This window comes from Salvelinus sp. IW2-2015, linkage group LG18, assembly GCF_002910315.2.
Source record: "Salvelinus sp. IW2-2015 linkage group LG18, ASM291031v2, whole genome shotgun sequence".
Lineage (NCBI taxonomy): Eukaryota > Metazoa > Chordata > Actinopteri > Salmoniformes > Salmonidae > Salvelinus > Salvelinus sp. IW2-2015.
This window is the reverse complement of record NC_036858.1, coordinates 68,723,514-68,793,642: the sequence shown is the minus strand read 5'-3', so window position 1 is coordinate 68,793,642 and position 70,129 is coordinate 68,723,514. Positions and strand designations below refer to the sequence as shown.

The following is a 70,129-nucleotide window of genomic DNA, read 5'->3' as shown; positions in this document are numbered from 1 at the left end:
AACCCCCGGTTCTCAGTGTCCACCTTCCGTTTTGCCATTTTTGATGGGTATCTGAAAGTTAATTTTACTGTGATGCTGACGACTGCTGTGCCAATAAATATTGAAATGAAGCAGCCTACTGCTCGGTGCGTCACCGTTGCATTGTGGGAAATGTAGTATTGGTGCGTGTAAAAGATCTGCGGGCTGCCGGCTTGCTGCGGTCTGCGGGCCGGTTCTAATAATAAATCAAGATCATCCCAGGGGCCGTAAAAAACCTTCTCGCGGGCCGGATGTGGCCCGCGGGCCTTGACTCTGACATATGTGCCCTACAGGGATGTTGTGTTGTGTTATATATGGGGTTTTAATACCCCCCAGGGATGTTGTGTTATGTATGGGCTTTTATTACCCTCCAGGGATGTTGTGTTGTATATGGGGTTTTATTACCCTCCAGACATGTTGTGTTGTATATGGGGTTTTATTACCCTCCAGACATGTTGTATTATGTATGGGGTTTTAATACCCTCCAGGGATGTTGTGTTATATATGGGTTTTTATTACCCTCCATGGATGGTGTCTTGTGTTATATATGGGGTTTTATTACCCTCCAGGGATGTTGTGTTGTGTTATATATGTGGTTTTATTGCCCTCCAGACATATTGTGTTATATATGGGGTTTTATTAGCCTCCGTGGATGTTGTGTTGTGTTAAATATGGGGTTTTATTACCCTCCAGACATGGTGTGTTGTATATGTGGTTTTATTACCCTCCAGACATGTTGTGTTGTATATGGGGTTTTATTACCCTCCAGACATGTTGTGTTATATATGGAGTTTTATTACCGTACAGGGATGTTGTGTTATATATGGGGTTTTATTACCCTACAGGGATATTGTGTTGTGTTATATATGGGGTTTTATTACCCTACAGGGATGTTGTGTTGTGTTATATATGGGCTTTTATTACCCTCCAGGCATGTTGTGTTATATATGGGGTTTTATTACCCTCCAGGGATGTTGTGTTGTGTTATATATGGGTTTTTAATACCCCCCCCCCCAGGATGTTTCTGTTGTGTTATATATGGTTTTATTCCCCCCAGGGATGCTGTGTTATATATGGGTTTTATTACCCTCCAGGATGTTGTGTTATATATGGGGTTTTATACCCCCCAGGGATGTTCTGTTGTGTTATATATGGGTTTTATTTCCCCCCAGGGATGCTGTGTTATATATGGGGTTTTATTACCCTCCAGACATGTTGTGTTATATTTGGGCTTTTATTACCCTCCAGGGATGTTGTGTTATGTATGGGGTTTTTACCCTCCAGACATGTTGTGTTATGTATGGGGTTTTAATACCCTCCAGGGATGTTGTGTTATATATGGGTTTKTATTACCCTCCAGGGATGTTGTGTTATATATGGGGTTTTATTACCCTCCATGGATGTTGTGTTATATATGTTTTTTTTACCCTCCAGGGATGTTGTGTTATATATGGGGTTTTATTACCCTCCAGGAACGAAATAACACATCAATCCACAATGAGCTGTAGTTTCATTGATATTCCATAAGGGGGCAGCTATGGCTCTCTGTTGTATCACAGTGATACGTGATGTGAGTCTCCAAATTCTATCCCTCTGTTGCTGTAATGTGATAAAAACCTTCACAATGCTCCCTTTCTCTGTGTCTCTAATTCAGTTTGGAGTCGTTCTTGTGTGGGTTCAACACTCTGTTCAAAGGAGACTTCCGTATCGCTACTAAAGATGAGTGGGTGTTCACAGACATGGATCTGCTGCAGAAAGTGGTGGTCCCAGGCGTGAGGATGAGTCTCAAGCTCCATCAGGTATTCACAATATTCTACCTTGAAGACAATAGCATTTGCTCACTTTCTCCCTTATTGAAGTAGAATATGTAGGTAACTGTACATTTAACCTTGAGCTTTTCCTGTGCTTTCTCAGTGGACTGCACGTGTACCTTGATGTACATTGGTGTTGCAAATATAAGCCAGGTGGCACACTGTCGATAAGTGCACTGCACTTGACTTTTAAAGGTAATTTACCCTTGAGCTGCTTTTATTATGAATACGATTCCCGCAAATATCTGGGAAAATTGCCTTTAAAAGGTGCAATTCACTGTAAACCACAGGAGGCTGGTGAGGGGAGGACTGGTTATATTTATGGCTGTAATGGAATGAATGGAATAGTATCAAGCACATTGAAACTGTGTTTGATACTGTTCCATTTATGCCATTCCAGCCATTATTCTATTCACTCTCATTATTAAGGCGCCACCTGTGCTGTAAACGCTGCGGATATAAGCTCAAGCGTAAATTACATTTTAAAGGTCAATAAATTGTAGACAATGCTCCGTTAATTGAATCCCATCCTTAAAGTGGTTCAGTTAATCCCTGTAATAAAGCTTTTCCTCACGGTGATATATTTACTGCTCTTGTTCCTTGGTTGCTCTCAGGACCACTTTACATGTCTGGAGGAGACAGAGGAGCCAGCCATCTTGTACGAGGCCATTAGTAACTACAAGACCAGTCTRGTGATCTGCCATGAGAGCGACCCAGCCTGGAGGAAGGCGGTTCTGTCCAGCCGGGACACTCTGCTCACACTGAGACACATGGCACGGCACGGACGAGTACAAGATCATCATGCTCTACAAACGCCACCTCAGCTTCAAGGTTATCAAGGTGCGTGTGAGATGACTGGTGTAGGGTGGTATTGCCCCTAGACACTGATCTTGGGTCAGTTTTGCATTTCACCCACCAATGTTTAAGGTTAGGATTGGGGAAGGGGAACCTGATCCTTGACCTGTACAGTTGTGCTGAACACATGCTGAATTCCAAGCCCCTACTCCGTAGCCACCTCTGTAGATCTTAGAGGATTGGATAAATATGGCGTTATTACATCTATCCAGAAGTTATTACCATATTTCTTGCACCTATCCAGTCATCTCAGATCTACTGAAGGGGCTATGTTACTATAGGTCAAACTGGAATTATTCAGCATTGTTGTCTGTTCAAGCTGTCTGGAACATGAGATGAAGTTACTCTGATCAACTCTACATATTGATCGAGTTTAGCGTGAGAAGTGTGGGGTGGATGAGTTGTTGGTTTGATTAATACATAAAGAAACTTGATCCAAATGGTTCTGCCATATCCAGTTGATTAAAATGGTGATTTAATCAGAGTAAAGAAATGTGGAGTTGGACGGTGTGTAATGTGTATTCAGATGTCAGTAATACTACCCTCTTCATCCTCTCCTCCTCTAGATCAATAAGGAGTGTGTTAGGGGCCTGTGGGCCGGCCAGCAGCAGGAGCTGGTGTTCTTACGCAACCGCAACCCAGAGCGCGGCAGCATCCAGAACTCCAAGCAGGCCCTCCGAAACATGATCAACTCGTCGTGCGACCAGCCGCTGGGCTACCCCATGTACGTGTCCCCCCTCACCACCTCCTACATGGGCACCCACAAGCAGCTGAGGAGCATCTGGGGCGGCCCTCTCAGCCTGGACGGCATCAAGACCTGGCTCTTGTCCAAGTGGCTGCGGTGAGTTCTGGCTGCTGGAGGCAGGCCAAGGGGGAACAGAGGGTCATCTTCATCAGTCAGTCTGCCTGTGTTCTGCTCCCCTATGGATGGAATCCAATCAGGGCCTTTCCTGCTGTGACAGCACCACTCTTCCCAAACCATATAGGGCTAAAGTGCTGCGACATGTTCAGCTGTATCCAGCGCATTTGAATAACTGCCATCTACTGTTAGGCTTATGGGCCTTTTTATGTTTAGTGTGAGGCGTGGCCTGCACTGCACTGTAAACCACTTATAGGGACATGTTTTCATTTGACGTCAGATTTAGATTTTTTTATCCMGATTCATTGCCCTTCAGTGATAGTTAAATGTTTTAACTCCATTTTAATAAAGCTGTCAAGGTGTTTAGAAAGGTAACATAGGCCTACTGGGTGTTTGTGTTGTAGGGTGCGGAAGGATAACCTGACCAGCTGTAACAGTGGTGTGAACATGGAGGATGTGGACTGTGCAGGGGGCTCCTCTTCTCTGAGCCACAACCCAAACTCCATCACCTCCCAGAGCCTGAGTCTGTACCAGGCCAGGCCCAACAGTACCTCTCAGAGCCTGAGTCTGTACCAGGCCAGGCCCAACAGTACCTCTCAGGCTAATAGGCAGCACACTGCAGGTTTGGTCCTCTACAGGAGAGGCACACACATTTAAAGGGATAGTTCACCCAAGTTACAACATTAAATTGGTTTCCTTACCAGGAAAGCATTACACGTCTAAGTAGAGCCTTGCGCAGCTATGTTCATGGTTCTGCCATGTTAGGTTCTGACAGCTATGTTCACGGTTCTGTCATGTTAGGTTCTGACACAGACTGGGTCGTTTTATCTGTATGTGCATCCATCCAGGGAGGAGAGAGTACCGGAGCCGCTCAGTGCAGCCCCAGAGCCAGCGGCCTCCAGTCACCAGCCAGTCAGGGCCCATCCTGGACAGTCAGCAGGTGTCAGCTTCGGCCAATGGCCTGGTGCAGCGCCTCTCCAACAGCCAGCTGTCCTTCAACACCTCCATCGCCTCTGTCTTCTCCCAGGTCCCACGACTCTCCACGGCCGGGGGCCAGCTGAGYTCCCAGCTCCAGGCTGCAGCCCACCACCGCTCAAGCCAGGTGTCCTCCTCCAGCTCCACCCTCAGTCTGCTGTTCGGCAAGAGGAGCTTCTCCAGCGGCCTTGTCATCTCTGGCCTGTCGGCAGCCGAGGGTGGTAACACCACGGACACGCAGTCGTCCAGCAGCGTCAACATCGCCATGGGTGGACCCTCCTGCCGGTCCACCAGCAGAGCCACACAGGTAGAAGCCAGAGCTCCCGCCCCAGAATATATTTAGTTGCATTTATTAAGCTTAATTCTTGAAATTATATCACCATTTAACAATGTTGTGGTTATCTATGTAGGCGTTTAATGTCAACAGTTGTAGAGGACACTTATCAGACATGGGTCAGAACCTCTACAAAAATTAGCTTTTTAGCTGGTATAATGTATCAGATTTCAGATTGTATTAATACATTATTTACATTGTTTTTCCAGTGGACATCAGAGCCCTACGAGAGTGTAGATGCAACCTACTCCAACACTCCCAATGGCGTGAAAGACAACACACCGTCAAATGATAAAGACTGCACACAGGGCGCGGATAAGAGCCAGGAGAAGACAACAGCCTCTGCAACCCATAAACTTCCAGAGCAAATTACTATCTGAGAGCACCAACACATGCCTCACTCCGCAGCATGTTCAGACCCAGTGTTCTGAATGTAAGCAACAATGTCCTTTGCTCCAGTGACAAAATAAAGAATTTTTATGAAAAACACATGGTTCATTATCCTACGCCGGGGAGGGTTGTCCAAATGGTTATGAATTATGTGGTGTTAATAGTGTTCTAAAATCTCAAACACTTAACAAATTAAACACCAGTGGTGGAAAAAGTACCCAACTGCCATACTTGAGTAAAAGTAAAGATACCTTAATAGAAAATGACTCAAGTCATTGTGAAGGTCACCCAGTAAAATACTACTTGATTAAAAGTCTAAAAGTATTTGATTTTAAATATACTTAAGTATCAAAAGTAAATGTAATTTCAAATTCCTTATATTAGGCAAAGCACGATTTTTCTTTAATTTTACAGATAGTCGGGCACACTCCAACACTTGACATAATTTACAAATGAAGCATTTGGGTTTAGTGAATCCGCCAGATCAGAGGCAATACGGATGACCAGGGATGTTCTCTTGACAAGTGTGTGAATTGTACCATTTTCCTGCCCTGTTAAGCATTTAATATGTAACGAGTACTTTTGGGTGTCAGGGAAAATGTATGGAGTAAAAAGTACATTATTTTATTTAGGAATGTAGTGAAGTAAAAGTTGTCAAAAATATAAATAGTAAAGTACAGATACCCCAAAAACTACTTAAGAATATATATTCTAAATATTTTTACTTTAGTACCTTACACCACTGTTAAACACATTAAAATATTCAGTCATGTTCACGGTGTCGTTGGATCACTGGATTCATTCAACACTGTGGAGTGTGGACAATAATCACTTATGCTATTTGCACCACAAACAGATCACTTCAAGGATATCTGGTGCATGAGATATGGACACCTTTTATGGACTGATGTTCATTTTTCACAACACACCCAGCATACCAATAAAAAAAATCTAACAAATAGGTGCTTGAAACAATGTTTGTAGGGTTAATAAATTGGAGAATGTTTGATAATTTTCTAAAGGTTGCATCTCTGGAGTAGAGACGGAAGAATGCACTTTGGGAAAGTAAAACACTTAGGCCTTTTCTCAATTGGCAAAAGTACCTCTCCTCGATTCCTCTGTCCTCTACTCCATGACACGGAAACAAATATTTGGTCACCATATGTAGGAGTGTCAATTTCGGTAATAGGTGAAAAGGAGTTTGCTCCTCTCCTCGATAGCCTACTCCAGCAGAGGACACACAGGTGTATCCTATCATAGGAACGTTTTGAAATCAGCCACACACCCTTAGAAACAGCTGTTGTTTTCTCAAAGGAGAAAAGCATGAACTCATTTTAAAATCTGGTGGGAGGAGCTATAGAAGGACGGGCTCATTGTAATGGCTGGAATAGAATTCATGGAACGGAGTCAAACGTGGTGTTTGACATYGTTCAATTTATTCCATTCCAGCCGTTACAATGAGCCYGTCCTCCTACCGCTCCTCCCACCAGCCTTCTCTGTTATATATAGAATGTCTAGCACAACTAGCTTCATTTCTTTTTGCCACATTATTGAACTGGATGGCCRTCTGCGCTCTTTAAAGGCCCTTTATATCAAATAGTGTCTGTTATAGGTGTGTAGGTTACAAAATAAGAATACTAATAAGAATCTAAACTGAAGCTTAAATTTAAAAAAATAGAGCTGATTTATTGGGACATCATAATGAAAGAACAAAACACAAACCTTTTCGGCATCAAGCCATTGGCTTAGATTCAATCAGGACCGCAGAAGATTTGTGTTATAGCGCAATTGACATTTAAAGGTAATTTCCAATTGAGTTGACATTTCCAATTGAGTTGACGAGCGAGCAGTGTGTCAAGAAGCAATGCGTCTTGGCAGGGTCATGTTTTGGAAGACACATGACTCTCGACCTTCACCTCTCCTGAGTCCGTACGGTAGTTGCAGCGATGGGACAAGACTGTAACTACCAATTTGAGGAAAAGGGGTAAAAAAATACCAACTTTTTTTTGTATCTAGCACATCAGTGTAAATGGTAGACACCAGCATCTAGTTCAGGTTATCTGTATATGTCACGAGATCTAGTTAGAATATACAGATAATCTATTAATTTAGATTATCTTTATTTACTCAAGTTCTGGCAGTGTTGATGCTTTCGGAGTTGAGGACAGGGAGGCATAAGCCTAAAAAACCCATCCCTCATTCTTCCCAAATTGCCCACAGTCTGTCGATGGCGTAGTTGGTTTTCTGGTGTTGTGTCTTCACGGCTAGCACTGTGAGCGGCCTTTGTTGGGTTCAGCTGTCAGTCTCACGACGCCTTACTCGAGAGTGTATGTGTGTGTGGGCACAGTCAGGTACCCCCCCGGAACCCCTGGGCAGTCATTAGCAGGCCTGCCCTCACCAAACTTACAAGTCTGGGAGCATTGCATTAAAACAACACCTGCTTTGTACAGGGGACAGAAAAGACAAGCTGTGTGTATTAACACTCAACACAGTCAGACCCAGGGTCATGCAATATACTGTAGGACAATGTTCAGTAGAAGAAGTGACAGAGAAGATATTGACTTCAATATTACTGAGTCCAGTTATTTCAAATAATAGAATTGACACCCCCTCCATAGTGCAGTAAGTAGAACTCTGAATCAGATTTTTTCATTAGAATAAAATWATTCTTAGGTGGCCTCACTCTCTTTACCTTCTTCCTCACGTGTCCTGAGGTGAATTCTTCATACGGTGAAAGAACACAGAGACCCACCGTCCTTCCTGTCTGCCTCTGCAGAGTTATCAGTTGCAGCAGTGTAACATACAGGCTCCATCTGTCACATTTTTTTTAACCTATATTTAACTAGGCAAGTCAGTTAAGCCTAGGAACAGTGGGTTAACTGCCTTGTTCAATGGCAGAATTACATATTTTTACCTTGTCAGCTCRGGGATTCAATATTTTGGTTACTAGTCCAATGCTCTAACCACTAGGCTACCTGCCACCCCTTAAATTGCCCCAGGAGAAGTCCCAGCTTTCCCTACTCTTTCTGCCCTCTCAGGACCACAGGAGAAGTCCCAGCTTTCTCTACTCTTCTTTCTGCCCTCTCAGGACCACAGGAGAAGTCCCAGCTTTCYCTACTCTTCTTTCTGCCCTCTCAGGACCACAGGAGAAGTCCMAGCTTTCCCTACTCTTCTTTCTGCCCTCTCAGGACCAGTGGAAAGAGCATGCTCCCTGGCCATCTAGAACACTTGTTAGTGCAGACACAGAGGGGGCGATTTGCTACCATGTTGTCAGTTTACAAGGGGCTGTTTGTTCAGCTAGCGATCGAGTTACTGGGCAAACGGGCCAGACAGTAAGCATTTTCAGGGGGAAATGGTAATCGCAGGGGGTGTTGTTTTCGTGGTAATAGGTGAGCAGATGGCCAAGAGTAACAACAACAAGTCTCTTGATGATGTTTCCTAGTAATACTATACCTCCCTTCCTCCTTATCCAACCTGACCTCAGGGCAATTTGTATAATTTGGGATGTTTCTTTGTATCCCTCCATTTAGTATATGTTACCAATGGAATAGCAGTCTTACAATATCATACAAATTTGAGGACGTTTAGTAACGTACGTCTTGTGATGTACAGTATTATACATCTTGCTCTGATGCCTCTAGGAGCATTCACATGCCCCATAGAGGTATCCAAAGGATCCCACCCTGGTCACCAATGTAGTGGAATGCAATCTTACGATCCTGCGGTCCAGAGATGAGAACTCCACCATCTACCGCAAAAGCCCAGGCTCCTGACAGGGAATAGAATTCCCATCACTGTATGTTACAATGGTAAAGTCATAATCATTTTGTCAACTTAGTAAACTGATTGTATATTGAAATAAGTATTTAAAGATACTCAGATGGTCAGTTTAAGTTAACCGTTTTGTTTTCCCCGAGTTAAAACAGCGCAATAGGGAACAAGAAAACAACAAAAAATATATCATTTTGGGATAGAAATAGAAAAATACTTTTCTAGTTTTTTAAAACCAAAAAAACAACTTGATATATCGATTTTCAGGTGTGTGTGGGGTTAAATGTGGAATTACTGTCATTGGCCAAATGCAAAGCTAACACTTCCTGTCCCTTCAAAATAGCTGTTCACCCTTCTAACGCCGTTCTATTAATTACTGTGTCCCAGTGCCAAGATAAGGTGGGCTTTCTACATTTCTGCTTTAGATTTAAGCTGAACCTTTTTAAGCTAGCCACAACAATGATAGTGTGTATTGACTTATTAATGAACTGCTGTTACTGTAAATGGCTAGCTAAATTATATCCTAGCTACCTAGCTAACCATTGGTAATCTTATTCAATGATGCCATACAGCCAACACATGCCCCTAGCTATAGTTAGTCAGTGGTTGCACATCTAACTAGCTGGAATGAGGGAAGTGTGTGAATACTAGACATGTAAATATCCTTTCACTGTTAATAAGTCTCAAGCTTTTCACAACCATACTCTGAGGCGGAACCAGAAGTCCTCCGCTGCACTATCAGCCTGACAGGGTGCCGTGGGTGTGTATAGCTTACATCTGTCTAATCCGTGTGTGTCCAGCAATGGAATGAAACATCAAAAAAAGAGAGGCAAGGGAAAAAAAGAGAGGCAAGATTGTAAAAGAGAGGCAAGGAATGGAAGAAACAAGGACGGAGGAGGCAAGGATTTGACATCTAGTTTTCAGACACTCACAAGATACCAACAGGGCTCAAATATACTCCAGGGTTAATTCCTGCTCATTGGTGCCATCTAGTAGAATGTATCAGGCTACAACACAGGGAAACCCAGATGGGTCACATAGGGTGAAAACCAGAAGCATCCGGTTGGTACTTCCACTCACCACCAAATATGGTGATGAGAGGATGTCTAGTTGTAGGCATCAATGGAGCAGATAAAATAGACGTTCTGCTAGTTCTCATATACCAAACATCCAATCTCAATACAGCTTTCTGTTCCCTACACTAACATCTGTTACTTCTACAAAGTTTTGTCTACCTGACCCTTTTCCAAATGTTCTAAACATTGTGTTGTTAGGCCAGGGGTTTGCAAATGTTTTTGACCCGTGACCATATTTWGAAAAAAATTATTGATGTAATCAACAGCCAATGTTGGGCTATGACAGTCTATTACAAATCAGTCTGACAGTACTTTTGACAGTTTGTCAATCTGAAGACAGTATGGTTTGAAGTGACTGAAATGCATCAGAAAGGTATTGGGAATTTCAGAAGATTAGCATCCAATAACCGTGCATTATCTTCTGTGTAGGAAAGAACACCATTATTGCTTTCAATGATGATATTAATTTCCCCCCAGTTTGATTTGATGCCTAGTCCTGTACACTCTGTTCTAACGAGTCCTGAGAGTCTTGACTTTCAGGAACAGGGTCATAATAGCTTATAACTCCAACCGTTCAAAAGTTAGACACATTTGTTGGAAGAAAACAGCTGTTTGTCACAACYGCATTTAGTGGATATCGGAGGTTACTTACATAACCCCGGTTCTATGAACCATTTAGTTGATATCGGAGGTTACTTACATAACCACGGTTCTATGAACCATTTAGTGGATATCGGAGGTTACTTACATAACACGTTCTATTGAACCCATTTAGTTGATATGGAGGTTACTTACATAACCACGGTTCTATGAACCATTTAGTGGAATATCGGAGGTTACTTACATAACCACGGTTCTATGAACCATTTAGTGGATATCGAGGTTACTTTACATAACCACGGTTCTATGACCATTTAGTGGATATCGGAGGTTACTTACATAACCACGGTTCTATGAACCATTTACATTTTTTCCAGAGTTTCTCTCGCGACCCCATTTTTGGGAAACGCTGCAGTTGTGGTTCCCTAACAGAAATATGCAAAAACCTGTGAATAGGAACTCGCTAGCTTGTGCTTGGCTCTGCCCACCTCCTTGTTTGTTCTGCACACCACAGGAGGTTGGTGACATCTTAATTTGGGAGGACGGGATCTTGGTAATGGCTGGAGCTGAATAGGTGGAATGGTATCAAACACATGGTTTCTATGTGTTTGATGCCATTCCATTTGCTGCGTTCCAGCCATTATTATGAGCCGTCCTCCCCTCAGCAGCCTCCACTGCTGCACACTGTGCATCTTTGGCTCCCATCATAAACGACGCCRATGTGCTCATCCTCTTTCGACACAGGCGCATGCTCTTTAGACAACAGTTCGCTGATAAAGTGGAGAGGGTAGGTTACATAATGAGAAAAACTGCTGATGCACGACCAAATTTCTCAATTTCACCTTGTGTGTTCTACTATTTCTAACTATCAACAGTAAGTTGAGACAATGACGGAGCTCCTAAACAAATATATATATAAAAATTGGTCAGGGGCTCCCTAGCAGGCCTGGGGCCCTAAGTGGTCGCTTAGTGGCCGACTCCTTTCACAGTGTTTATGTTTATTGGATTGAGGAGAGATAGTGCTAGAGCAGTGGGTCAGATTACACAGCACATGTCACGCCGCAGCATACACAGCACATGTCACGCCCCGAATGATCACAGCACATGTCACGCCCCGAATGATCACAGCACGTCACGGCCCGAATGATCACAGCACATGTCACGGCCCGAATGATCACAGCTCAAATCCATGAAAATAAAATAGACAAAAAAATAAACACACAAAACAGATACAGACAGTGAGACAGATTTAGTAAGTGTAGAATATGCCTACTTTACAGTACTTCTGGTACTGATTAGTCCACTAGGATGTCACACATACAGTAGGGTACTACTCAGTCCTAGTAAGTGATACAATATACAGTATATTAGTGCTAGTGTACTACTTGGTCCTACTAAGTGATACAATATACAATACATTAGTGCTAGTGTACTACTCAGTCCTAAGTGATACAATATACATTATATTAATGCTAGTGTCCTACTAAGTGACACAATATACAATACATTAGTGCTAGTGTACTACTCAGTCTACAAGTATACATACATTAAGTGCTAGTGTTACTACTTCAGGTTCCTACTAAGTGGTACAATACATTAGTGCTAGTGTAGTACTCAGTCCTACTAAGTGATACAATATGGAGGGAAAACGTAGTTCTAAATAACTCATCACGTATGGGGGAAAAGTCTAAAAGGTGTTTATTGTAAGATGTTACATTTAGAATGTCTCTCTAGCAGCACTATTTAAATAACACAGCTAGTCAAGGGCAGTTACAATAGATTGGACTTTGTTTCTTATGCAAGATGTTTTGTAAACAAAGAAAAAGACAGAACATTACATCAATATGCTTACCAGTTCCACAATTTCTAACAAAGGTATTCCATACTTAAAAAAATAAGTTAAACATTAATAAACACTGTCKTGAGTTATAAAATATAGACCAGTTAAAATAAATAAAACAGAAAATGCTAATTGAAATACACAAACTTTACAATTTCAGCATTACGTGATATACCACATACTCTTTCAAAAATCTATTTTTCAATTCTGTTTAGGTGGGAGCACAGGTTCTCTGAAATATTACAAAATGTTGACCTTGTTGACAACAATTCAAACATAGCCCCCTTATGTTCTTCTAATATGTATAACTTTAAATGTTTTATCTCAAATGACAAATGGAAATGTCAAGGTTTAGCGTGAAAATGAATTTTGAGGAGGAAAAGTGACATACATTTTCTGCATTTTTCACATGGCCCTACAACAGTGAAGTGAATAGGGAGGGTTTATAACAGGCTATTCTGTGTTTGTTAAAAACATGAGTGCAAGAAACAACACCATCCAACTCCAACAACGTTACCCTTTCCCTGCATGTCTAGAAATGGATGGCGATGGCCAGTTCAGCCTCCTGTAAATGTTGTGGCACATTCTAGCAGAGAAAGCAACWACAGGCAACAGGAAACGTTTGGCAACTTCACATGCACTCCATAGAATAARATGAGATTTTCATGACCAAATTATATCAGGTCGAAATGTTAGCCTATAACAACCACATAGAATCAAGCAGCCCAGTGTTTATTTAAACCAATAGCCTGGTGTGATTTTGTCAAATTGTCATGTTGAAAAAGGAAAATAGTGACTGACAAAATGCTTGAGGCCATTCATGGTTTCCTAAACACAACCCCTCTAATTATAGTAGGCTATGCACCTTTTGAAGAAGATATCTGTCACTGAAAGGGAGCAGCTACAATAGCACAGATCATGTCAAACTTCAGGCTCAATAAAGGGTGTACTACTTACTGGATCCAATTTGTAGTTTGAATGTTGGTCACGCTCTTTCTTGAATATACACTGCTCAAAAAAATAAAGGGAACACTTAAACAACACAATGTAACTCCAAGTCAATCACACTTCTGTGAAATCAAACTGTCCACTTAGGAAGCAACACTGATTGACAATAAATTTCACATGCTGTTGTGCAAATGGAATAGACAAAAGGTGGAAATTATAGGCAATTAGCAAGACACCCCMAATAAAGGAGTGGTTCTGCAGGTGGTGACCACAGACCACTTCTCAGTTCCTATGCTTCCTGGCTGATGTTTTGGTCACTTTTGAATGCTGGCGGTGCTTTCACTCTAGTGGTAGCATGAGACGGAGTCTACAACCCACACAAGTGGCTCAGGTAGTGCAGTTCATCCAGGATGGCACATCAATGCGAGCTGTGGCAAGAAGGTTTGCTGTGTCTGTCAGCGTAGTGTCCAGAGCATGGAGGCGCTACCAGGAGACAGGCCAGTACATCAGGAGACGTGGAGGAGGACGTAGGAGGGCAACAACCCAGCAGCAGGACCGCCACCTCCGCCTTTGTGCAAGGAGGAGCACTGCCAGAGCCCTGCAAAATGACCTCCAGCAGGCCACAAATGTGCATGTGTCAGCATATGGTCTCACAAGGGGTCTGAGGATCTCATCTCGGTACCTAATGGCAGTCAGGCTACCTCTGGCGAGCACATGGAGGGCTATGCGGCCCCCCAAAGAAATGCCACCCCACACCATGACTGACCCACCGCCAAACCGGTCATGCTGGAGGATGTTGCAGGCAGCAGAACGTTCTCCACGGCGTCTCCAGACTCTGTCACGTCTGTCACATGTGCTCAGTGTGAACCTGATTTCATCTATGAAGAGCACAGGGCGCCAGTGGCGAATTTGCCAATCTTGGTGTTCTCTGGCAAATGCCAAACGTCCTGCACGGTGTTGGGCTGTAAGCACAACCCCCACCTGTGGACGTCGGGCCCTCATACCACCCTCATGGAGTCTGTTTCTGACCGTTTGAGCAGACACATGCACATTTGTGGCCTGCTGGAGGTCATTTTGCAGGGCTCTGGCAGTGTTCCTCCTTACACAAAGGCGAAGGTAGCGGTCCTGCTGCTGGGTTGTTGCCCTCCTACGGCCTCCTCCACGTCTCCTGATGTACTGGCCTGTCTCCTGGTAGCGCCTCCATGCTCTGGACACTACGCTGACAGACACAGCAAACCTTCTTGCCACAGCTCGTGCCATCCTGGATGAGCTGCACTACCTGAGCCACTTGTGTGGGTTGTAGACTCTGTCTCATGCTACCACTAGAGTGAAAGCACCGCCAGCTCAAAAGTGACCAAAACATCAGCCAGGAAGCATAGGAACTGAGAAGTGGTCTGTGGTCACCACCTGCAGAACCACTCCTTTATTGGGGGTGTCTTGCTAATTGCCTATAATTTCCACCTGTTGTCTATTCCATTTGCACAACAGCATGTGAAATTTATTGTCAATCAGTGTTGCTTCCTAAGTGGACAGTTTGATTTCACAGAAGTGTGATTGACTTGGAGTTACATTGTGTTGTTTAAGTGTTCCCTTTATTTTTTTGAGCAGTGTATGAAGCACCTAAATATTTACATTACTAATGTCATATATTTGCTTTCATTACTAATCCATAGCGAGATCTTTCAACAGCTCAGACAAAAGAAAGTCACACAACAGCTTGATAAGTTGTTACATGGAAATATACAGCAAATGTGACTTGTAGAAATCATTATTGACTTGCCCTGKCAACACTCTAAAAAGAGATAGCTATAGCGTTCACAATCATCAACGGTATCGTACAAAAATGACTCTTGATGCACTCGAACGTTCATTTGAACATTCCCAAACACGTGGTAAATGGCCTTTAGATAAGAGTCATACAACTGAATAGTATCAAATCATCTGAAGTGACCTACTTATGATATGGGGGCTAGTTAGTGACCTACTTATGATATGGGGGCTAGTTAGTGACCTACTGTTATGATATGGGGGCTAGTTTATTGTTACAGCACACTACCACTTCCACTCCCTATCCCCAGGTGGCAGCAGCAACTGGGCCAGGTGCTGTGCCAAGCCTTGATAAGCACACATGTGCGGGCAATCAGGGATCGACAATCAGTGAGAGAGAAGTGGACAGGAGCTTCTTGGCCGGCCAGTCTTTAGTGTCCTTAGTTTTGGACAGGCCTCTTTGTAAATATTTATTTTTAGCACCATAAACTGAACAACAATCTGCCTGGGCTGAACAACCAAGAAGTCAAGATGGAGCTGGCCCTGGACCCCAGATAAGGTGATGTCATATACAACATGGTCCACATACTCTGACTAGTGTTACGAAACCAGCTAGCTAGCCTAATGATATTGCTACACTTGCTAAGTCTTAAATGAACACATTAAATCAAGTTACAGACCATATAGCTGGGCCTAGGACCCCTAGACTTAGCAAGTGTAGCAATCAGTAAGCTAGCTARCTGGCTTCGTAACACTACCATAACCTAATTTCATGAATACTGTATGGAGAGGATTTAAAGTAACTGTCCAGTGTTTCCAGATTTCTATGAAATATGACCTATAATGAACTACAATATGATTTAAATAGTTTTCCTTCCAAAAAATGGTAATTAAGTATATAAAAAAACAGCTTTTCTGTGTTAGAACGGTGTGGGCGTACCCCAACAACAGCATGGTGTGGGCATATACCAGTCAKAAAAAATATTCATACGAGTAGACCGCTGATTTACCAGCTCATCCTCTGAGGAAATAACAAGCATTTTTAAAACTGTCTGAGGTACAAGTTTGAGGTTTTTAAAAAATAAAAATGTTCCAATGTATGCTTTGGCCACAAATACGAGTCAACAACGTGGGTGGATAAGTCAACAACATTATTTGGGTATGAGTTAATTGTATATGAATTTATAAAAGTTAGATTTTCACTGGGCAGTTACTTTAAGTCAGTCATTCAGGCAATTGATGAGAATACACTAAGAGAAAAGACAGATTTAGATTGTCAATATTAGTGAAATATACTAGACGTAAAATAATTTCTCTAGCATTACTAATTGTCTGCATATTGCAATACTTTAATATATACTCATACATTATTGTTAATGGCAAATAACAATTATGCTGAATATAAAATATAACTTTTAATTCCTCGAGTGACCTTTAAAATAGGTGTTTTAACTCTAGATCATTGATGGTATCAACAAAAGCATTGTGAAAAGAAGGCTCTGGCATTCTAAATCAATAAATACGCTCTGATTGCCTCACCAGTTGTGTACATTGAAAATAAATTCTACAAATATCTGTACAAAGTCATCCCCATCACCCCAAAGCAAGACACAATTGTCATGAATGCCTCTGAGGTAAAATGTGTATGAGGGTCCTCCTTCCTACTCTTTTGCTAACTATCTGTAGTGAGAGACCGGTTTATATCTATGCCGTTCTATATCAATGACGGTTTCTCTGTCTGGTCACAGCCAGTTCCATAAAGTGAGGTAAGGGATGTATGGAAGATGTAGAAGAGCAAGGACAAAAACCTTAGAAAACATTGTGGAGAACATTAAATGATGGAGAAAACCTGCCACTTAGAGTGAACCCGAAATGCTGCCTCCAAATAGCCCATATCATGCAACTAACCTCATGATTATGGCTTGCCCTGAGTCAGAGTGCTTTTATACAACCCTTGAGAACCTGTCCAAACTATTATTTTGCTTGTGGAGAATAGGTAACCAGTCCCAACACTCTGTATAAACATACAAAAATAAGGCAAAATTACTAGGCCCATTTATAACATGGCAGTGTGGGATCCATCTTACAGCAATTGTCTGGCTTGTATATGTTTTAATTAACTATCCAGCATTGCAAACATCTGTTTATAACAGAAGGAGGAAACAAGAAAAGTTTACTGAAAAATACTGTTGGCTGCAACTGTGTTAAAATGCTGTACAGTAAGTGTAATCTTTGGTATTTGTAAAATAATTTCTCAATGATATGAAAGTAAAGTTCCAAACGTTTCCAAAACCACATCACAAGCAGGGATAATTAATGTTTAGACAGAGCGTCAGGGCTGGTTCCACATCCCCCATTTAGACAGAGCGTCAAGGACTGGTTCCACATTCCCCATTTAGAACAAGCGGCAGGACTGGTTCCACATCCCCCATTTAGACAGAGCGTCAGGACTGGTTCCACATCCCCCATTTAGACAGAGCGTCAGGACTGGTTCCACATCCCACACATTTAGACAGAGCGTCAGGACTGGTTCCCACATCCCCCATTTAGACAGAGCGTCGCAGACTGGTTCCACATCCCCCATTTAGACAGAGCGTCAGGACTGGTTCACATCCCCACATTTAGACAGAGCTCAGGACTGGTTCCACATCCCCCATTTAGCACAGAGCGCAGGACTGGTTCCACATCCCCATCCGGTCTTTATCAATGTAGTACACAGAGCGTCACTGTCACCTCGCCAGGACTGGTTCCACATCCCCATTTAGACAGAGCGTCAGGACTGGTCCAACATCCCCATTTTAGACAGAGCGTCAGGAACTGGTTCCACATCCCACTTTAGACAGAGCGTCAGGACTGTTCTTCCCACCACTTTAGACAGAGCGTCGGACTGGTTCCACATCCCCCATTTAGACAGAGCGTCAGGACTGGTTCACATCCCCCATTTAGACAGAGCGGCAGGACTGGTTCCATCCCCCATTTAGACAGAGTCAGGACTGGTCCACATCCCCCGCATGTTAGACAGAGCGTCAAGGACTGGTTCACATCCCCTTTAGACAGAGCGTCAGGACTGGTTCCACATCCCCCATTTAGACAGAGCGTCAGGCACTGGTTCACATCCCCCATTTAGACAGAGCCAGGTCAGGACTGGTTCCACATCCCCATTTAGACAGAGCGTCAGGACTGGTTCCACATCCCCATTTAGACAGAGCGTCAGGTACTGGTTCCCACATCCCCATTTGACAGAGCGCAGGGACTCGTTCCCATCCCCAGTTTAGAACAGAGCGTCAGGCTGTTCCACATCCCCATTTAGAAGAGAGTCAGGATGCGTTCCACATCCCCCATTAGTAGCAGAGCGTCAGACTGTTCCACATCCCCACATTTAACAGACGAGCTCAGGACTACGTCTAACATCCCCCATTTAGACAGAGCGTCAGGACTGGTTTCCACACTCCCTCATTAGACAGAGCGTCAGGACTGTTCCACATCCCACCTTTAGACAGAGCGTCAGGACTGGTTCCACAATCCCCCATTTAGACAGACAGCGCTCAGGACTGGTTCCACATCCCCCATTTAGACAGAGCGTCAGGACTGGTTCACATCCCCCATTTAGACAGAGCGTCAGACTGGTTCCACATCCCCCATTTACACAGAGCGTCAGCGACTGGTTCACATCCCCACACTATTTAGACAGAAGCGGCCAGGACTGGTTCCAACATCCCCCATTTAGACAGAGCGTCAGGACTGGTTCCACATCCCCATTCTAGACAGAGCGTCAGGACTGGTTCCACATCCCCCCATTAGAAGCCAGACTGCGCCAAGGAACTACTCGGTCTTCACATCCCCCATTTAGACCAGCAGCGTCAGGGACTGGTTCCACATCCCCCATTTGAGAGACAGAGCGTCAGGAATGGCTTCCACATCCCCATTTACGACAGCAGGTCAGACTGGACATGGCTCCTCCACAGACTCCCCCACCCATTTAGCATACAAGAGCGCAGGACTGGTTCCAACATCCACACCATCGCTTACGACAGACCCCGCAACGACTGGTTCCAAAATCCCCACATTAGCCAGAGCGTCAGACTGGTTCCACCATCCCCATTTAGACAGAGGCGCCAGGACTGGTATCCACCATCCCCAGGTTAACAGCAGTCGGTATTAAAGGACTGGTTCACATCACCCCTCATTTAGACAAGAGGCGTCCAGTGATGGTTCCACTCCCCATTTAGACAGATGGCGTCCAGGAATGGCTTTCCCAAGCATCCCCCATTTAGACAGAGCGTCAGGACTGGTTCCACATCCCCCATTTAGACAGAGCGTCAGGGCTGGTTCCACATCCCCTGTGGGAAAAATAATAGTTTGGATGGAAGCCAAAAAAGACTATATAATAGACCTTTATGACCGGGAACAAGATTTAGGCCTACAGGACCATGTTAAACTAATGGTGTTCAGTTAAGAAGACATTAAATCATCAAAATAGTACAATACCTGATTAACTAGTCTAGCAGTTAATGCTCTGGTGGGTAAAAAAAAGAAAGACTCAGTCGAGATCAGGGTCTGAATCACTGACGGACACCTGTGGTGGTAATATTGACCAATAATWTTTTGGGTTGAAAATAGCCTTTGTTTCTTTGGTAATTCCTGAAAAGCGTCATCAATGTACTGTATCTTTGTAGATTAATGGATATTGGAAATCAATTGAAAGATGAGATGGGAGTGAGGTATGGATGGCACAATAGAATACAACATCTGTGTGGTCAATAGACAAACAGGTGGAATCTAATGCTGTTACCACATTATTTCAATATAATTTTGTCAACATGATTACACTGTAATGTGGGGAAGTAATCAACATATGCCTTATTGTGAGTGTTGGTCGGGAGACAAGCTTACAGAACAATTCTAAATAGGTTTTTAATTGTTGTTGACAATGCATTGGAGGCAGCATTTCTGAAGACAAGGTAGATGACACTTCGCTTCATACTCTCTAAAACAGTCTCTATAAACTCAAAGGTGAAGTAAGTCAATTGTATGTAATTTGACGAAAAGACAGTATTGAGTTTGTATCTGTTTGGACAACTACACTGCCTGATTGTCAAATCTGGACGCATATAATATACCTGTGACAGAAAACTCTGTCATTGCCAATACCCCAAATCATTCTACAATTTATTTTGACAACAGAAGTAGTACTCTATACTACTGCACAAACCCAGCAAAGCATGTTCAGTTATAGGATTTATTGTTATAGAATTATTTCAATCAATGTTTGTGTGGCAGGGTGACCGTGAGTCACCACTAATGTCCGCTCGTGAACATAACAAATGGTTGATGGAGTTTGAGGAAAGAGAATTATTAAACAGTTTTAGCTCTTAGAGGGGGRAAAAATGGCGCAATGAGCAAACGAATATGACAGTGTATATAAGCATGGCCCTCTGAAAGCAAGTACCCAAGCTCTCTCAGTATCTCAATATAAAGCATACCCAGTAGACAATGGACAACCGGTTTTCTGGTTATCCCTCAGTCATGGCTCAAGTCACCATTATGCCCTGCTTGGACATAGTGATGTAGTACCACATTTAATCTTAAAAGGGAACACTGACATCACATTTCAGGTGTCTTGTTATTACTGAACATAATTATTGAGAATGTTCAGTCAGCCAGTCAGTCGTAATATCAGTTAAGCTCAAAATATCATTATTCATGTGTTATTAAGCTGTTAWTAATGTTGTGTGCAGTCACATAACGTTATATCTAATGTTTTACCACAACAACCTGGCTCTTGAACATCGGGTTCATTGGGAAAGCAACCAAGAGGTAGATGTTTCTGTTCTTGTGATTTTAACATATTTGTTAAAGTTCCGAAAATAGCCCTTCAACCTTTGTGAATGTGACTATGAAGAACCCTTGGAAACAACAGACAGAAACTGCCTCTTGATTGTAGAAACGGTTGTACTGCAAATGACAATATGGGTTACGTACAGCAATGACGACGTTGAATGGCTCCTTGGATAAAGAGATGCTCATGGGCCTGAAAGAAAACACTGAATGGATAATAAAGCCTCTATGGATGGAGTCTCTGACTAGTCTATCAGTCAACAGGTGTATCTCAGAGTGAACTGTCATCTCATAACACAGCCACAGGTCTGACAACACACATATTTATTTGTATTTATCAAGTGTTGTTTTTTTCTTCACGAAGGCATATACTATTTTCTCTGTATATTACTTGTTATATATTTATATAGAAACAAAAATAACGGTACATTTTTGCTGAATAAGATTGAAGAATACCAGCAAAGGGCAATGTAAACCATGTTCCATCAAACTTAGCTAAAAAGGTAACTTAACCTACCCTTTCCCACATTTCAACAGTAACATATTTGCATAGGCAAAATGAGATTAGCCCTTTAAACAGTGTATTTCCTGAATTCTTTATATATCTAAAAATCTTTTTCCAGTTGAACACAATTAAACAATCAAACAAACAAAAAAGTAAACTAGGCTAATCATCCTAACGCTCAATACATATTTTCTGTGCACATTTTGTTTACAGTGTTAGGCTTCAAGTAGATCTAAAAACAAAGTGTACATTGACAACTAGATGTGAAATAAAGGAACCAAAATGAGAGGTAGTGAAAACACTAATGACACTCTTAAAGGAGAAACAAAGCAAATAAAGCCAATGCTTCTCTAATCACATCAAATATGACACTTTAGATCAAATGATTTCTCTGTCAACAAACCTCTGCCACCTTTCAAAGCCATTCATTCTGAATTGAAGTCAACATTTGAACAGATATGACACTATGCCTATGATACCATCTCGTCATGAATAGTTAAATCCTTGTTGAAATGCCAGTAAAATGAACAACCATTTCCTTCCATGGAGTGAAAATAATTAGTTACTCAGAGTCAAGACAAGACAGTACACCCAGACAACACAATACTACTCTTCACCCATCGTAAAATGTTCATTTTCAAATCATTCAGAACCATTTTCCTACCCCCAAAAATCTGCTATTGGCTTCCCTTGCAGGACAATTGCTCACCGTACGAATGTAAACTTGGTTTGATTGCACCATCATTTCAGTGTCTGGTTGGTCAAACATTGTACAGCTGAAATAACATCTAAACTGAGCAAGTAATTCTTTTGTAAAATGTCAATGTGAGTTGTCATTAATAGAGCGACATAAAAAGGTATCCTCTAACCACTGTGGTGCATGCATACTGGATCACCTTTACTGTGTCATTCACTCAAAATATAACATCAATGTTCTCTGCACTGTATGCAAACACTGTTCAAATATTTCTATAAAGGTAGCTGAATGTGAACTAAATATAGGGAATGTTAGAATATAGTTGGATGTTCAAAATGGCTGATATCATTAGGCTATCCTATGTTAATTTTTATGAATACAAAATGGCTGATATCATTAGGCTATCCTATGTTCATTTTTATGACTACAAAAATGGAAAAACTCTACATCTGATCCAATTGCACTTCAATAACCTACAGTATATGGGCTTTATTAAAACTGGCCTTGGCACATGAACTTCAGGTAGTAAGACCTGATGGCAGAATGATGTTCTTACAAAACAGTGGTTTCCATGACACCTGAATATCATTACCCACCAGTGGTGATAATACACACAACTCTCACAATATACTTTACTCACTGACCTCTGCACATCAACAGGTGACAAAGGCCTACAATAATTTGTCCATGTCTTTTTTTTTTAAATGCACAAAATCTGAATTGAAAATACAGTACCAGTCAAAAGTTGACACACCTTCAAGGGTTTTTATTTAATAATAGAATAATAGTGAAAACATCAATACTATGAAATAACACATATGGAATCATGTAGGGTAAAAAAAAAAATCTAAAGTTAAACCAATGAAAATACATTTAATATGATATTCTTCAAAGTAGCCACCCTTTGCCTTGATGACAGCTTTGCACACTCTTGGCATTCTCTCAACCAGCTTCACCTGGAATGCTTTTCAACAGTCGTGAAGGAGTTCCACATATGCTGAGCACTTGTTGGCTGCTTTTCCTTCACTCTGCGGTCCAACTCATCCCAAACCATCTCAATTGGGTTGATGTTGGGTGATTGTGGAGGCCAGGTCATTGGATGCAGCACTCCATCACTTTCCTTGGTCAAATATCCTTACACAGCCTGGAGGTGTGTTGGGTCATTGTCCTGTTGAAAAACAAATGACAGTTCCACTAAGCGCAAACCAGATGGGATGGTGTATCACTGCAGAATGCTGTGGTAGCCATGCTGGTTAAGTGTGCCTTGAATTCTAAATAAATCACTGACAGTGTCACCAGCAAAGCACCCCCACACCTCCTCCTCCATGTTTCACGGTGGGAACCACACATGCGGAGATCATCCGTTCACCTATTCTGTATCTCACAAAGACACGGTAGTTGGAACCAAAAATCTCACATTTGGACTCATCAGACCAAAGGACAGATTTCCACCGGTCTAAAGTCCATTGCTTGTATCTTGGCACAAGCAAGTCTCTTCTTATTATTGGTGTCCTTTAGTAGTGGTTTCTTTGCAGCAATTCGACAATGATTCACGCAGTCTCCTCTGAACAGTTGATGTTGAGATGTGTCTGTGACTTGAACTCTKATTTGGGCTGCAATCTAAGGTGCAGTTAACTCTAATGAACTTATCCTCTGCAGCAGATGTAATGGTGGGTCTTCCTTTCCTGTGGCGGTCCTCATGAGAGCCAGTTTCATCATGACGCTTGATGGTTTTTGCACTTGAAGAAACTCAAAGTTCTTGAAATTTTCCAGATTGACTGACCTTCATGTCTTAAAGTAATGATGGACTGTCGTTTCTCTTTGCTTATTTGAGCTGTTCTTGCCATAATATGGACTTCGTCTTTTACCTAATAGGCCTATCTTCTGTATACCACCCCTACCTTGTCACAACACAACTGATTGGCTCAAACGCATTAAGGAAAGAAATTCCACAAATTAACTTAAGGCACACCTGTTAATTGAAATGCAAACCAGGTGACTACCTCTTGAAGCTGGTTGAGAGAATGCCAAGAGTGTGCAAAGCTGTCATCAAGGCAAAGGGTGGCTACTTTGAATATTCTCAAATATAAAATATATTTTGATTTCTTTACATGATTGCATGTGTTATTTCATAGTATTGATGTCTTCACTATTATTCTAAAAATAAAAACCCTTGAATGAGTAGGTGTCCAAACTTTTGACTGGTACTATATATATTTTAGACCTACAGTATATGTTCATGGGACATTAAAGGTAGACTCAGCAATATGATGTAGACACAGAAAGTAAACAGCATAGTGGGTCAATTTCCACAACAACTAAGAGCGTTGAACCGCGAGGCTAAACTTCCCCACTGTTTTGGTCCCCTGGCTACCACGCTGTAAGAGCGTGAACTGAACCCGTGCACATGCACAGATACTGTGTGTGACTGTAGGAGAACGTCTGGCATCTCGCTCATCGCAATATCTACAGTGGCAATGTCATTTCGCTGAGTCTACCTTTAACTATACCATATTTAAAATGTTTGATACGTGTGTATCTGGACGGCAGGTACACACAATAATGCATGCTGGCAATTTTAGGAAAAATAACGAATCGTCTCCAAAATCTCTATTCACCTCCCTTGGCCATCCCTGGGAAGCAGAGAGACTGTTAAAGGCATGGGGCTCAGTGATGTTCCAAGCATCTTACTGGCACCTCGCTAGCCAGGCTGAAATGGACAATCAGCAGTAGAAACAAAATAGCAGTGTTCTCCTCACCCGTTTCGTAAAAAGCTGAGGGATTGGGCTGGATAAATTTAACCACTTAAATTCATAAACAAGAGCAATAGATGCAAGGACTGACCATGCATGATACCAACATGACAGTTTGAACCATGTTTAGAGGCTATACAGTGTTTGTTTACTTTGTTTACAAACATTGGAGTAAAACAAGCTTCTATTTTGGGTATTGATGGTGTACAACAGTTGAACTAAGCTCATGAGGCATTTATAAATTATATTCTTCAAGAATCAATGATCATTAATTTATAAGTCCAAAAATGAACATAGCAATTGCTGATGGCCCCTTTAAAAGACAGACACACACACACACCTGGTGAACAGGACTGTAAACCTCCAAACCACCTCCATAGAAAACACAATTCCACCAGGCCTCTTCTGCTCTCGGCTGGGCTGTTCCTTAGCTGGCACTGACCCCCTTCAGTCTAGAACTAGCTACAGCTTTAAAACCAGAAGCCACATAGGCATACTTCATAATTCCATGTCTCTGCAATGCAGACCCCTCTTTGACCTCATGGCTATGCATCAGACATACCGCTATCTCATACTTGACCTTCCGAACCAAGGCTTGATTACTACCATTTATATTATATGCAGTAGAAAAATGAAAAAGTTAACGGTTCTCTTTCATTTGAGAGCTTGAAAGTATTCATGATTTGTCTGAAACTAATTGAATGTTTGATAAAAAAAAAAATCTCCAGCAATGATTCCAACCTCTGACATAACCTGTGCTTCTCTTAGGGTGAGATGGTGAGGGAAGGACAGGTAGAACTGTACTGTGTTTACTAAACTGTGGTTGTTACCATAACAAGCAGCGCTTGTGCCACCTTTTTCTCGTCAAGGCATTGTGATTTCCCGTGGAAAGTCATGTTCATTAGACATTTAGCTGCCCGACCACAATTCCAGGCCTCCTTCTCTTTTAGAGTTGTAAAGAAGGCAAGTGCTTGGAAATGAACACTGCTGTAAAACTTTCAACCTTCTCAAAATCAACAACTGCAAGCTAATTGGCAAATATCGATATTCCCTTCACATAACACATCAAGAGCTTGACAGGGAAATCCCTAGAACAGAAGAAAATACATCTCATATTCAAGAACCTTTGCTGTCCACTGCTAACATACCAAGCCAGTGTAGAGCAAAGTCCATTACCGTGTCACATGCAAAGTCAGTGATTTTCCTGCTCACCACGGTCAACTCTACAGCTATTTTAAAAATGGCATTGTTTTTGGACTGTAAAAAGTCTGAGGCATGGGACAGAATTTGAGAGAGAAAAATACAGACAAAGAGAGAAAGAGACCGAGCAAAAGGAGAACTCTCAAAAGTACAGTACCGGAACAATGGGTCTACCCTTTCTTTTGTTTGTCTTTGTAACAGTAGCCTGAGGAGCTCTTATCTGCAGTTAAACCAGGAACTAACCCTCAGGGCCGCCTGCGAGCAGACAATTGAAATTGCTTAAACTATTCATTATTTTCTGTTTTTCAAAAAAGGAAAATATCTAACCCAGTTCTGGCACCTGATTGTCTTTCTGTTTTGTTTGTTGGTGGGTGGGTTACTTTAGGTGTCTAGGCAGGGGCTTCTCTTGCTGTCCAGAAGGTCTCTGTAAACAGAGGAGTTGAGGAAACGGGGGTAGGAGTCTCTGTGCATCAGGGTGTAGATCTGCAGCTGGGCTTCCTCGTACATCACGTTGTTAGGCTCTGCCAGGCTCAGGTTGATGCCTTCCCTCACCCGTGAATCTAGGCTCACCTAGGGGCAGAGGGGGAGAGAACAATGACAATGCAATCACTCAAAGAGCTACACGGTCATGTTATCAATGGAGATAAGCTCACCTCCCACCTCCTCCTCACCCACTTTGAGATGGGGGTTTCAATATGTCTTGGAATCAGACCTGGGTCAAATACATGCATGTCAAATATAGTCAAAATATTTGGGTGTACTTGCTTTCATTTTCCACAACGGAATCAATGGAAGTCCCGAAAGTGCAACTCTAAAGTAACCCTAAAGCTAAATCAAGCAACAATGTGATACTGAGTAATACTAGGTACCAGTCAAACTCCTGCTTCCAACCTGATGCCTCCTACCTCTTTTGGTGATAGAATGGAGACGTAGTCCTCATAGATGATCCTGGCTTTCTCATCGATTGCTGTCGGGTCCGTCTCCTTCTTCAGCTCCTCACAGGCCAGCCAGAACAACAGGTTCTCTTCGCTGTACTCAGAGCGCAGAAATTCTCGGAAAATCTCCCTGCCTTCTGAGGAGCGCATCACCAGCTCGAAGCTACGGGCCCAGGCCACCACCTCGTCTAGAGTGGGTTGCCTAAACACACGATACCAGGAACCCAGTGTCAGCAGTCTGGACTCTCACGATACACAGCAAAACAAACAGATTAGTGTGCTTGTCAGCAACAATGTCAGAACTGTTATTCCCCATACTTCTTTTATTACCTAACTTCTTCCCAATTACAATGAATTCAACATGTCAATCTCTCCTCCACTTTGAGCCAGGAGAGATTGACATGCATGTCATTGATGTTGTCTCTCTGTGTACATTTAAGGACCAGCCGTGCTGCCCTCTTCTGGGCCAATTGTATGTCCCTCAATGGGGCACTTCATTTTACAACTGGGCAGTAGTCCATGTGTGACAGAACTTGTTTTATTGATAGCAATATCAAGAAAGCAGAGCAGCGCTTTATTATGGACAGTCCTCTCCCCAGCTTAGCTACCATTGCATCAATAAGTTGACCATGACAGTTTATACTCCAGGGTTACATATTGTACTGTAAGATGACACGTCTGCAAGTAGTCTCCACCTGAAGATTGATAGCCAGGTGGAGTGATTTGGAGAAATTCATTGTTATAGCGTGAACATTTTTAAACGGATAGCACTTGGCAAATATAGATCGGTCTAAGCAGACATGAAGAGACTGCAATACATACTTTGGTTAGCCACTGCAACCAACCAACTAACCATTCCATTTGGCTGACTTGTCCATGTACTAACAGAACACCTTAGTATGCTCCTAATTACTAGTGATGGGGTAAAACATTTATTTGATAGTTACATCTCGCAATATTATTTTTGGACGATATTTGACTCCAAGTATCCATATGTATTTTTATCCTATAGCTTGTTCTCCATCTTCATTTTAAATAGTGAGCCAACAAGTTTTCAGCACTTTTATTTCCCTGACTGGTCAAAACTCACAGTATTGAATTGCAATACATATCGTATCGGCACCTGAGTATGGTGATAATTTCATATGGTGAGATCCCTGGCAGTTCCTAGCCCTACTAATTACCAGTTTGAACGGGAGCATCTTTGTCAGGACTTGTTTGACCTGAGAGTCATGGCTACAGGGACCCATTGAAATGTTGTCATTAAAGGTTGGTACTAGCTTTAAGCACCAGCTGTCAGAGCAGCTCATAGATTACTGCACCTGTACATAGCCCATCTATAATTTAGCCCAAACAACTACCTCTTTACCTACTGTATTTATTTATTTATTTTGCTCCTTTGCACCCCATTATTTCTGTCTCTACTTTGCGCTTTCTTCCACTGCAAACCAACCATTCCAGTGTTTTTAGTTTTTATTTTACTTGCTGTGTTGTATTTACTTCGCCACCATGGCCTTTTTATATTTTTATTTATTTATACATATATTTGTTTGCCTTCACCTCCCTTATCTCACCTCACTTGCTCACATTGTATATAGACTTATTTATTTTTTTCACTGTATCTTTGACTATATGTTTGTTTTACTCCATGTGTAACTATGTGTTGTTGTATGTGTCGAACTGCTTTGCTTTATCTTGGCCAGGTCGCAATTGTAAATGAGAACGTGTTCTCAATTTGCCTACCTGGTTAAATAAAGGTTAAATTAAAAAATAAAAAAAAATAAAAAAGGTTGGTAATTATGAGTAATTATGTGCAGGTCTTTCTGTTATTTTCATGTCTTAATCAACAAAACATTATTTCTATTATTACAGTAGGACCAGGTGATCGGACCAGAAATCCATCTAGCTAGAAKAACAACATGAAGAATGAGTGTTCCAAGGTAGAGCCTAAGGTTGAATCCCGTGCCATGGCCACAGCCGTGTGAGAACAGTATTTGGCTCACAGTTGTCTGACAGGCTACATCGTGTAAATCCAGTTGAATGCTGAAATCCAACAATAATACATATCACACAAATAATAGGCACACAAAACACTGCAGAGCTGAATCCTATACTCTATATAACGGACCTGCTCCTTTGGGGTGGATGGAAATTATGCCCTCATGTGTCCTCAGTTAACAGCTGTTTCAGTCAAATAACTGAAATCGTGGGAGAGGTGAAGAGAAACTAAAACTCATGCTCTAATTGGCTAATACAGCAAACGAGTGAGCAACACACAGGAATAGATATTGACACAGCAGTAACGTAAGGAGAGAAAATTAAATGGGCCAAAGCAGTAAATTAGACAAAATAATTAGACTACAACATTACTGGCATGGATTCTGGCAAATTTTCTGGCATCCTTTCTTGAGGTAACCTGTCCTAACGTATAATTTCTATGTACAATGCCTGCAAGAACGGACGTGACCAATGGCCATTAGCTTATGTGACAACACGAAAAAACTAAAACTGTTTTCCTTCCCTGTCTGGCACTAACACTAACTTGTATTTTCCTGACTGTTTTGACTGTCGCATGGTTGTCTCACCCAGCTACCTTCAGTTGAATGACTGTAAATTGCTCTGGATAAGAGTGTCTGCTAAATGACCAAAAATGTGAAACGATATCAAAACAATTTGGTATTTTCTCAGAGACATCCTAAGGAAAAAGGCATAGCTGGCAACGTACTGCTCTTCCGTGGCTTCAATACTATCCATTTTAGTGCATGTCCGTTCGGAACCCTCCATGCGGTCCTCATTCCTGGAACAGGAGAAGCAGAAATAGATTACTATTGCTTTCAAACATTTTCCATATTCAAACATACTTATTCATATGGCAGTCTAAATGTTGTATCTTTGTTGAAACTACTGCCTGAGAACAGGTATGTAATTCTTCTAAAAACCAGTGAATTCTTGACATGAAAACAACCTGTGTGGGGAGTGAGGCTCCCTGCTATTTACAGTTCACAAAACCTTTACAAAATCCCTATACAGGAAATGTACATGTTAAACACGTGTTGGATACACAATAACAAACTATTGTAACACAAATTGAATTGCAACACATTAACAATGCAATTAACAATGCTTTCCTTTCACAAAAACCTGAAAAGCTAGTATGGAGGTGCATTGTTTTGTTCCTAAATACATTACAAATGTATTGGAAAGAGGTAATCAAGTCATTTCACATGACATGCAAACGGAATGTACGCATAGCAAATTTCAGGTAGGGATGTATTGGAGAAACAGCTTGTTTATATGCCACTGTGTAAATACGGCTATGCAGATTTGACTGACTTGAGCTTGGATGTAGCCTAGTATAGGCCTATTGCTTCAGCATGTGTCATACGATCATTACTTTAACACTAAACACGCCAAATATGTGATACACAAATAGCGAATAGACAGACATCCATTTCCCCCCAGAAAAATACCTTCAGTATCCCTGATGAAGTCAGCAAGTTAATTTAACTACAAGTATTTAACAAATTAATAACAAGTAAAGAAGTGAAACCCAAATGGGATGTGTAGCCTAAAAATCTACAAATTTCCCAGTGTTTAGCCTTATTTAGCCTTCACAGTATTGAGATCTGGGCGATAAGGCGAAAATATATCAACGTTAGGGATGTAAAAAATAAAAATAAAAAAAAATTCACTATTCGAATAGTATCATGAATTTTTGTTGGCTATGTTATATATTTTTTTACTTTAAACCTGAACACTGCTGCACGAGGGAGTCTGGCGCTCTAATGCTGCCACTGTGGAGGGGATGAGATGGGAGCAAACAGGCAGAGGGAGAGATGCCAAGGCAACTTGGCTACAGCCAAGACTAGCTAACTTGTAGCAGCTACAATGTTATTTATCATCCCAAATAACAGTGCTTGTCTTGACTGGAGAAGCTATAGCTATCTAGGCTAATTGAGGCCACATGCTGCGCTTTTCTCCCCAACCCCATTCCAAGAAAACAACTGCCTACCAGTTGGTTGCTCGTTGTAGCCTACGCTCTCATTTCGCTAACTTTTAATTCCCTAATTTCATTCCATCTTGCATTGCATTAGTGAACTCTCACTCCACTTGCTACACATAGAGCATATTTGTCGCTTTGATTGGCTAACATAAACAACAAGCTACACACGAAGGTTACCGGTCTTTTTAATGGGGCATACAGTGCACGTCATAAAAACTACATTGAAAGGTTTGTTGTTTTATTAAATTAAATAATCTAAAATGGCATGGTATATCCTTGTACAGTGCATTCAGAAAGCATTCAGACCCCTTGACTTTTACCACATTTTGTTACATTACAGCCTTATTCTAAAATGGAGTAAATCGCCCCCCCCCCTCAATCTACACACAATACCTCTTAATTAATGACAACGCAAAAACAGGTTTTTAGAAATTTGAGCAAATTTATAAAAAATATATACAAAACTCATCACATTTACATAAGTATTCAGACCCTTTACATAGTACTTTGTTGAAGCACCTTTGGCAGCAATTACAGCCTCAAGTCTTCTCGGGTATGACACTACAAGCTTGGCAAACCTGTATTTGGAGAGTTTCTCCCATTTCTTCTCTGCAGATCCTCTCAAGCCCTGTCAGGATGGATGGGGAGTGTTGCTGCACAGCTATTTTCAGGTCTCTCCAGAGATGTTCGATCGGGTTCAAGTCCGGCCTCTGGCTGGGCCACTCAAAGACTTGTCCTAAAGCCACTCCTGCGTTGTCTTGGCTGTGTGCTTAGGGTTGTTGTCCTGTTGGAAGGTGAACCTTTGCCCCAGCCTGAGGTCCTGAGCGCTCTGAAGCAGGTTTTTATCAAGGACCTCTGTACTTTGCTCGGTCTGAGAGTCTTTAAGTGCCTTTTGGCAAACTCCAAGCGGGCTGTCATGTGCCTTTTACTGAGGAGTGGCTTCCGTCAGGCCACTCTACCATAAAGGCCTGATTGGTGGAGTGCTGCAGAGATGGTTGTCCTTCTGGAAGATTCTCCCAACTCCACAGAGGAACTCCGGAACCATATCAGAGTGACCATCAGGTTCCTGGGCAAGGCCCTTCTCCCACAATTGCTCAGTTTGGCCAGGCAGCCAGCTCTAGGAAGAGTCTYGGTGGTTCCAAACTTCTTCCATTTAAGAATGATGGAGGCTACTGTATTCTTGGGGCCCTTCATTACTGCAGAAATGTTTTGGTACCCTTCCCTAGACCTGTGCCTCGACACAATCCTGTCTCTGAGCTCTACGGATAATTCCTTCGACCTCATGGCTTGGTTTTTGCTCTGACATGCACTGTTAATTGTGGGACCTTATATAGACAGGTGTGTTTACCTTTCCAAATCATGTCCAATCAATTGAATTTACCACAGGTGGACTCCACTCAAGTTGTATAAACATCTCAAGGATGATCAATGGAAACAGGATGCACCTGAGCTCTATTTTGAGTCTCATAGCAAAGCGTCTGAATACATATGTAAATATGATATTTCAGTTTTATTTTTTTTTATACATTTTCAAATGTCTAAAAACCTGTTTTCACTTCGTCATGATGGGTGTGTAGATTGGTGAGGAAAAACATTTATTTAATCAATTTTAGAACAAGGCTGTAATGTAACAAAATGTGGAAAAAGTCAAGAAGCCTGAATACTTTCCGAATGCACTGTATGTAACAATTTCACAAGGATTTTTTTTTTTTATTTAGAAAAAGCTTTTCAGTGTTAAAATAGGCCTATATTATTTGTTTTTTGCATGCAAAAATGAATACTTGTGCACATGCCTAATCAGTATTTTTTCGAGCGATTTCCAAGGGTCTCCATTTGGAAAGCTTGCTTTCCAGAAGTTATTGTCTTGTTGTGTTAAAGTTAGCTAGCAGTTCTCAGCTGTTAGGAGTTTCTTACTGGCAATAACAACGGATGACTGCCATAACTGAATTATTTAATGTAACAAATCAAACATTAAAATACCCTTAGAGAAGCTACAGTAAAAATCCACACCGGTGCGTGGATCAATACATGTTTCATACCAACTGAGCGTTCAGCTCTCATCCCCAAACAAAGCTGTACTGTATCTTTATTTCAAATGGGGGGAAATGATGTCATCAAATGGACTGACTGACTTGCTGGGGAGGCCACGGCCTAAACCAATAAAAAAATGGCTCCTCTTATTAGCCTGGCTCTTCCAATCACAGGAAGCTGGGCCTGCAGAATACAATCTTGGATCCCCATCTAATATATGGGAATTCCAACAGACACTGGCTTAAGGGAGGTGTCAAATCGCATAGCAGCAGGGAAGTACAGCGGTTGACACAGACACAGCCATAGTCAGATTGGATTGACTTCTCCATCTCTAACAGCAGATTCCTAGTGCCATGCTGCTAACTGCTCCTATAATCCTCATGTGCTTCCGCTTCAGGCATAGCCTCTTGACACAGCAGCGTCTCTCCAAGAGCTTCAGATGACGAGTTCTTCTTCTTGTGCTTCCGCCTCAGGGACAGCCTCTTGTAACAGCAGCGTTTCTCTAAAGAGATGATTAGTTCCTCTTCTTGTGCTTCCGCCTCAGGGACAGCCTCTTGTAACAGCAGCTTTCCTCTAAAGAGATGATTAGTTCCTCTTCTTTATCTCAAAATTATTATAAAATAAACAAGCCATGGTCCACTCAAACCTAATAAACCTAGACTATATAATATTTGTTTACAAACTACAGCCCGTGCACTTTGTGGACCTACACTACCGTTCAAAAGTTTGTGGTCAATTAGAAATGTCCTTGTTTTTGAAAGAAAAGCACATTTTTGGTCCATTCAAATAACATCAAATTTATCAGAAATACAGTGTAGACATGGTTAATGTTGTAAATGACTATTGTAGCTGGAAACAGCTGATTTTTAATGGAATACCTACATAGGCGTACAGAGGCCCATTATCAGCAACCATCGCTCCTTTGTTCCAATGGCACATTGTGTTAGCTAATCCAAGTTTATCATTAAAAAAGGCTAATTGATCATTAGAAAACCCTTTTGCAATTATGTTAGCACAGCTGAAAACTGTTGTCCTGTTTTATGAAGCAATAAAACTGACCTTCTTTAGACTAGTTGAGTATCTGGAGCATCAGCATTTGTGGGTTCCATTACAGGCTTAAAATGGCCAGAAACCAAGAACTTTCTTCTGAAACTCGTCAATCTATTCTTATTCTGAGAAATGAAGGCTATTCCATGCGAGACATTGCCAAGAAACTGAAGATCTCGTACAACGCTGTGCACTACTCCCTTCACAGAACAGCGCAAACTGTCTCTAACCAGAATATAATAGAGAAGTACATTAGCGTGTGTAGTTTGAGAAACAGACACCTCACAAGTCCTCAACTGGCAGCTTCATTAAATAGTACCCGCAAAACACCAGTCTCAACGTCAAAGGTGAAGAGGCGACTCCGGGATGCTGGCCTTCTAGGCAGAGTTGCAAAGAAAAAGCTATGGCTGCGGTCCAAACACTTAAAAAGACACACCCTCGTCCACTTACCCTCGCCTTATGCCCTTGGGGGAATCCCCATCGCCATCTTGGAGGGTGGTCCAAATGATTAGCCAAACAAGGGACGTTTGCAACGTAAGCCCCTCAGCACTCGTTTTTAGTCGGCTTGCGAGTGTACAATTATGTTCACGCCGGGACCTGAAACTCCCCATAATTCAATTCGCGAAGAATGTACATCCGCTAAGAAAAGTCCACGAAAACTTAAACAACATCAATGTAGAAGTCAACCTACAAGTGTAAGTAAAAACGGGGGGGGGGGGGGAATCATTCCTTCCTCCCTCGCCCCTTGCCCTGCAAGTGTATACTCCTCAGACGTCATGATACATCATCAGAAGTGTCCACTTCATTTGAGGGCTGAGGAGATAGGGTGTCTTTCAAGAGTTTGGACCAAAGCCCATATCACAGATTGCCCATATCACAGATTGCCCCCAAAAAAGAAAAGATTAAGATGGGCAAAAGAACATAGCATCCCGGAGTCGCCTCTTCACTGTTGACGTTGAGACTGGCGTTTTACGGGTAACTATTTAATGAAGCTGCCAATGACATTTCTAAGTGACCCCAAACTTTTGAACGGTAGTGTTTGTTATTCTGAAAGCATCTACCGGTGACAGGAAATTACCACAGGAACCCCCCCACCAATCAATTGAATTGAGCCCTTCGTGCAGCTAGTTTCCAGGTTGAGCACTAAGCATTCAGAAAACCCCTCCTAATCTTCATCTGTACCCATATATGGCTTGTCTCTTCCTACATTTGTTATCTCCCATTTAACTGCAAGTCGCACAGTGGTCAATATTAGCATCTTCATCAAAGTATCCTTTGTGCTGATATAATTGAGCTCACCAGCCAAAGGCTCTACACATGCTGAGCTGACTCTAAATATACATGTTCTTCCCAGCTGTTTTGCATGTGATGTGAAGATAGGAATAGGYTGGCTGTTCCTAGACTAGATGAGGCCTTCATATTATTGGGGAGATTTGTGGGGGCTGCATGTTAGAAGCAGGGCTTACAATCCTGCTTTCTTCAATGTTTTCATTATTTTAAGTCATAGTTCTGTAGACCTATATTGTGGGTTCACGGTCTAAGACTGACTTGGCTGCGGTGGAGTCCTCAAGCTTGCTTTGTTCAGCCTCCGTCTTCCGCTTACAGTAGGTTCAAAAGATTCAAACTAGTCACTACAAGTTTACTTCATAAGTTGGGCCCACTTCATATTAGGGCTGGGCGATATGGCCAAATTGGATGGCATGATGGTATTTTATGTTTTTGAATATTACAAGTTGTAAATTTGCTTTATGAGTAGTGAGTGATCCTAGAGTGGCAACACATTCTAAGTGATTTCCATGAGTCTTTCTAAATTCTGATTGTTTTATACTGTTCAATTCAACCAAAAATAATTTTCAGCATTTTCATACATTTCTTTATTTCCTGCACTAATTTCAGATAATCTTGAGGTGGCACGATATGGGCAAACAATCTAGGCCTTATTTTTAACCACTTGGGTGAACTGTTGGAATAATTCTATAGTTAGAATATAATAGTGGGCACTTTGAATAGTGTTGTTTGACATGACAACGAATGAAAATGCCAGGGAGGAGTTACTGTGACATGGTAGGAACCAAAGTGTTCATAAGTGTTTCCTTGGTGACCCTATAATCTTTGGCTAAATGTAATGTTTTCTCATGTTACTTCATGTAATTAACATATTCATGCTTTTTGTATTCCTCTTTGATTTAGAAGATACTGTTGCACAGAAATGCTGATTTAGGTCTATACCATCACTGGTATTAACATTTCTTTATTTCCTGCACTAATTTCAGATAATCTTGAGGTGGCACGATATGGGCAAACAATCTAGGCCTTATTTTTAACCACTTGTGATTTAGATCAAAATACTTGGGTGAACTGTTGGAATAATTCTATAGTTAGAATATAATAGTGGGCACTTTGAATAGTGTTGTTTGACATGACAACGAATGAAAATGCCAGGGAGGAGTTACTGTGACATGGTAGGAACCAAAGTGTTCATAAGTGTTTCCTTGGTGACCCTATAATCTTTGGCTAAATGTAATGTTTTCTCATGTTACTTCATGTAATTAACATATTCATGCTTTTTGTATTCCTCTTTGATTTAGAAGATACTGTTGCACAGAAATGCTGATTTAGGTCTACACCATCACTGGTATTATCAGGCTGTTTAGCTAATTACGTTTGCTCTGACTCAGTACATTAGCTACCATTAGTGGCTAACACAATTTAGGCCCAACTTGCTAAGAAAAGACAAACTAGCTGTTTGCAGATGTAAGAAACACAGACTAATAGTGTAATTAATTAATTAAGAAGCGAAAACAGCATCGTTGTCATCAACATTATTGCATGTGCTGCACTGACCATGCAGACTGAATGCAAGTGTCTCGAGGAACAACAAATGGACTCCTTGAGTGACAGGGGGCAGGGCTAGGTCTGTGTGTAAAGCATCATGGAGACAGAGAGAGATGACTCAAGTAGAGAACTATAAAAATGGACGTTACACACAGCGTATCACATTTAACAAACCAAACATTCAAATACCTCTGTAGAAGGTAAAGTAAAAACCCAAACTGGTCCATGCATCAATACTGGTATATCGTAAAATACGGTATACCGCCCAGCCCTACATCATATTACGTGGTGCTAAAATAATTTACTTACATCATGGTAGTTTGAGAGACAGATACCATGTAGTTATAGAATATAACATTATTACCCAATAGAAGTACTGTATTTACAGGATAACACATCCTTATAGTAGCCTATCTCCACATTGAGTTTTTATTGAGCACCGCTCCTATTGAAGCGTCTCAGAGTAGGTGTTCAAACCTAGGATCCTTTTGGATCATAATTATATGGACAGGAGGGACTTGTCCTGATGTGTAGAATGACAGTTTCAAAAAGATAGTGTTTCTCAAGTTGTTCTGCCTTTGCCTTTCTCAGGTCAGTAATGCACACTAGGGACAATGTGCAATGCAACTGACTGGCAGAACTCTCAGAAGTTGTGTTCCAAACACCAGTTGCCTACAGTTTCTTTATTTTTACTATATTGTAGAATAATAGTGACACCATGAAAACTATGAAATAACACATAACGGAACATGTGTTAAACAAATCAAAATATATATTTGAGAATATTCAAAGTAGCCACCCTTGCCTTAATGACAGCTTTGCACACTCTTGGCATTCTCTTAACCAGCTTCATGAGGTAGTCACCTGGAATGCATTTCAATTAACAGGTGTGCCTTGTTAAAATTTTATTTGTGGGATTTCTTTCCCTTCTTTACGCGTTTCAGCCAATCAGTTGTGTTGTGATAAGGTAGGGTTGGTATACAGAAGATAGCCCTATTTGGTAAAAGACCAAGTCCATAATATGACAAGAACAGCTCAAATAAGCAAAGAAAAATGACAGTCCATCATTACTTTAAGACATGAAGGTCAGTCAATCTGGAACATTTCCAGAACTTTGAAAGTTTCTTCAAGCGCAGTCGCAAAAACCATCAAGCGCTATGATGAAACTGGCTCTCACGAGGACCACCACAGGAAAGGAAGACCCAGAGTTACCTCTGCTGCAGAGGATAAGTTCATTAGAGTTACCAGAAATTGCAGCCCAAATAAATGCTTCACAGAGTTCAAGTAACAGACATCAACTGTTCAGAGGAGACTGCGTGAATCAGGCCTTCATGGTCGAATTGCTGCAAAGAAACCACTACTAAAGGACACCAATAAGAAGAAGAGGCTTGCTTGGGCCAAGAAACATGAGCAATGGACATTAGACCGATGGAAATCTGTCCTTTGGTCTGATGAGTCCAAATGTGAGATGTTTGGTTCCAATCACCGTGTTTTTGTGATACGCAGAGTAGCTGAACGGATGTTCTTCGCATCTGTGATTCCCACTGTGAAATATGGAGTAGGTGGTGTGATGGTGCTTTGCTGGTGACACTGACTGGGATTTATTTAGAAATCAAGGCACACTTAACCAGCATGACTACCACAGTATTCTGCAGCGATACACCATCCCATCTGGTTTGCGCTTAGTGGAACTATAATTTGTTTTTCAACAGGACAATGACCCAACACACCTCCAGGCTGTGTAAGGGCTTTTTGACCAAGAAGGAGAGTGATGGAGTGCTGCATCAGATGACCTGGCCTCCACAATCAACTGACCTGAACCCAATTAAGATGGTTTGGGATGAGTTGGACCGCAGAATGAAGAAAAAGCAGCCAACAAGTGCTCAGCATATGTGGGAACTCCTTCAAGGTGGTTGGAAAAGCATTCCAGGTGAAGCTGGTTGAGAGAATGCCAAAAGTGTGCAAAGCTGTCATCAAGGCAAAGGGTGGCACTTCGAAGAACCTAAAATATATGTTTTGATTTATTTAACACTTTTTTGGTTACTATATGATTCCATATGTGTTATTTCATACACTTCACTATTATTCTACAATATAGAAAATAGTAAAAATAAAGAAAAACCCTTGAATGAGTAGGTGTGTCCAAACTTTTGACTGGTACTGTATATAGAATCGTAAGAGTCGCAACATATAGAATCGTAAGAATCACAACACATATATAATCGTAAGAATAACAATAGATACAGTACCGTAAAAGTCGCAATAAATACAGTATCGTATCAGCACCTAAGTAGAGCGATAATATCGTATCGTGAGGGCCCCCTGGCAATTCCTGGCCCTAGTAAGCAAACAGTAGTATATGGGAGTGTCTTTTCTTGAACTCTTTCCCCATGCAGCAGATAATTGGTCTGATAAACATTGTCTATGCACCCATAGTACTGAAAACACTGAGGGGGAAAAGACCTACAGTATTTCAGCATTCATTACCTTGATCTATACAAAATGTGATTGGCCTAAATACTGGGTGGATAAAGGCAATAATGTATGAATATTGGTCATTTTGACTTAAAGGGGGGACAATTCCCTCTAGTTTACACTACTCTTCCCCCACTTATATCAAAACATTTTTAGAGTGAGGTTGAAAGGAATGTGGTCATGAAAGTAATGTTTCTCATTCAGTCTATAGCAAGGACTTCAGGTTATTTGTAGAACCATGGCCTATTGAAAATGGAGGAGACATGGGGACAGAAACCAGAAAGGGAGGTTTGACGTACCAGAGGCATTTACAACAACCACACCAGCACATGCAGCAGTTGTTGGGTCGTGGGTGGCCAGGCGCCTGGGGAGGTCCTTCAATGTGTGGCTGCTGCCGTTTTCTCATGTCAACTCCGCTTAAACTTCGGGGCTGTGGAGGAAACCCAAACACGTTGGTTAGGGACAATCCTATCTTCCTCATAGATGGATGAATATCACAACATTGGTTAGGGATAGTGATGCACTGATATCACATTTTTGKCCCATACCGATATCCGATATTTTCCTTGCCAAAAAAAAAAACTATACCGAGAACCGATATTGAAGATTTTTGCGGCCTTTTAAGAATTCCAGTACAGTTAAATAGATACACACACACACACACACACACACACGGACGTAATGGTCTAAGGCACTGCATCTCAGTGCAAGAGGCGTCACTACAGTCCCTGGTTCGAATCCAGGCTTTCCAGGCTGTTCACCTAAATTACTAGGCAAGTAAGTATAAGAATGTAAGTATATCATTGTCACTACCTTCACATGCAAAGACGTGACCATGAGCAAAGAATAATGTTCTGTACTTCCACAATGACAAGGAGGTACTGTCTACAGTTTACTAAGCCTATGTGAGTAAAGGGTGTATAGCCTGCTAGGCCTATATGTGAGTAAAGGTTATATAGCCTGCTAGGCCTATATGTGAGTAAAGGTTATATAGCTGCTAGGCCTATATGTGAGTAAAGGTTATATAGCCTGCTAGGCCTATATGTGAGTAAAGGTTATATAGCCTACTAGGCCTATATGTGAGTAAAGGGTATATAGCCTACTAGGCCTGTATGTGACTAGAAGGTCTATAGCCTACTAGGCCTATATGTGAGTAATGAGGAAGAAAACAAGCTAGCCTAAAAGGTTGCAGCGCAATAGCTGTGTGCAATTGACTACAGCTCAGCGTTCAACACCATAGTGCCCACAAAGCGCATCACTAAGCTAAGGACCATGGGACTAAACACCTCGCTCTGCAACTTGATCCTGGACTTCCTGATGGGCCGCCCCCCAGGTGGTAAGGGTAGGCAACAACACATCTGCCACGCTGGTCCTTAACACTTGGGCTTAGTCCCCTCCTGTACTCCCTGTTCATCCACGACTGCATGGCCAAGCACAACTCCAACACCATCATTCAATTTGCTGACGACACAACAGTGGTAGGCCTGATCACCAACAACGATGAGACCTGGCAGTGTGGTGCCAGGACAACAACCTCGCTCTCAATGTGAGCAAGACAAAGGAGCTGATCGTGGACTACAGGAAAAGGAGGGCCGAACAGGCCCCCATTAACATCGACGGGGCTGTAGTGGAGCAGGTCAAGAGTTTCAAGTTCCTTGGTGTCCTCATCACCAACAAACAAAGTTGGTCCAAACAAACCAAGACAGCTGTGAAGAGGGCACAACAACACCTTTTCCCCCTCAGGATACTGACAAGATTTGGCATGAGTCCCCATATCCTCAAAAAGTTCTACAGCTGCACCATCGAGAGCATCCTGACCGGTTGCATCACCGCCTGGTATTGCAACTGCTCGGCATCTGACCGTAAGGCACTACAGAGGGTAGTGCGTATGGCCCTGTACATCACTGGGGGCAAGCTTCCTGACATCCAGGACATATATACTAGGCAGTGTCAAAGGAAGCCCAAAAGGTTAACGACTCCAGTCCCCAAAGTCATAGACTGCTCTCTCTGCTACCTCATGGCAAGTGGTACCGGAGCGCCAAGTCTAGAACCAAAAGGCTTCTTAATAACAGCTTCTACCACCAAGCCATAAGACTGCTGAAAAATTTATCCACCCAGACTATTTACATTGACACCCCCCCATTTGTTTTTACATTGCTGCGACTCGCTGTTTATCATCTATGCATAGTCACTTTACAAATTACCTCCACTAACCTGTACCCCCGCACATTGACTCGGTACCGGTACCCCCTGTATATAGCCTTGTTATTGTTATGTACATTTATTGTGTTACTTTTTGATTGATTCAATTATTAATTTCTTTACATTAGTTTATTTAGTAAATATTTTTGTATACTGTATTTCTTGAACTGCATTGTTGGTTAAGGGCTTTTAAGTAAGCATTTCACGGGAAGGTACCTGTTGTATTCGGCGCATGTGACAAATACAATTTGATTTGAATATCTCCATTGTGAGAGCCAACAAAAGTAGGATACAAAGTCAAATGTTTTACTTCCTATCAAGCACATTCGGGTCAATCAACCAATAAAATGAGGAGCCTATTGGGAACATTCCTAGTAAACAAGACTAGCAAACGTAAAAAGATGTGAGCCAACAATGGAAACATTCTGGTACAATCACCACAATTATTAACATCCTGGTGCTGAATGGTACGATAGTGCTTGTTTCAAATCAATCTCAAAGAACAGATTATAATTATAATAATTATAACAGGTTAATAATTACCATTGTGCATAATCTGGGTGTGGAGCACGAGCCCCAAGTAGTAATGTAGATTATATATTTAGGCTAACCTTAAAATAAATTTCCTCTCTGCCCTCATTTAATCTCTCCTGTGATTCTACTTCAGTACTTTTAAACTTTTCTTTTGAATCCAAAAAATATTAAATAAAGGATTATCTTACCTGCAAAGTCATCATTCAACTTTTGCTCCGTATTTACGGACACTATCAATGATCAGTGAGGAGGTTTCCGGTCTCTCTGAGTAGCCTAAACTTTAACATCCATGATGATACATGGACCAATAGGCCAAATATGCAAATCCTGAGTTGACCACTTGAGCAGCCATCGGTTATTCACCTTCCACCGGTGGAAAACATGCACATTGATGCAAAATACAGTGACAAACACCTTTGTTCTAGCTGGGGACACGTCCACGCCACTGAAAAGAAATGCAAATAAAAGAACTCTCCATGTGGAAACACAAATATAGGCTTAGCCAAAGGACCTCCTTTTCATTCTGCAACTCCATCACATTTTGGCCAGGATGAATTTCTTACCGTATTTCTACTGTCGAACTACAGTGAGGAGAATTTCTATTTCATTAGCCATTTGGGAAATGTACTGTCTTTGATCTTGCTATAGGACGATAAACTGAAAATTACCGAGACTAACATTGCCTTCCTCTTACAGAAGCGTTTTGCGTACGTCGCAAAATTTTGGGTGATTTTCCTACACAACATTCTTATAGATTTTCGAAAACCATTATTTGGTCAAAAGTAATAATTTATGCATTATGTTGATTCCTGCTATGAGAGTATCTGCCTGTGCCTGTTTCGCTGTTGGCTGCTGTGTGAGAGAGCTACTCTCACTCCCTCTCCCCTTGTGCACACAGTGGAGGGAGAGATGCAGTCCTACAAAGTTTTTGTAGGACATTAGCCTACATTTACTGATTGATTAATCAATTAGCCTACATGTCTATACAGTAACAATAATCATATTCAGAGTTAGCAGTCTAGATAAGTGGGGCTCGTGCTCCACACCCAGATTATGCACAATGGTAATTATTAACCTGTTAGAATGATTATAATTATAATCTGTTCTTAGTAGGGTAATGTAGACTTAATAGGGTACTGTAGGCTTAATAGGGTTAGTAGAGTACTGTAGGCTTAATTAATAGGGCCGATCTAAAGCAGCCACCAAGGGTCCCGGCCCTCCTGCCACTCTCTAGTTTCTACCCATACTGCAAACACTAATCCAGAGCAATTTATAGGAGTCTGTCAGATGCATACAGCTGAATAGAATTTTGAGAATTCAAATAGGAGCATACTGAATTTCCTTAAATGATGGACAGATATATGTAGGATAAAACTTAGCAGTCACATTCACTACTATAAGGTCATGGAACTCTGCCCTATGTAACCTACCATGAGAATTAGTCAGTTGTTTCCACAGACAGACACGGCAGGAGAATCATGGCGCTGAGGTAAGTGGTTGGTTGAACTTGGGTGGGTTCAGAAGTAAAGCACTAGGGTGTGTCTACAGAGTAGTATCGTTGTTCTCACCATCACTGATGGAGGGCCAGGAGGTGAGGAGGGATGAGGAGGACAGCAGTCCCCGCCCTGGGTCTCAGCAGAGCTCAGGGACTCAGTGGGTGGACCATTTGCAGTGTTGAGTTGCAAGGGGAGCAAAAATATACCATCTGAAAAAAAAGAACAGAGAAATACAGTGCATAGTAATATTGTACAGACAGATAGTAAGTTTATATTAACCTTTGACCATTAGGCCAGGAGTGTCAAACTCAATTCCTGGAGGACCATGTGTCTGCAGGTGATTGATTAATTAAGGTCATTGATTGGTTAGGAACTCCCTTCACCTAGTAGTCTAGGTCTTAATTGGTCAAAAATAAATTAAATAAAAAAGTGGAAACATGGCCCTCCAGGACTTTTCACTCTTGATGAACTCCACCACAAATCCTGGTCGGTCTCTTATTCGACACCTCCAAAAATGAAACTGTGCATAATGGAGGCAATAGTCTAACAGTTTTCAAAAGTGACTTATGGACATGTGAGTTGTGTTTCACAGTTTTAGGCTAGCTATAGCCTGGGCCTATACTGCAGAACTACTGCAAACACATGACTGCAGAGGTCTAGATGGTCATATCCATGACAACTACAGAGATCCTTTCTCATCTGGTTCCTAACATGGCCTCGGGAGAGTCACTGACAGACCTCAGCAAGGCAGGGTACTATACAGAGGATCAGGAGGTTCACAATAAACACTTTATTCCATGTACTTACAAGTCAAAGTTAACTCTGTCAGGAAAAAGTGTCTACTGGCCTAGGAATTCCAATCTGTCCCACTGCTATTTCAGTACCATCTCCTCCAATCTGCCCCACTGCTAATTCAGCACCATCTCCTCCAATCTGTCCCACTGCTATTTCAGCACCCTCTCCTCCAATCTGTCCCACTGCTATTTCAGTACCCTCTTACCTCCAATCTGGCCCACTGCTAATTCAGCACTCTCTCCTCCAATCTGGCCCACTGCTATTTCAGTACCCTCTCCCCCAATCTGTCCCACTGCTATTTCAGCACCCATCTCCTCCAATCCGTCCCACTGCTATTTCAGCACCCTCTCCTCCAATCTGTCTCACTGCTATTTCAGCACCCTCTCCTCCAATCTGTCTCCACTGCTATTTCAGCACCCTCTCCTCCAATCTGGCCACTGCTATTCAGCACCCTCTCCTCCAATCTGTCCACTGCTAATTCAGCACCATCTCCTCCAATCTGTCCCACTGCTAATTCAGCACCATCTCCCCAATCTGTCCCACTGCTAATTCAGCACCTTCTCCACCAATCTGGACCCACTGCTATTTCAGCACCCTCTCCTCCAATCTGGCCCACTGCTATTCCAGCACCCTCTCCTCCAATCTGTCCCACTGCTAATTCAGCACCATCTCCTCCAATCTGGCCCACTGCTATTTCAGCACCCTCTCCTCCAATCTGGCCCACTGCCATTTCAGCACCCTCTCCTCCAATCTGTCCCACTGCTATTTCAGTACCCTCTCCTCTATACTTCAGGTCCTATCCAATAAAAAAAAAATAGACATACAGTACCAGTCAAAAGTTTGGACAGACCTACTCATTCAAGGGTTGTCTTTATTTTTTACTATTTTCTACAATGTAGAATAATAATGAAGACATCAAAACTATTAAATAACAGTTACCAAAAAATTGTTAAACAAATCAAAGTATATTTTATATTTGAGATTCTTCACAGTAGCCATCGTTTGCCTTGACACCTAGGCATACTCTTGGCATTCTCTCAACCAGCTTCATGAGGTAGTCACCTGGAATGCTTTTCCAACATTCTTGAAGGAGTTCCCTCATATGCTGAGCATGTGTTGGCTGCTTTTCCTTCACTCTGCGGTCCAACTGATCCAAAACCATCTCAATTGGGTTTAGGTCGGGTGATTGTGGAGGCCAGGTCATCTGATGCAGCACTCCATCACTCTCCTTCTTGGTAAAACAGCCTTTACACAGCCTGGAGGTGTGTTTGTCATTGTCCAGTTGAAAAACAAATGATTAGTGGGACTAAGTGCAAACCAGATGGGATGGTGTATCGCTGCAGAATGCTGTGGTAGCCATGCTGGTTAAGTGTGCCTTGAATTCTAAATAAATCACAGACAGTGTCACCAGCAAAGCACCCCCACACCTCTTCCTTCATGCTTCACGGTGGGAACCACACATACGGAGATCATCCGTTCACCTATTCTGCATCTCACAAAGACACAGCGGTTGGAACCAAACATCTCTAATTTAGACTCAGATCAAAGGACACATTTCCACCAGTCAAATGTCCATTGCTCGTRTTTCTTGGCCCAAGCAAGCCTCTTATTATTATTGGTGTCCTTTAGTAGTGGTTTCTTTGCAGCAATTCGACCATGAAGGCCTGATTCACGCAGTCTCCTCTGAACAGTTGATGTTGAGGTGTGTCTGTTAATTGAACTCTGTGATGCATTTATTTGGGCTGCAATTTCTGAGGCTGGTAACTCTAATGAACTTATCCTCTGCAGCAGAGGTAACTCTGGGTCTTCCTTTCCTGTGGCAGTCCTCATGAGAGCCAGTTTCATCATAGCGCTTGATGGTTTTTGCGACTGCACTTGAAATTTTCCGGATTGACTGACCTTCATGTCTTAAAGCAATGGACTGTCATTTCGCTTTGCTTATTTGAGCTGTTCTTGCCATAATATGGAATTGGTCTTTTACCAACTAGGGCTATCTTCTGTATACCAACCCTACCTTATCACAACACAACTGATTGGCGCAAACGCATAAAGAAGGAAAGAAATTCCACAAAGCACACCTGTTAATTGAAATGCATTCCAGGCGACTACCTCATGAAGCTGGTTGAGAGAATGCCAAGAGTGTGCAAAGCTGTCATCAAGGCAAAGGGTGGCTACTTTGAAGAATCTCAAATAGAAAATATATTTTAATTTGTTTAACACTTTTTTGGTTACTACATGATTCCATAAGTGTTATTTCATAGTTTTAATGTCTTCACTATTATTCTACAATGTAGAAAATAGTAAAAATAAAGAAAAACCCTGGAATGAGTAGGTGTGTCCAAACGTTTGACTGGTACTGTATGTGAAGAGTGGGACTACCCAAACGGTAGCCTAAGAAAATGTTCCACTAACAATAACATGCTGTTGCACATCCCCAGGACTCTCCTCAGTCCCAACAGAGGACTCACATCCCCAGGACATCTCCTCAGTCCCAACAAAGGACTCACATCCCCAGGACCTCTCCTCATTCCCAATAGAGGACCGCTCTGAATAAGAGCATCTGCTAAATGTAAAAGTAGATCCCCAAATGGGCACATTTATACATTTGCGGTCTAGGTAGCCTATGCCTACTTCTATGCATAAATCAGGTGCGTGTCCTTGCTCAACACTGACAGGAGCGCTTCAAACAAAAGACAATGAGTAAATGGAATGAAATAAACTAAAACTTGTTCCTCACAAGTGTAGCATAGGTTGTGAGCTCTGCAAACAACATGTCCACTCCGACAATGACAACCGCAAAATACTGGTATAATAATATAATGAATGCATTAACAGAAATGACACTAACCAAACACACATTGTAGATTAGAAATGATGGGGATTAACAGTAAATGTACTACTGGTGATGAGGAATTGATAGACTAACAATCAAAGAGCATACAATTCACACAATGAAGTTGAATTGGTGCGCATGAATTGGTGGGAGAGAGTGCATTAGACACACCTTGTGCATCCCCTTCTACTTGACCTGACATTTCAAAGACACATTATTTTCACACATACTGTAGGCCTAAGGAATACTCTCACAAATGGTGTCATGTCCAAAGCAGTAGCTATTTATGGAAAACAAACCCAATTTTGAAACAAATGCAATTTCACTTATTTTATCAACTTTATCAAATTGCTTTGCGTGCCAAGGCAAATACAGATGCCAGTCTTCGAGTGATGGACTGTAACATCCAGGCACAAGTAAGGTTGGGGTCTCATGTGTCATGAAAAAAAAGTGTCTACACAATTTTTTATTTATTTTTAAATCTGTTGACCAACAGCCTATCAACCAAACAATCGACTAGATGGGGTCAGCCCTACTTCATTAACATCTCAACTTCATAACAAACACTGGTGGATAGCTGGGAGTGGAAAAACAAGCTCTGTGAGCCCTTTCAGGCAAGCCATGAAATATGACTGACTGAAAAAACGTATTTGAGACTTGGCCTCCTACTCCGTAATGTCCAAAATGCATGCAGTTTTTCTACTTTAACTGGTCAAATAAAGTCTGTACTCCAACATTTAGACATTAAGGATAATTATGAATGTTTTTAAAATACTTTTTATTTTGCATGATCAGGTTGACTTTCCCAGGAAATTGACATGGTATAGTCCATCATCACTACAGTACCTGTCAATTAAATAGCTAGACTGGAATGAATGCATGGCAATTTTACATCATGGCTGTTTGTGTGATAGCCTATGGCCTTTTCTCAATTTGGGCATAAGTCCGTCCTCTCCTTGGCTCCGCCGTCCTTCTATCCTCCGTGGCGCAGAAACGGAGTCGCTATATTGTAGGAGTGTCAATACCATTGAGATATATATAGGACTCTAGATGGATATAATCAATTTTAGCATGGACATTTTAAAGTAGTTAACTGTGTTGGGATTCTTATGGTTTGATCAGTCAATGATCATAGCATTGCCTTCTTTAAATTGGTTTGCCTAGATCAGGGGTGTCAAACTCATTTCGCATCGTGGGCCACATACGGCCTAGGGAGATGTCAAGTGGGCCGGACCATTAAAATTATACCATACTCTGCTATAAATAACCAAAATATCATGTCTTTCCTTTGTTTTGGTGTAAAGAAGCACAAGAACATTAGGAAAATATTGGCTTTTACCGCTGCTTCACTGACTTCTCGGCTCTGGATGAAAGTTGACTGCTGTTTCCTCAGACCCGCCAGCAATTCGTTAATCTTATCTCTTCTCAGTTGTCCTTGCAAGCCGTCATATTTTTCGCTGTGATGAGTCTCGTAGTGGCGTCGAATATTATATTCCTTCAATACCGAAACTTGTTGCAAACACACCAAGCACGAAGGTTTTCCGTGCATCTCTGTAAATAAATAGGACGTGGTCCATTTTTCTTTGAAAATTCTACACTCCTTATCTACTTTTCTCCGTTTGGATAACGACATTTTGGCTAATGAGGGTGTAGCGGAGAGGTAGAGACCAAGGTATTAACAACGTCGTAACAAGCAGCAGATGGCGCATTGATACCGTCTGCTGTTTTCAGTCTGTCTCAGTGATGCGGCTTGTCTTCTACTCTGATGGAAAGAGTGCGCCCCTTAGCGGATAATCCATGAATTGCAGCGAATAAAAAATATTAATTCCATGTCTTTTATGCATTTTTTCCACTTTCAAATTATCCTGCGGGCCTGATCGAACCTCCTTGGGGGCCGGTTCCGGCCCGCGGGCCGTATGTTTGACACCCCTGGCCTAGATAGTAAATGGCTTTGAGCTATATTACCGACATCTAGTGGCCACAGTAAATTAATGATACAGAAGATTTGTCAGGTTTCCAGCACTGCAGGTGGAGGTAAATCACCAATATTAGCTTTATGCTTTTTTCAAACGCACAAAACTACTTTTAAAAAATGGAGGTAGCCTCAATGTCGCCGCCCATGAGGTCACAGTTGCCATAATGGCACCGATACAAAGATTAGGCTAGTGCTCTATCTAATTCAATTGTCAATTCGTTAAAGAGATAGTTCACCTAAATTATACTAGGCAAGTCAGTTAAAATCAAATTACTATTTACAATGACGGCCTACACCGGACAAACCCGGACGACGCTGGGCCAATTGTGCGCCGCCCTATGGGACTCGCAATCACGGCCGTTGTGATACAGCCTGGAATCGAACAAGGGTGTCTATAGTGACTCCTCTAGCACTGAGATGCAGCTTCACAATCAACGTAAGATACACATATTATATCATCCCAAATGTGTTCGATGGTTTTCCAAAAATGATCTCAACAAACCATTTTTGTATGGACCTCTCTTTGGCAGTAGAATGGCCTTACTGAAAAGCTCAGTGAATTCAACATGGCACCGTCATAGGATGCCACCTTTGCAACAAGTCAGTCAAATTTCTACCCTGCTAGAGTTGCCCCGGTCAACTGTAAGTGCTGTTATTGTGAAATGTCTAACACACCTCCGCATTTATTTTTACCACTTGTATTTTGGCATTCCACCTCTGTAAACGTAATTTTCCTGATGATGTGCTAGTGGAGGAGTCATTTCTAATGACTTGTTCTAATGTTTCCAAGTTCCCTCTCTTCACAACCTCTCCTGGATTACCTTTGACCTTTTTCAAAATGAGCCGAGGAGAGGAAGGTGGAAAGGACGCGAGTAATCGAGGATCAATTGAGATTCTCCCCTTATATTCCATATGGAAAACGGCASGCAGGAGCGGTAGCCTAGTTCAGCAATACCAAGTAAACTGACTCGCTGCCAATTGAAATGTATGACATAGTTAGCTAGTGAGCAGTAGTAAAATCGTACATTTTAGAGCTAGTTAACTAAATACACTTAAAAGCATATAACATGCTTGCCATAATTTGCTAAAACATTCGCATCATAGCTGTCCTTGCCTGCAGCTTCTGGGGTGTTTTGCGTGGTTCTCTGTGATTCGAAGCATCTGCAGCTGTGATTCTGCACTAACTAGCTAGCTAAAACATTGCATGTAACGTTAGCTGCAAAGACAATCTGATTCTGCTTGGCAAGACACCGCATGATAATGCAAAACTGATAGAATACTACGATAGTGCCTTATTGTCGCATCAACACAAATAGGAATAACCCCCAATTTCTGTATAGCTAGCTAACATTAGACCGTTATCTCATTTTCTGTGCTGCGAAGAAGAGGCGGCAGCTAGCTATGAGACTAGCATGGCTAGTGCTAGCTCGTGGGACATTTAACAGAAGAATGAAGAATATCCATAATCTTACCCTTTTAATTCTGGTTGTCAGTATTCTGTAGTGGTTCATTTATACGTGTTTTATGTTGATGCTTGTTAAATCGCACAGTAAAGATGCATCCTGCCTTATAATCTCCATCGGCGGTGTTTTTCTTCCATCCGCCCAACTTCAGCACCGACTCCGAGCCAGTGGACATACTGCGCAAGCGTGCTGCTGTCACKGTCAGCTCACGCTGACCAGGCTGCAGGGTGGGGAAAACTGAGTTGCTACATTGGTTTTTCAAAGATGGAGGTAGTAATATTGAATCATTTATTGTACGTTTCCTAGTGTCTTTGCCACATAGATAGCCACTGTCCCCGGTTACAAAATTGCGACTTTGTAAATGAGGACGAATGACACGTCATGTGTCATATCACATGTTTCTTGTAACATAAGTGGTTACTTAAATGCTTTATCAAGTACTGGGAAAAGTGGGCTTGGTGTGTGTATGTAGGAACATGTTTTGATGCCATGCAAGATCATTATCACTCTGTTGGGCACAGCCTTCAGCACCTTTACACAATATGTTGTTTTAGGTCATTTTAAATATATTTAACATACAGTATTCCATTATAAATATCCCATAATTGAAGTATTCTTAATTGCCATAATAAATATGAAGAGTGGCTATTGCTGCCTACTTCTAAAGCTGCAGAGGCTTTAATTCTTTCACACATTTTCTGTAATTTGTTGGTTGTTCTATTTTTTAGGGTTCTCCTTGGTAAACCTTGATGTAGCCTGAAAGATAGAAGGTAATTCTGATCTTACAAATCACTAAGCATTGGCTAGTTGTAGTTCAGGGATCTGAAACAAAAACATGTGTTGGCATATGGGATATATGCAATACTTTCTCTGAGCCAAGTTGGCCAATTGTTAAGCTGTAACAAAATATGTATTCCCACCTTTAACAGAATTGCTTTGTATTTTATCTCTATTTGCAGGGGGTGTTTGTAATAATTTGGATATAAAATGGGAATGAGAGTTTGTCTACACTGGAGATAAATAAGAGCCATGTGTGTTTTCAAGCCCCTCCACACACACTTTACTGGTAGCTAGTATCTGGGTATGAGGTATCATTGCTAGTTCTGGGTATGAGGTATCATTTCTAGGATATCCTGGGTATGAGGTATCATTGCTAGTATCTGGGTATGAGGTATCATTGCCAGTGGACATTGCAGTTTCACCTTGTGAGAGATGGGAAGTGCAACAAATGTTTGCTCTAATCCTCCACTGGGAGGCATCAAAACCATGTTGCCTTCTCATTCCGGGAAATGCAACTGGTGAATCATGCCTGTTGTTGAATGGAGGGCAATTGAAATGATCTTCTAAAATGCATGGTGTTACTGTATAATGTGACTCACTTAAAGAACAGCCTATTTATTTTGTGCAACTCAGAGAGGCAATTATAGAAGCATTATTATATTCTAGAATTGATTTATAAAGCCTAATGTAGACTAAACAATAGAGTAGTTAAGTAACAGTGAATGCTGTTTCATTATGCCCAATGGCATAAGAACATCAAAGACTTAGCCATCCTCTCCCAAACTGAGGCAACCTTCCACAAAGAGGGTCTTAGACCAGACGATAGGCATGGTACAGCAAATTAAATGAACAAAACACTATCAAAAGTAAAACAGTCCCTACCACCCATCAACCCAGCACTGCTGCCCTCCTTTTTACCAGCATGTCCTGCTCCAACGGTCCAACCCTGGGAAGTCTACAAAAAGCTACAGAAGTTGAAAACCTGAAACGTTTAACGGAGTTTGCTAATAAAGGAGTTTGCAAATGAATTGAACGTGGACCATTGGCTGAYGTTCTTAACTTATCTCTACAAGAGGGCATCGTTCCAGTCGAATGGAAAGAAGCTATAGAGATCCCCTTACCTCAATCCAAGACATCTCACTAACTTTCTGAGCAAAGAGAGCTTTATCACTGAATGGGCTCTTACCTATATCCTACGCCAGATTGACACCCAGCAGATGTCTTGGATAGTTACATCTGTGCTACTGACTTAGTCTGGCTTTAATTCTAGCATGTCTACAAATTAATCATTGATATGTTGGATTCACATCACCATCTCAACCAAAATCTAAGTTAAAGAATAGAACTAAATCATATCAACACTTTATTGAAAGTGCATTTAAAGTTTGATTTATTTAGTCTTATTCTATAACTTAGATTTTTTTTTCTCCATTGGAATTTGGTAGTGCTTTTAGATGATTGAAAACATAGTGATAACACATTGGAAATTCAACTAACTTTGTCTGTCTTTTTGAGTGGATGAATATAGGTTGTAATCTTATTGATCAAAGTCACAACCAAATATTACCCAATTATCCATGTTGAAATGACATAGTGTGCTCGGAGGGTAGTGTTCTTACAGACACTCCACGGTAAAGCACTCCATCCCACACCAGAACCCCTCTAATATCATAAGATGATCACTTGACCTACATGATGACTTGGGTGCAGACACAATAAGATCCAAGGCCCAACATGACCCAGTAATAATGTGCATTGTTACCTTCAAATTATATTACTTAATGATGGGGGGAAACAACTAACTTCCTGCAATTCTACACATTGTGCCATGGGGCAAAGAGGAACATTTGCAGTTGTATAGCTAATCTTATGCTATTCTACACATTTTGCCATGAAGCTGAGAGAAAATGTTTCATTTTTACAGCTAATTAATATTAAAATATGGGTGTGTTGACTGTGATAAAGGCAGTAGATGATGAGCTGTCTTGTTTGCTAAATGAACAAATGAAGTAAGCAGTGGCATGGTGCATATAGCCTTAGAAGCACAGTGACATACAGTATGCCTCAATGCAGTCATATTCGTGCCTCATTGGTGGTGTGGTTTCAGCCATCCATTCCATGAAAGTGAATGTCATTCCAATGCACTGCTTGCTATAAATTCTATCTGATGGTGTTTGTATGTTTAGGTAAAAAGACAAATAATGCCCAGTTTGGAACACTGACAAATAGAGAGCATACCTTAAAAATGTATATATAAAAAAATAAACATTGAATTTTGGCATCTATTTGACATCTTCAGAATGTAGAAGGTACTGTGTTGGGCTCCCGAGTGGCGCCGCGGTCTAAGGCACTGCATCTTAGTGCAAGAGACGTCACTGCAGTCCCTGGTTTGAATCCAGGTTGTATCACATCTGGCTGTGATTGGGAGTCTGGCCGTGAATGTGCGCAATTGGTCCAGCATCATCTGGGTTTGGCTGGGGTAGGCTGTCATTGTAAATAAGAATTTGTTCTTAATTGATTTGACAAGGTAAATAAAATAAAAAATGTTTTAGATTGATTCAACATGACAATGAAACTACAGCAACATAATGTTCAGTAGGCTTTGATATTCACTGTACATTTTGGGGCATTAATATTAAAGACCAACAGATATCTGTTTTTCGGCAATAACAATGCAATATGTAACATCCATATAATAGTATAATATTCCAGTCCAAGGCACCACTCCACACCAACACACCTCCCAGTGTTGGCACTAGCTACATCTGATCAAGCTCAGGCAGCACCTGAACCACTGGCAGTGGGCCACCATTCTGGGGCTGTAGCCTATCAAACAACTCTGCCACCTCACCCCCAGGCTCCTCCTCCAGCCTATCCTTGGCCTGTAGTGTCCCCAACCTGTGGCATCTCCAATCCAACCATCCGACCAGGCAGAAGACCATACAGGACAACAGAGGGTCCAACATTCCCACAATTCACCAGAGTACTAATTCCAAGTACTTGTATTGTTTATTAGCAATGGAGTACAAACCTTGAATGGAGTACTCGTGCTAATCCCTACCTACAAGGAGATCAAGGCAATCATGGACCTTCCACCTATCAGATCAGGAGATAGCCATGCATTGGATGACTTTTGCCCCCGTGTTCAAGCCCTGGTTGGGCTCCTGAAAAACATGGGCTATCAAGGTCAAGCTGGGCTGCTGTGTGGCTCCCATATTGAGCTACTGCTGTAGAAACTTCCGGCCTGAGCAGTTCCCGCTTTCATTACCCCGTTTACTTCCTTGTGCACACTGCACTTCTGCTGATTTTTTTGTTTCGTTTTTTGTTATTTTATGGGGTAGATCAGCTTTAATTTTGCAGATAGATTGTAGCGTCCATCAATGTAATTGTCTGCATCACTTCCAATCCCCCATATATTTTTTCAAATACATATACACTACCATTCAAAAGTTAGGGGTCACTTAGAAATGCCCTTGTTTTTTTAAAGAAAAGCAAATTTTTTGTCCATTAAAATAACATCAAATTGATCAGAAATACAGTGTAGACATTGTTAATATTGTAAATGACTATTGGGCGTACAGAGGCCCATTATTAGAAATCATCACTCCTGTGTTCCAATGGCACGTTGTGTTAGCTGATCCAAGTTTATCATTTTAAAAGGCTAATTGATCATTAGAAAACCCTTTTGCAATTATGTTAGCACAGCTGAAAACCATTGTGCTGATTAAAGAAGCAATAAAACTGCCCTTCTTTAGACTAATTGAGTATCTGGAGCATTAGCATTTGTGGGTTCGATTACAGGCTGAAAATGGCTATAAACAAAAAACTTTCTTCTGAAACTCGTCAGTCTATTCTTGTTCTGAAAAATGAAGCCTATTCCATGCGAGAAATTGCCAAGAAACTTAAGATCTCGTACAACGCTGTGTGCTACTCCCTTCACAGAACAACGCAAACTGGCTCTAACCAATAGAAAGAGTGGGAGGCCCCGGTACATTAATACATTAGAGCGTCTAGTTTTAGAAACAGAAGCCTCAGGTCCTCAACTGGCAGCTTCATTAAATAGTACCCGCAAAACACCAGTCTCAACGTCAACGTCCCACTCCTCTTTCTATTCTGGTTAGAGCCAGTTTGCATTGTTCTGTGAAGGGAGTAGTACATAGCGTTGTACGAGATSTTCAGTTTCTTGGCAATGTCTCTCATGGAATAGCCTTCATTTCTTAGAACAAGAATAGACTGACGAGTTTCAGAAGAAAGTTCTTAATTTCAGGCCATTTTGAGCCTGTTATCGAACCCACAAATGCTGATGCTCCAGACACTCAACTAGTCTAAAGAAGGCCAGTTTTATTGTTTTTTTTAAATCAGGACAACAGTTTTCAGCTGTGCTAACATTATTGCAAAAGGGTTTTCTAATGATCAATTAGCCTTTTAAAATGATAAACTTGGATTAGCTAACACAACGTGCCATTGGAACACAGGAGTGATGGTTACTGATAATRRGACTCTGTACGCCTATGTAGATATTCCATAAGCCGTTTCCAGCTACAATAGTCATTTACAACATTAACCATGTCTAAACTGTATTTCTGATCAATTTGATGTTATTTTAATGGACAAAATATATATATATTTTTTTTAAACAAGGACCTTTTTAAGTGACCCCAAACTTTGAATGGTAGTGTAGGTCTCTGTCCACAATCCTCTTTCTGTTTTGGCTGCATATAGGCAACTTACAGTAAGCCCATAAAACAGATAAGGACTTCTCTTAAGTGTATGGGTGGCTCAGGTGGGTGTCTAAGGTATAGGGTTGGGGAYCGTTTCATCATGATAGGACAATAAATAAATCAATTAGATGTATAATTTATTTTAAAATGTAAAGCTCTCTCTCGTAAACCCTGCTCACAGACACACATTGGTTCTGGGATATGTGTCACGTTGTTACGATCAATGAGGACAATTGTAAGGAGTCAGGCGCAGAGAGCAAAGATATGGGGAAAAACCACTCTTTAATGTCCAACCAGAAGAACAACTGGTAACGTCAAAAACATTGGCGTAAAAATCCGACTTGAATAAAGTACACACTGGAAAATAAATCCAGACTGTGGAAAACCCCAAAATAAACGAACAACCTCATACAAAACAAAAAGACAAGCCCGCACAAACAGAAACGGGCTAAGCGAACTTAAATAGCACCACCCTAACAACCAAACAATAAACAGGTGAAATCAATTAGTCAAAACCAAACGAAAAGGAAAAAGGGATCGGTGGCAGCTAGTAGACCGGCGACGACGACCGCCGAGCGCCACTCGAACAGGAAGGGAAGCCACCTTCGGTAATACTCGTTACACACGTTCCTGACCTTATTTCCTTTGTTTAGTCTTTATTTAGTTGGTCAGGACGTGAGCTGGGTGGGTATAGTCTATGTTCTGTGTTTCTATGTTTAGGTTTGTCATATTGGCCTGATATGGTTCTCAATCAGAGGCAGGTGTTTTGCATTGTCTCTGATTGGGAACCATATTTAGGTAGCCTGTTTTTCACTGTTGGTTTGTGGGTGATTGTTTCCTGTGTCAGTGTTTGTGCCACACGGGACTGTTTTCGGTTAGATTTACTTTTGTTATTTTGTATTGTGTCTTGTTCAGTTGATTATATTAAAACATGGACACTTACTACGCTGCGTCTTGGTCCGATCCCTGCTACACCTCCTCTTCAGACGAAGAGGAGGAAATCTGCCATTACAATATGCGAACATATCCTTTCTCACTCACTTAATTCCACACTTTTCCAAACACAAAAAACCTCACCACACCTTCCATAACAATACATCCACACATACCCACATACTGTGCCTTCTATGTCTTCTGTTTGCTATGTTTTTATTTCCACCCTGTTGGTTGAGCACTTTTGTGTTCCAATTCGTTATATTTGAAGACGTATTATTTTGCTGGTTATCCTTTCTCCTAATGCCATCTTATCCATTTCTAAAATACTATAAATGGTAAGTTAAATAATTATTTTACAACACTCCCTATCTTGAATGGTATAGTTTAGTTGTAGTTTATTTAACAATTGTTGAATTCTATTGCTGTTCTATCTATTTAAAAAAACATAGTATTACAATCCCTACCATAGCTAGTATTTGGTGTTCCATTATTCGACTCCTCTATGAGAACTTTGTAATTTTTAGAATAGCCATGGAGTAGTCTTTGTATCTCGGAATATTTGGTTGTCAATATACAGTTTATGGACAACGAGAGCTACACACTTCCCTTTTAATCTATTCTCCTTGAAGATTGTGTACAGAGCTTTGCTCCCTTGTGCACACTGCACTTCTGCTGATTACCATATTACCAGATGTGCACAGTTCAGCAACATGACCAACAACCACAATTTAAACTGGATCCAAAACCACAGAAGATGCTGGCGCTGCGTCGGAAACCATCAGGCTTGCAAATGTAATTTAATCACCCCATGTCCCTCCTGCAAAGGTTGTCACCCACAGATCTTCTGCAAATCTATCGCCAAACCCAAGAACCAAGTCAAACTCATTCTAGACCAAGTCCATGACACTTTCAAGAAGGTGGCTGTTGTGAAGGCTCATGTCCTCACCCCTAACCACATGTTCTCCAACAAATAAAAGGGACTCGCACACCCTCTCTCTCTCTCTGTCTCTCTCTCTCTCTCTCTCTCTCTCTCTCTCTCTCTCTCACTCTCTTTCTTTCTCTTTCGTTCTCTCTCTCTCTCTGAAAGTGGAAAAATGAATAATACATTAGACAATGTGTTAATGCAACTCATATATTTCAAAAGGGGATTGGATTTGGCTAGTCAGAGAAAATCTGCAAGAAGAAATTGCATATCAGAAGAATGTTGTTGTTTAAAGCACAGAGTGTCCTCAATAATAAATGATGTTCTCACCATTAGGGGACATGCCCTATGATGAGAAGGATGTATATTAATGAGGTGTAGAAAGATTCAAGGGATCATTATGTAAACAGGGGATTTATGCTAAACATTTGAATGTTTTAAGGCAGAAAGAGTGCAAATGGGAGGCTGCAAAATGTGTTGTCATGTAGTCATGTTGTCATGGTGTCATGTTGTCGTGTAGTTGTGTAGTCGTGTAATCACGCGGTCATGTTGTCATGTAGTCATGGTGGCATGTAGTCATGGTGCATGTTTATTTATTTATTTTTTATTTTACCGTTATTTTACCAGGTAAGTTGACTGAGAACACGTTCTCATTTGCAGCAACGACCTGGGGAATAGTTACAGGGGAGAGGAGGGGGATGAATGAGCCAATGTAGTCATGTAGTCATGTAGTCATGTAGTCATGTTGTCATGGTGCCATGTAGTCATGGTGCCATGTAGTCATGTAGTCATGGTGCATGTAGTCATGTTGTCATGTTGTCATGTAGTCATGTAGTCATGGTGCCATGTAGGCATGTAGTCATGTTGCCAAGGGGATGATGGCCACCACTCAGTAAAACAAAGGGGATGATAGACACCACTCATTAAAACCAAGGGGATGATGAGAGACTACTCAGTAAAACTAAGGGGATGATTGCCACCACTCAGTAGAACCAAGGGGATGGTAGGCACCACTCAGTAAAATCAAGGGGATGATGGACGACACTCAGTTAAACCAAGGGGATGATGGTCACCTCTCAGTAAAACCAAGGGGATGATGGCCACCACTCAGTAAAACCAAGGGGATGGTAGGCACCACTCAGTAAAACCAAGGGGATGATGGACGACACTCAGTTAAACCAAGGGGATGATGGTCACCACTCAGTAAAACCAAAGAGATGATGATCACCACTCAGTAAAACCAAGGGGATGTTGGACACCACTCAGTAAAATCAAGGGCATGATGGACGACACTCAGTAAAACCAAGGGGATAATGGACGACACTCAGTAAAACCAAGGGGATGATGGACACCACTCAGTAAAACCAAGGGAATTATGTCAAAATAGAAACTTGTTAGCTCCACAATAATAAAAAATTAATAATAGTTTTTAGTTTGCAATATTTAGCATTTACTCAGCTTGCATGCAACTATTTCTCTTTCATTTTGAATCATTGTGTTCAGAAAAATGGATTACTCTCCTAAATGCTGCGGAATCATCATGCTGCCCTCAGAGAAAGAATCGCTGAAGGAACGTTTTGAAATGGCGCAAGTAATTTAATTTACAGTACTTGCTTCATTTCAAAACATTCCTTCAGTGAGTCTGAGTCATTGAACAATAGGAGTTGTTAAAGATGATGGACTAAAGGGACGATGTCACTGAGGGGATGATGTCACAAGTGATCTTTAATGTCATCGAATGTCCTTGTCAGGATGCTCTCATGCAGAACTATTCAGGTCAGGGTGTTCGGGTTATGGGTTTTGGTAAATAGCTGAGGGATGAGGCTGGAGAAATGTAACCACTCTCAAATTCATAGACAGAGCTATGGATGCAAGAACTGGCCATCTATGTAATCAAAATTAAAGTTTAAACAGCTTTTGAGGCTATACCATTGGTGACCGGGGCATTGAACAGGTGGAGGAGTGTAAGTACCTCACTACGATAGTTGACAACAAGCTGAACTTTGTGGGAGGTGTTATCTAAATGTCAGTCCAGACTGTACTTCCTGTTATCTAAATGTCAGTCCAGACTGTACTTCCTGTTATCTAAATGTCAGTCCAGACTGTACTTCCTTGTTATCTAAATATCAGTCAGACTGTACTTCCTGTTATCTAAATGTCAGTCCAGACTGTACTTCCTTTTATCTAAATATCAGTCAAGCTGTACTTCCTGTTATCTAAATGTCAGTCCAGACTGTACTTCCTGTTATCTAAATATCAGTCAAGACTGTACTTCCTGTTATCTAAATGTCAGTCCAGACTGTACTTCCTGTTATCTAAATATCAGTCAAGACTGTACTTCCTGCATAAACTTAGAAGGCTGAGTATTAGTATATGTTTTACAGTATTTTATAGATGTTTTATTGAACCTGTCTTAACATTTATTGTAGTTGCCTGGTTTGGCTCCCTCACTTGGGCAAGTCACAATACCGCAGAGAGAGTTGTGCAGGTCAGTGGTAAGATTGTAGGGAGAAATCAACAGGTTCTCCGAGACATGTACAAATACCGCACACGTAAGAGGAGTAAATAAATAATTGTGGATCTTACACATTCACTAAACAACCAATGTAGTAGGTAAGGTAGCCTAGCGGTTAAGCGCATTAGGCCAGTAACCGAGAGGTTGCTGGTTTGAATCCCTAAACCGATTAGGTGAAAAATCTCTTGAGCAAGGCACTTACCCTAACCGCTGCTGTAAGTCGCTCTGGATGAGAGTGTCTGCTAAAAGACTCAAATGTAACCGCCATCAGGGAGCAGACTATGTTCTTTATCTCATAAAACCAAGAGAGCCACTAACAGTTCTATAGTGGTATCAGTATGGCTGTTAAATGAACATATATTGTGTGACCTACATTTATCTTGTATAGCACAGCTTTTAAATGAAACAGATTTGTGTGACTTTATCTTGTATATATCTTGTCAGCATTAGCATCTGTCATGTGTGAATGTTGCTGTTCATATGTTTACTATAAATCTTTATCTTTATCCTATCCGACTTGCCCCAACTGAAGTTCCTTCTGGAAAAATAAAGTCATTCCCACATCATCATAATGATGCTGTCATGCCCTGACCTTAGAGAGCCTTTTTTATTCTCTATTTGGTTAGGTCAGGGTGTGACTTGGGTGGGCAAATCTATGTTTCTATTTCTTTGTTGGCCTAGTATGGTTCCCAATCAGAGGCAGCTGTTTATTGTTGTCTCTGATTGGGGATCATACTTAGGCAGCCCTTTTTCCCACCTTAGATTGTGGGATCTTGTCTCTGTCTAGTTGCCTGCGAGCACTACATAGCTTCACGTTTCGTTGCACTTTGTTATTTTTGTTTGTGAGTTTCATCGGAATAAAACATGTGGAACTCTATGCACGCTGCGCCTTGGTCTACTCATTTCGACGGCCGTGACAGATGCAAAATACATCATATGATCCAAAACACATCATCATGGTAATGTGGCTGGTGATACTTCGGTTCTTGAAATTCCAATATCTTTTAAACTTAACTGCTGATATGCAAAACATTTTGGGACTAATCACTGAAAACATCCCCCAAAATAGTTTTTGAGTGGATTTCCCCTTTGAAGTTAAGTTATAAAGGTGTGATGAGCCACTGGAAATCTGCTGCCTCTGTCATATACATAATCCATCAGGTGTTGTCATTTAATCTGCCAAAACAGAAAGTAAAATAATATCAACATTTTTGGGGAAAACTATTATTCATTTAATTTCTCGCTTTGAACACATTATCCTATTTCCTCAAGGTGTAACCTTCTGAAAAATAATCCATGATGTCGTTTTATGTGCTGCATTGTAAGTTTGTGAAAGTACTGCAAAGTGCAGGGATGTTGGGCTGTACAGCGGAGTGCAATTTTGTATTTCAAGTGAAGTTTGTTTTCAATAAAAATCCATTCTGTGCTATAATGGATTAACAATTATGCTTTCAATTTTATGCAGCTTAAAATGGTAATGAGTGGGCCTTAGGTGCCAGCGTTGTCAAGGTGACAGCTTCATCAGACTGAAATAAATGTGGGATGTTCATGAAGGAATAGCCAAAGCAAAACTTAGAAATCAGAGTTATCTTATTTTGTTACAGAGTTGAAAGATATTGAAAATTCTGTTTGCTAACTGCATTGCTAAAAGCAATAAAGGCGACTTATGTTTTGTACTAACCATCCTTAGTATTTCATTTTCATCGACTTGAAACAAATCCATCCTTTATTCCTCTTTCATTGTGAGTACTTACCAGTTATGTGATACATTTGATGCATCAATTAATCCATATATTAATAAAGTCATCCATACAGTGCATTCGGAAAATATTCAGACCCCTTGACTATTTCCACATTTTATGTTACAGCCTTATTCTAAAATGGATTTAAAAATATTTWAAAAACTCAGCAAGCTACACACAATACCCAATCATGACAAAGTGAAAACAGGATTTTTTCCATTCATCATCCTTGAGATGTTTATACAACTTAATTGGAGCACCTGTGGTATATTCAATTGATTGGACATGATTTGGGCTCCTGCGTGGCGCAGTGGTCTAAGGCACTGCATCTCAGTGCAAGAGGCGTCACTACAGTCCTTGGTGCAATTCCAGGCTGTATAACATCCGGCCGTGATTGAGAGTTCCATAGGGCGGTGCACAATTGGCCCAGCGTCGTCGTCGTCCGGGTTTGGCCGGGGTAGGCCGTCATTGTAAATGAGAATTTGTTCTTAACTGACATGCCTAGTTAAATCAAGTTTAATAAAAAAAAAAAAAAAATGGAAAGGCACACACCTGTCTATATAAGGTCCCATAGTTGACAGTGCATGTCAGAGCAAAAGCCAAGCCATGAGGTCGAAGGAATTGTCCGTAAAGCTCAGAGACAAGGGGAAGGGTACCAAAATATTTCTGCAGCATTGAAGGGCCCCAAGAAAACAGTGGCCTCCGTCATTCTTAAATAGAAGAAGTTTGGAACCACCAAGACTCTTCCTAGTGGTGGCCGMCCAGCCAAACGGAGCAACCGGGGGATTAGAGCCTTGGTCAGGGAGGTGACCAAGAACCCGATGGCCACTCTGACAGAGCTCTGGAGTTTTTCTGTTCAGATGGGAGAACCTTCCAGAAGGACAACCATCCCTGCAGCACTCCACCAATCAGGCTTTTATGGTAGAGTGGCCTGACGGAAGCCATCCTCAATAAAATGCACGACAGCCCGCTTRGAGTTTTCCAAAAGGCACCTAAAGACTCTCAGACCACGAGAAACAAGATTCTCTGGTCTGATGAAACCAAGATTGAACTCTTTGGCCTAAATGGCAAGAGTCACGTCTGGAGGACAAACTGCCACTATTGGCCCTTCCCAAACTGCCACTATATGCTCTTCCCAAACTGCCACTGTTGGCCCTTCCCAAACTGCCACAATTGGCCCTTCCCAAACTGCCACTATTGGCCCTTCCCAAACTGCCACTATTGGCCCTTCCCAAACTGCCACAATTGGCCCTTCCCAAACTGCCACTATTGGCACTTCCCAAACTGCCACTATTGGCCCTTCCTCAAAAACCTCCACGATTGGCCCTTCCCCAAACTGCCGCTATTGGTCCCTCTCAAACTGCCACTATTGCCCTTCCCAAAGTGCCACTATTGGCCCTTCCTAAAACTGCCACTATTGGCCCTTCCTAAACTGCCACATTGTGCCCTTCCCAAACTGCCACTATTGGCTCTTCCAAAATGTGGAGCAAGATGATAACCATGTATTTGTTTAACAACAAAACCAAAGCAATCAAATGCATTGCTTTATAATATACACATCCCAACTACTGTCATTATTATTATTTGACCATGCTGGTCATTTTGAACATTTGAGCATCTTGGCCATGTTCTGTTATAATCTCCACCCGGCACAGCCAGAAGAGGACTGGCCACCCCTCATAGCCCGGTTCCTCTCTAGGTTTCTTCCTAGGTTTTGGCCTTTCTAGGGAGTTTTTCCGAGCCATCCGTGCTTCTACACCGTGCATTGCTTGCTGTTTGGGGTTTTATGGCTGGGTTTCTGTACAGCACTTTAGATATATCAACTGATGTAAAGAAGGGCTATATAAATACATTTGATTTGAAATTTGATCCCTCTGTTGCAAATCAATTATATCTCACTTTTAAATGTCCTTGCGTTAAACAAAAGATTTGTCCTTAATCACTGATACTCATAATTTTCTTGTGGATATCATGGCTGACAGTTATTGGACAGGGGGGGGGGGCTTGTGCAGCCATGGGAAATCTGTTGACTTTAGCTGGTCAGATGACTGACAAACGATGTGTTGCTCCCTGGATGCCAGATACACTCTGGTGTGTCTGTCATCATAGCCACTTTCTCGCTTTATCAAATCCCAAAACACCAATTAGCAGTTGAAAACGGAAAAGTAATTTCTTGGAAAGAAGTTTGAAACTTGATCAAAATTATCTCCATAATTATTTAAATGGCTGTAAAACATAACATTACTCAACCGCATCACAACATGGGCTATAGATATGAAAGGCTGGGATCAACATTATCACATTATGTAATTACCAACCTTGATTGAATAGTTACTTGAGATGACAAATAGTGAAAGTACAACACACTTATTAAGAAAGCTCCAAATATTTATATTACACAAAACAAACACGGATTAAAAACCACAGAATGAAATACTGGCAAACCCTCGACTCAGCAACCTTGCCTGCATGTCACATACACGCAGAATGAACCAAGGCCCTGGATGTCCAGAAGATTATACACTCATTGCACTGAACCACAACAGACGCATCGTCCTTCTATAAAACAACACTTGTGTGAGTAACTGAAAGGCCTTTTATTTTTGACAGAGTGCGCCTGTCTGGTGGTGGGAACATATTCAATCCGCCTGATCTGGTTCTGGATGGAACAAGAAGACGCATGCATATTGTCGGCCAGTCGGCCTACAAGTATTTTAGCAATAGAAATATAATCACTAAGATTGGTGATGATAGCCTGCTCGTTTTACACCATGTGAACACAGTTGGACAGTCATAGGTAAATGCACTTCTTGATGTGGCTGCACTGTGATACTTATTTCCTCTTCATTTCTCGATGTTGGATTAGACATGTATATCCGCAACATTATAACCAATTCACAGCAGGACGTATGTATATCGTCGGCCTACAAGTTATTTTTGTTTGCAATAGAAATATAATCACTAAGATTGTGATAGCCAGTTCGTTTTACAAGTGTGTGCACAGTTAACAGGCATAGGGTAAATGCATTGCACTTCTCGTTGTGGCTGCACTTTGGATATCATTAATATCATTTCTGACGTTGTGATAGCCATTTCATCCGAAACATTATTACCAATGCACAGTTGTCTGATTATGCACATGGTATAAATGCACTTCTTGTTGTTGTCGAATTTTGGATGTATTGTGTTGTTATTGCTGAAATCTGCTATTTTCTAGCAGCACAACGTATTGGTCAATGCACCACATTAGCCCCGGTATCGACGTGTACAACAGCGTGTTCCAGTTCCCGCCAATAGCCAGCAACTTCGCATAGCCATTGAAGAGGAATGGGACAACATTCCACAGGCCACAACCAACAGCCTAATCAACTCTATGTGATGGAGATATGTGACGCTCCATGAGGTGGTCACACCAGATACTGACTGGTTTTCTGATCCACACCCCTACCTTTTTTATATTATATGTGGGTGACATGTCTGGTGAGTATGCAGGCCATGGAAGAGCTGGGACATTTTAAGAGTTCAGGAAGTGTGTACAGATCCTTTCAATATGGGGCCGTGCATTATCATGCTAAAACATGAGGTGATGGTTGCGGATGAATGGCACGACAATGGGCCTCAGGATCTCGTCACAGTATCTCTGTGCATTCAAATTGCCATCGATAAAATGCAAWTGTGTTCATTGTCCGTAGCCTTTGCATGCACACTGTTCACAACATTGACATCAGCAAACCGCTTGCCGACACAACACCATACATGCTGTCTGCCATCTGCCCAGTACAGTTCAAACCGGGATTCATCTGTGAAGAGCGCACTTCTCCAGTGTGCCAGTGGCCATTGAAGGTGAGCATTTGCACACTGAAGTCGGTTACAACGGCGAACTGCAGTCAGGTTGTGGCTGCTTTGCTTGATGTATTATTCTCTACCTTCTTGCCCTGTGTGTTGTTGTCTGTGCCCATTCATTCTTGTACCATGTTTTGTGCTGCTACCATGTTGTGTTGCTACAATGTTGTTGTCATTTTGTGTTGCTACCATGCTGTGTTGTCATGTTTGCTGCCTTGCTATGTTGCTGTCTTAAGTTTCTCTTTATGTAGGGTTGTTGTGTTGTCTCTCTTGTCGTGTGTTTTGTCCTATATTTATATACACTGCTCAAAAAAATAAAGGGAACACTAAAATAACACATCCTAGATATGAATGAATGAAATATTCTTATTAAATACTTTTTTCTTTACATAGTTGAATGTGCTGACAACAAAATCACACAAAAATGATCAATGTAAATCAAATTTATCAACCCATGGAGGTCTGGATTTGGAGTCACACCCAAAATTAAAGTGGAAAACCACACTACAGGCTGATCCAATTTTGATGTAATGTCCTTAAAACAAGTCAAAATGAGGCTCAGTAGTGTGTGTGGCCTCCACGTGCCTGTATGACCTCCCTACAAYGCCTGGGCATGCTCCTGATGAGGTGGCGGATGGTCTCCTGAGGGATCTCCTCCYAGACCTGGACTAAAGCATCCGCCAACTCCTGGACAGTCTGTGGTGCAACGTGGCGTTGGTGGATGGAGCGAGACATGATGTCCCAGATGTGCTCAATTGGATTCAGGTCTGGGGAACGGGCGGGCCAGTCCATAGCATCAATGCCTTCCTCTTGCAGGAACTGCTGACACACTCCAGCCACATGAGGTCTAGCATTGTCTTGCATTAGGAGGAACCCAGGGCCAACCGCACCAGCATATGGTCTCACAAGGGGTCTGAGGATCTCATCTCGGTACCTAATGGCAGTCAGGCTACCTCTGGCGAGCACATGGAGGGCTGTGCGGCCCCCCAAAGAAATGCCACCCCACACCATGACTGACCCACCGCCAAACCGGTCATGCTGGAGGATGTTGCAGGCAGCAGAACGTTCTCCACTGCGTCTCCAGACTCTGTCACATGTGCTCAGTGTGAACCTGCTTTCATCTGTGAAGAGCACAGGGCGCCAGTGGCGAATTTGCCAATCTTGGTGTTCTCTGGCAAATGCCAAACGACCTGCACGGTGTTGGGCTGTATGAATCTGTTATTCAATGCATTTCTATTGGCTAGTAGCAGTAAAGCCACATTTGATGTTTCATCAAATCATTTTGTAATATATTTTGTATACCTAAAGGGGTCCTAAAATTCCAAATCAAATAGCTAAATTATCCTTGATTTGACCATTTTAAAACAATTCTATATGTTAGCTATACCCCCCGCCCCTTGCTTAGACTCTTAAGGATTAAGTCAAAACTGTAACTCGGACACTAAGGAACATTCACTGTTTTCTTGGGATCCAACTCCAGTGTAGATTTGGCATTGTGTTTTAGGTTATTGTCTTGCTGAAAGGTGAATTTGTCTACCAGTGTCTGGTGGAAAGCAGACTAAACCCGGTTTTCCTCTAGGATTTTGCCTGTGCTAAGCTCCCTTTCATTTATTTTTTTATCCTGAAAAACTACCCAGTCCTTAACGATCACAAGCATACCCATAATATGATGCAGCCACCACCATGCTTGAAAATATGAAGAGTGGTATTCAGTAATGTGTTGTATTGGATTTGCCCCAATCATAACACTTTGTATTCAGGACACAAAGTGAATTGCTTTGCCACATTTTTTACAGTATTACTTCAGTGCCTAGTTGCAAACAGGATGCATGTTTTGGAATATTTGTATTCTGTACAGGCTTCTTTTCACTCTGTCAATTAGGTTAGTATTGTGGAGTAACTGCAATGTTGTTGATCCATCCTCAGTTTTTATCCTATCACAACCATTAAACTCTGTAACTGTTTTAAAGTCACCATTGGCCTCATGGGGAAATCACTGAATGGTGTCCTTCTTCTCCGGCAACTGAGTTAGGAAGTACACTACCATTGAAGTGCCTGGGTGTATTGATACACCATCCAAATTGTAATTAATAACTTCACCATGCTCAAAGAGATATTCAATGACAGTTTTTTTTACCCACCTACCAATAGGTGCCCTTCTTTGTGAGGTATTGGAAAACCTCCCATGTCTTTGTGGTTAAATCTGTGTTTGAAATTCACTGCTCGACTGAGGTATCTTACAGATAATTATATGTGTGGGGTACAGAGATGAGGTAATGATGAAAAAATCATGTTAAACCACTATTATTGCACACAGAGTTCATGCAACTTATTATGTGACTTATTAAGATTTTTTTTACTTTTGAACTTATTTCAGCTTGCCATAACAAAGTGGTTGAATACTTATTGACTCACAACATTTCAGCTTTTAAATGTTTTATTAATTTGTAAAAATTCCAAAAAATATCATTCCACTTTGACATTATGGGGTATTGCGTGTAGGTCAGTGACAAAAAAATCTAAATTTAATCAATTTTAAATTCAGGCTGTAACACAACAAAATGTGGAAAAAATCAAGGGGTGTGAATACTTTCTGATGGCTCTGTATACACAGGAAACACTGAAGTTTGACTGCACTGGGCATTTAAGCCCTTTGTCTTGATAAATAACGCAGAACCATCAGCAGATACAGGTTGGGTAGGCTACCTACATGATGAGATTCCTATCATGGACAAAAGAGCAAGATTATTTTTATTTGTCAAACGGCAGCCAAGCATCAATCATCATGTCACCAGAATAAGAAATAAGACGTACCCTCAATATTTATTGGAAAGCAGCATCTAGCTCATCACCTTGCACTTTCACCACCCTGTGGTTATTTCATCTGTATCCTGATAAACTCCATGTTTGTTAATCCGCCATGTACTTTACTTGCATAAAAAGTTTGGATGGAAACCTAGTTATTGTTATAGATTAGGTTAGAGTTAGACCAAAATGATGGAAACGCCATGCCCGCGTCCCCCTGTAGGGGATAGATAGGGAAACTCCTCGTATACTCATTAAATTGGCTGTGTACCGAAGGTTCTTACTGCACTCTCCTCCCCCGTAACCCCAGCCACACCGCTCACTCACTTGAGTGGACCACCCTGTCCGGCAGTCATGCCCCACATGCCAGCGCTGTCTTGGACTCTTAGCTGGAAATCCCCCCTCAGCTTAACCACAACGCAATGTTCACCATCTTAGGGCTGCTGAGCTGTCACCCTTAGGGCACCTCAAAACACTCAAGGCCAGTTCGGACACGCTGGGTCTTCCTTGGGAACAGCAGGGGAAAGCTCCATCTCTACCCCTACCACTCCCAGGACCACCAGACTGCACACAAACACAGTACAAAGAGCAAAAGCAAACAAAACCAGCCTGTGCTCCACAACTGCCGACTCAGTGACCCAGATCTCGCCGACTAAGCCAAATGTCAAGAGATGTAAAAGTGACAGGTTCTTTTAGATAATAAAAGCTGAAGTAAATCATTTTCTATACTATTATTCTGACATTTAACATTCTCAAAATAAAGTGGTGATCCTAACTGACCTAAAACAGGGAATTTTTACTAGGATTAAAAGTCAGGAATTGTGAAAAACTGAGTTTAAATGTCTTTGGCTAAGGTGTATGTAAACTTCTGACTTCCACTGTATATACAGGGGGTACTGGTACAGAGTGAAATGTGCGAGGGTACCGGTTAGTTGAGGTAATTGAGGTAATATGTACATGTAGGTACAGTTAAAGTGACTATGCATAGATAATAAACAGAGTAG

General features: G+C 41.5%; 2 protein-coding genes across 3 annotated transcripts in view; one reads left to right on the top strand and one right to left on the bottom strand.

Moving 5' to 3' along the window:
- Positions 1 to 5,310, top strand: part of LOC111978009 (pecanex-like protein 2) — a 56,967-nt gene extending 51,657 nt beyond the window's left edge. The window contains 7 exon segments of the mRNA XM_070448666.1: positions 1,673 to 1,817; positions 2,444 to 2,604; positions 2,606 to 2,669; positions 3,251 to 3,525; positions 3,948 to 4,165; positions 4,392 to 4,825; positions 5,062 to 5,310. Coding sequence (XP_070304767.1) covers positions 1,673 to 1,817; positions 2,444 to 2,604; positions 2,606 to 2,669; positions 3,251 to 3,525; positions 3,948 to 4,165; positions 4,392 to 4,825; positions 5,062 to 5,232 — 1,468 coding nt within the window. The 3' untranslated portion in view covers positions 5,233 to 5,310.
- A 15,159-nt stretch (positions 5,311 to 20,469) lies between these two features.
- On the bottom strand, positions 20,470 to 51,019 carry LOC111977428 (regulator of G-protein signaling 17). Of its 2 annotated transcripts, XM_024006842.2 has the most exons (6): positions 50,871 to 51,019; positions 43,868 to 44,004; positions 39,863 to 39,993; positions 29,898 to 29,969; positions 27,143 to 27,374; positions 20,470 to 26,807 (listed from the first exon to the last, which is right to left on the bottom strand). In XM_024006842.2, the coding sequence occupies exons 2-6, from the start codon at positions 43,868 to 43,870 to the stop codon at positions 26,619 to 26,621; spliced, it is 627 nt and encodes a 208-aa protein (XP_023862610.1). In that variant the 5' UTR covers positions 43,871 to 44,004; positions 50,871 to 51,019; the 3' UTR covers positions 20,470 to 26,618. The 2 variants fall into 2 exon arrangements, with proteins under 2 accessions (XP_023862610.1, XP_023862611.1); XM_024006843.2 differs by lacking the exons at positions 43,868 to 44,004; positions 50,871 to 51,019 and adding an exon at positions 43,730 to 43,861.
- Positions 51,020 to 70,129: the final 19,110 nt, after the last annotated feature.

Bases quoted from the DNA above. Each gene is read 5' to 3' on its own strand.
- LOC111977428 (XM_024006842.2), bottom strand. The intron at 27,375-29,897 runs GTACGTTGCCAG...TCGTGTGTTTAG, and splicing joins ATTGAAGCCACGGAAGAGCA to GCAACCCACTCTAGACGAGG. The intron at 26,808-27,142 runs GTAGGAGGCATC...CTCTGCCCCTAG, and splicing joins CCATTCTATCACCAAAAGAG to GTGAGCCTAGATTCACGGGT.